The 72,089-nt window shown below is 38.0% G+C and overlaps 4 protein-coding genes across 4 annotated transcripts; 2 read left to right on the forward strand and 2 right to left on the reverse strand.

Annotated features, from left to right (window-relative positions):
* Positions 1 to 8,193: 8,193 nt before the first annotated feature.
* Positions 8,194 to 8,759, forward strand: LOC105605703 (keratin-associated protein 21-1-like). Its single transcript, XM_012107811.3, has one exon. It carries the CDS (start codon positions 8,194 to 8,196, stop codon positions 8,443 to 8,445), a length of 252 nt encoding a protein of 83 aa, XP_011963201.2. The 3' UTR covers positions 8,446 to 8,759.
* Positions 8,760 to 17,706: 8,947 nt separating this feature from the next.
* Positions 17,707 to 17,997, reverse strand: LOC114109297 (keratin-associated protein 21-1-like). The gene has a single exon (XM_027957547.1). It carries the CDS (start codon positions 17,995 to 17,997, stop codon positions 17,707 to 17,709), a length of 291 nt encoding a protein of 96 aa, XP_027813348.1.
* An 8,749-nt stretch (positions 17,998 to 26,746) lies between these two features.
* LOC121818042 (keratin-associated protein 6-2-like) lies at positions 26,747 to 27,040 on the reverse strand. Its single transcript, XM_042241323.2, has one exon. It carries the CDS (start codon positions 27,038 to 27,040, stop codon positions 26,747 to 26,749), a length of 294 nt encoding a protein of 97 aa, XP_042097257.1.
* A 13,426-nt stretch (positions 27,041 to 40,466) lies between these two features.
* Positions 40,467 to 41,056, forward strand: LOC114113300 (keratin-associated protein 21-1-like). Its single transcript, XM_027965696.2, has one exon. It carries the CDS (start codon positions 40,467 to 40,469, stop codon positions 40,761 to 40,763), a length of 297 nt encoding a protein of 98 aa, XP_027821497.2. The 3' UTR covers positions 40,764 to 41,056.
* The last annotated feature ends 31,033 nt before the right edge of the window (positions 41,057 to 72,089 follow it).

The raw sequence follows: 72,089 nt of genomic DNA on the forward strand, positions 1-72,089 counted from the left end.
TCCCATATCCTCTAAAACTTCTGATATTTACTGATTGCTTTGGTGATAGGTATTCTGACAGATGTGACTTGATATTGCATTATTGTTTAAATTTGCATTTTCTGATAATTGGTATTATTGAGCATCTTTTCTTGTCCTGTCAGCCATCTGTGTGTTCTATGTGCCTTTTTATGCCAATACTATGCTATTTTGATTACTGTAGTTTTACAATATAGTCAGTTTGGGTGAGTTATAGCTCCAGCACTATCGTTTTTTTCTGAAGAGTGATTTGCCAACAAGTGGTCTTTTGTTGTTCTAGTTTTAAGACTATTTTTCTATGAATTTTAGAATTATTTAAGGATTATTGTAGTTCTGTGAATTTTAGGGTTTTTTTTTTTTTTTGGTCTCGTTCTATGAAAAATATCATGGGTACTTTGATAGAAATTGCATTAAATCTGTAGATTTCTTGGAATATTCACTTCAGTTCAGTTCAGTCCCTCAGTTGTGTCTGACTCTTTGCGACCCCATGAATCGCAGCACGCCAGGTCTCCCTGTCCATCACCAACTCCTGGAGTTCACTCAGACTCACGTCCATTGAGTCAGTGATGCCATCCAGCCATCTCATCCTCTGTTGTCCCCTTCTCCTCCTGCCCCTAATCCCTCCCAGCATCAGAGTCTTTTCCAATGAGTCAAATCTTTGCATGAGGTGGCCAAAGTACTGGAGTTTCAGCTATAGCATCATTCCTTCCAAGGAAATCCCAGGGCTGATCTCCTTCAAAATGGACTGGTTGGATCTCCTTGCAGTCCAAGGGACTCTCAAGAGTCTTCTCCCACACCACAGTTCAAAAGCATCAATTCTTTGGCTCTCAGCTTTCTTCACAGTCCAACTTTCACATCCATACATGACCACAGGAAAAACCATAGCCTTGACTAGACGGACCTTTGCTGGCAAAGTAATATCTCTGCTTTTCAATATGCTATGTAGGTTGGTTATAACTTTCCTTCCAAGGAGTAAGCATCTTTTAATTTCATGGCTGCAATCACCATCTGCAGTGATTCTGGAGCCCCCCAAAATAAAGTCTGACACTGTTTCCCCTGTTTTCCCATCTATTTCCCATGAAATGATGGGACCAGATTCCATGATCTTAGTTTTCTGAATGTTGAGCTTTAAGCCAACATTTTCACTCTCCTCTTTCACTTTCAAATAGAGGCTTTTTAGTTCCTCTTCTCTTTGTGCCATAAGGGTGGTGTCATCTGCATATCTGAGGTTATTGATATTTCTCCTGACAATCTTGATTCCAGCTTGTGCTTCTTCCAGCCCAGAGTTTCTCATGATGTACTCTGCATAGAAGTTAAATAAGCAGGGTGACAATATACAGCCTTGACGCACTCCTTTTCCTATTTGGAGCCAGTCTGTTCCATGTCCAGTTCTAACTGTTGCTTCCTGACTTGCATACAGGTTTCTCAAGAGGCAGGTCAGGTGGTCTGGTATTCCCATCTCCTTCAGAATTTTCCACAGTTTATTGTGATCCACACAGTCAAAGGCTTTGGCATAGTCAAGAAAGCAGAAATAGATTTTTTTCTGGAACTCTCCTATTATAGCCATTTTAATAATAGTAACTTTTCCAATGCAAGGGATTGGGATATCTTTCCATTTTTGCGTATCATTTTCAATTTTCTTTATCAAAGTTTGTGGTTTTCAGAAGATACTTCTTTCACTTCCTTAAGTTGATTCCTAGGTATCGTTTGTAGAACCAATTAAATAAGATTGTTTTTACTCTCACTTCCTAGTATTTCATGATTAGTGTATAGAAACACAACACATTTCTCTATACTAATCTTGTAACATACAATCTACTGAACTAACTTATTAGTTCTATTAGGTTTCAGTGGAGACTTTAGACTTCTTATACAAAGTACATCATCTGCAAGTAGTGATAGTGTTACCTTTTTCTTTCCAATACATTTTATTTCTTCTTGTCTGCTGCAGCTAGAATGTCCAATTCTACTTTAAATAGAAGTGGTGAGAATGAGCATCCTTATCTTATTCCTGAATTTAGCAGGAAAGATTTCACCTTTTCACCAATGAGTATTATGTTGGCTGTGAATTTGTCATAAACAGTCTTTATTATATTCAGATATTTCTCCCTAAACCACCTAGATGATAGTTTTTAACTTGAATGGATGCCGATTTTTTAAAAACTATTTTTTCTTATTTATTGAAATGACCATGTATTTTCTGTCTTTTTTTTGTTAACATAGGTGTATCACATTGATTGATTTGCATATGTTAAACTGTCTTTGTGACCCTGGATTAAATCCAACTTGATCACGGTGAATGACACTTCTTTGTATTTTTTAATTTGGTTTGCTAACATTTTGTTGAGCTTTTTTGTTTGTGTGTGTGGGTTTTTTTTTTCTTGTTTTTGGTAATGTTTTTCTCTAGTTTGGTAGTAGGAAAATGGTGGTCTAGTATTGGAATAAATTAGGGAATGTTCCCTCATCTTCAATTAGTTGGAATAGTTTGAGAAAGATAAACATAAGTTATTTTATATATGTTTGGTATAATTCCCCTGGAATTTTTTTGAATTGCTGCTTTAATTTCACTTCTGGTGATCAGTCTGTTCAAATTATGTTTCTTCTTAACTCAGTCATGGTATGCTCTGTGTTTCTAGAAATTTGTGTTTCTTCTAGCTTATCCAATTTGTCAGTATATAACTGTTCACAGTATTCTCTTATGATTTTTCCTATGTCTGTGGTATCTCCCAGTCCTAGGGATTGCAAGGTAGAAAAAAATATTCCTTGAGGAGAAAATCTATGAGGTGGAGTGAAGTGAAGTGAAAGCTATTCAGTCGTGTTGAACTCTTTGTGACATGTTAGACTATAGCCTGCCAGGCGCCTCTGTCCATGGAATTCTCCAGGCAAGAATACTGGAGTGCATAGCCATTCCATTCTCAGGGGGGTATTTTCAACCCAGCGATCACACCCAGGTCTTTTATATCTTCTGCACCGCATGCAGATTCTTTACCATCTGAGCCACCAGAAAAGTCCATATATAGTCCTAATTACGGGAATCTTTAGAACATATTTCACATGGATATTTAAAACCTACTGTTTAATAAGCCTTTGATCTTGACTAAAATGTCTTACTGCAAGATGATACTTAATTTGAGTTATCAAAATAGACTCTAGAGAAGGCGTTCTCACCGAGGGCACGCTGTCCCTCACCCGGATCATCTCTCCTTCGGGCCCATGGAGGCGCTCCAGGAGCCGCCAGTCCTCAGCTGGGTGGGAGGGGTCTGCAGTACAGGTAAGCAGACCACCACACAGGAGCATGTGCTAGAAATAAAATATTTTCCTACTATGGACTGATCTTTTTACTCCTGTGGAGTTTCAAAAATATTGATATCAAACTTTTGCATAAACATGTTCCCAAGACATATGCTTTAAAAATGTAACATAAAGTTATTCTTTAATTTCTGAGCATGAAAATATGCATGATTCCATGCCCATTATGTTGACATGATGTTAACACTATATTTTGGGTAATAAATTACTATACAAAATGGCTCAGTCAGAGTGCAAAAAGTCAATAACAGGTAATTTATATTCTGAGGGGTTTTGCTTCCTCATCATAAAAGTGTTTTTAATTAGGGCATACGTATGTGTATACCATAGAATGACTTCTTTTATGTTACAAAGCTATTATATTAAATTCAGACTAAATCAGGATTACAGTACAAATAAACATGGGTATTTTAAAGCTATTAAACATGAATTTAAAACTACAGAATAAGAAAAATGAGGTTTCAAAAATTTAATTTTTATTAGACTATAGTTGATTTACAGTGTTGTGCTAGTTTCTGCTATACAGCAAAGTGAATCAGTCATATACACACTTATATCCACTCCTCTTTCAGATTCTGTTCTTATATAGGTCGTTACAGAATATTGGGTAGAGTTCCCTGTGCTATACAGTAGATTTTTATTAGTTATCTATTTTATATATAGTAGTGTGAATATGTCATTTTCAACCTCCCAGTTTATCCCCCTCTGTCCCCCCTTCCCCTCACCACCCCTTGGTAACCATGCTTGTTTTCTACTTTTGTGATTCTATTTCTGTTTTATAAATAGCTTCATTTGTACTATTATTTTTAGATTTCATAGAAATCTAAAGAAATATCATATATTTGTCTTTCTATGTCTGACATACTTCACTCTGTATAAGAATTTCTAGGACCACCTTGTAATTGCAAAAACAAATTATTTAAAATTAAAATTTATGTTTGGGTTCTAAAAAGTGCATATTTAAATAACATGTATTAAATGATAATCACAAAAATAAATATATATAGCCAAGAGGGGGGAAAAAAGGAAAGTGAGATAAAGGGAATAACATTTATTGAGTAAAATTCCCGACCAGAACACTAAATAGATATGAAACATAAGGAAAACAGTTATATAAAAATAGTTAAGCCTCATTTTAGAAAGAAGAAATTTGCATTTAGAAAATTTAACCATATACTCAAACGTCTTTACAGTATATGTGGCTCTCCAATGTTTGAATACATGTTTGATTTGATTCATCCATTTTTATGAAAGAATACTGAGTCCAAATTATGTATCAGGGACTGTACTTAGAGCTGGTTTCAAGGATGCACAGAATGGGAGTTGAGTTGTCTTTACTGTTTTAAGCCAGTATCCAGAGATCTGAATGGAAAGGTATTAGAAATAATGCAACAAAGATAAAAGAGCTTTTCAATAATCCAGGGATACTGTGACCAGAGAGTGTGTTGGCTGTGGCACTGAAAAGTAAGGTGTCTGTACCAGAGAATTTGTCAAGTAGAATTTATAGTTTTGCATTTCAAGGTGGACAGAAAAGGTAAGAAACTGAAGGATAAGAAAAATGGAATGGGAATATATGTTCTTAATGTTTATGGTTAGGGATGAAACATAGCAGAGTGTCAGATTAGACCAGTGACCAATATCAGAAAAATAGGTAGAATGATTTCTTAACTGAAGGAAAAATGTCTGATAGTGAAACTTCTCAACAATTGAAGTTGGCAGCCTTGTGAAAATCCCTGCTAAAGACATTCAGTAAAGTGCTCAACCACGACTTATTCCTTTGTTGTTGAAATTCAAGTGTATCCAGTGGAAAGAATGATCTTGACTTTATACTCCCTTCCAATTCAGATCTCATGGTTGTTAAAGTGAAAAATAATCTAAATTTTGGAGTTTGCCAGATTCTGAAAATGAGATTTAAATAAAACATAGAAACTAAGATAAGCAAAAAAAAAAAAGTCCCCCTACCCTAACAAATAAAGCAACATGTTTTCTTTGGACTGAAAGAAGTTTGGTCATTAAAGTCTGAATGTTTGATATGAAGTTACATTTCAATCAGTGAGGCAAGACATAGTTTCAAAAAACTTTGACAAGTGCTTTGATAAGAACCAAGAGGTGGTGATGGTGGCTTAGTTGCTAGGTCATGTCAGACTCTTTGCAACCCCATGGACTATATAGCCCGCCAGGCTCCTCTGTCCTTGGGATTTCCCAGGCAAGAACACTGGAGGGGGTTGCAATTTCCTCCTTCAGAGGATCTTCTAGAGCCAGGGATCGAACCCACATCTCTTGCATTGCAGGCAGATTCTTTCCTGAGCCACCAGGGAAGCCCCAGGAGCCAAGAGGAGGATGATCCAGTTCAGACAATAGCACGGAGGAAAGGCATCTCACAGGAGCTGATTACAGATCTGAGTTTTCAGTACAAATAGTTTTTTTTTTTTAAGCAGAGAAATTTGGTGGCAAGAAAAATATTAACATTAGAAGGAATGATACTCATTTTCCTCCTTTACATGTTGAAAAGGTAAGTGTGTTAGAGAGGATTATTTAGAAGAAAGGAGACATATATTTCAAAGTCACAATGAACATTTTTGTAGAAGGTTGAGAACTTCTGATTAATGTACATATGAATAAGGATAAAATTGAGTTTTGTGGTACTTGATGTCATGAATATACTAGGAACTGAAGATGGGCTTTTGCTGTAAGTATCAAAGTGACCCTACTTACCTTTAGCCTTTGAACTAAATGTGTAAGGAACAGTAGTGATAGAAGAAGGCAAGAATGATTGAGTGAGGGGAATGGACTAACATCTCATAACACAAAACTCTGATAAGGCTGTATGTGAAAAAATGAGTTTCTGGTCTAACTGAGGACTTCTGATTCTTCAGCCAAATCAAGTTGATTACACTGTTAAAGTCTCCTCAATGGTGATACTCTGGTAGCTAAAAAAAAAGGGAGAAAAAGAGGGCTGCCCCACTTGAACAGGCCCTTCCCCTGCCTGGTGCACGGATGAAGAAAATATAAGAAGGAACACATACAGCACACTGTCTCCACAACTATAAGTATTCACTCTTCCGGGGAAAGACTCTGTTTCGAATTATCAGATACTGATCAGATTCTTAGGATTCTCTTACCTTGGGCATGGGGTATCTCTTCACGGCTGCTCCAGCAAAGCACAGCCGCTGCTCCTTACCAGGATGAGGGGTATCTCCTCTCACCACCCTTCCTGACCTTCAGCTATTTCTGCTTTATTGACTATGCCAAAACCTTAGACTGTGTGGATCACAATAATCTGTGGAAAATTCTGAAAGAGATGGGAATACCAGACCACCTAACCTGCCTCTTGAGAAATCTGTATGCAGGCCAAGAAGCAACAGTTAGAACTGGACGTGGAACAACAAACTGTTTCCAAATAGGAAAAGGAGTATGTCAAGGCTGTATATTGTTACCCTGCTTATTTAACTTATATGCAGTGTACATCAAGAGAAACGCTGGACTAGAAGAAAACAAGCTGGAATCAAGATTGTCAGGAGAAATATCAATAACCTCAGATATGCAGATGACACCACCCTTATGGCAGAAAGTGAAGAGGAGCTAAAAGCCTCTTGATGAAAGTAAGAGGAGGGTGAAAAACTTGGCTTAAAGCTCAACATTCACAAAACAAAGATCATGGCATCTGGTTCCATCACTCCATGGGAAATAGATGGAGAAACAGTGGAAACAGTGTCAGACTTTATTTTTTGGGGATCCAAAATCACTGCAGATGGTGATTGTAGCCATGAAATTAAAAGACGCTTACTCCTTGGAAGGAAAGCTATGACCAACCTAGATAGCATATTGAAAAGCAGAGATATTTCTTTGCCGACTAAGGTCCGTCTAGTCAAGGCTATGGTTTTTCCTGTGGTCATGTATGGATGTGAGAGTTGGACTGTGAAGAAGGCTGAGTGCCAAAGAATTGACGCTTTTGAAGTGCGGTGTGGAGAAGACTCTTGAGAGTCCCTTGGACTGCAAGGAGATCCAACCAGTCCATTCTGAAGGAGATCAACCCTGGGTGTTCTTTGGAAGGAATGATGCTAAAGCTGAAACTCCAATACTTTGGCCACCTCATGCGAAGAGTTGACTCACTGCAAAAGACTCTGATGCTGGGAGGGATTGGGGGCAGGAGGAGAAGGGGACAACAAAGGATGAGATGGCTGGATGGCATCACTGACTCGATGGAGGTGAGTCTGAGTGAACTTTGGGAGTTGGTGATGGACAGGGAGGCCAGGCATGCTGCGATTGATGGGGTCGCAAAGAGTCGGACACGACTGAGCGACTGAACTGAACTGAACTGAACTGATCCGATTCTTAGGATTTGAGGAGAGTCAGACAAGGCAGGGGTAAGGAATGCAGAAAGGGTAGGAGAAAACGGACAGGAAGTTGCAATGATTCAGGAAAGGAGACTGGAATATTCCTTCCCCTGTGGTCAGAAGCAGGTATTTTGGAAAAATGAGAGAGAAAGGGAGGCAAACTTTCTGACATTCCCCAACAAGCTTGTTTTATAAGGTATCTGTTAAATGATAGGAGGTTTTGAAAATGATCAGCTTTGGGTCACACGATTCTACTAAGACAGTTTGTCAGCAGAACAAATTAAAGTGAAGCTCTTAAAATGAAACAGGAGTCTCCAAAATAATGAGCTACTTTAAGCAAACATTATTGATTGTCAGTGGGAACGTGACTGGCTCATCATGTTGCTTCCATGTTTGTTGTCTATGTCAGGGAATGAATGGTATGCTCTGCCAATTACTGACAGTATATAAAGGTCCAAGGGAAGGAGAAGACACACACACTTCAGAAACATCCTCTTGCAGTCCACCTGAATCCTCTTGCCTTGACAACATGTGTTGTAACTACTACGGCAACTCCTGTGGCTATGGCTGTGGATATGGAAGTAGATACGGCTGTGGATATGGCTCAGGATACGGCTGTGGATACGGGTCAGGATACGGCTGTGGATATGGGACAGGATACAGCTGTGGATTTAGGCCCTTTTATGGCTGCAGTTATGGAACCAGATATGGCTGTGGATATGGCTCTGGCTATAGCAGCTACTGGCCAGTTTGCTACAGGAGATGTTATTTTTGCTGCTAGAACATCACCATCTTAGCCTAGTCTGCTTCTGAAATGAGGAATCTAAAGATAATACTGCTTTGAGGATCTGTAACCCGTGATTTCTACTTGCAAGAAATTGTATGCTTGACAGAGGCTTTGACCTCCAACTACTCATTTTTAGATTGATGTCTTTGAGGTCTGAAGTTCAATGGTGATATCATCTGACTCTTCCGAATGTTAGCCTTTACTCCTTAATCTCTGAGTCTCTGTTATGACTGTGTTATTGATCCTAACATTCTATAGCCTGGATAACTCCTCATTCTCAATAAAAATGACTCATTGCTTCTAAAAAATCTTTGTGTACTGTTTATGAATTAGTCTTTTGTGAGGTACTATGGCCTCTTTCAAGACCTGGCTAAGAGGTTGCTTGACCCTTGAGTTCTTTGATATAATACAGGCATTTCTTCTTGTATTTGCACCACAAATAATACCTTATCCAACTATTTCTTGTATCTCACATGCTCAGGCACTCACATACACAAGCACAAATCTCACAGTATTCCAGAACCATGGTGAACCATGAAAATCTCACTGTGTCAAGAATGGAGTTGGAGGAGCAAGTGGAGGAGGAATGACACACATTCAGGTGGTCATGACAAAGTTCAGGTACAGGAGAGACAATCTGATTTCCTGAAGGAGAAATGGAATAGAAGAGATACTTCCCAGAAGTAATGAGAAATTGGAAGCAGAGTTGGGTGTTAGGCACTTGAGAATGAAGAACTAAGGAATGTATATTCTTTGCAGCCAAAGATGGAGAAGCTCTATACAGTCAGCAAAAACAAGACCAGGAGCTGACTGTGGCTCAGATCATGAACTCCTTACTGCCAAATTCAAACTTCAATTGAAGAAAGTTGGGAAAACCACTAAACCATTCAGTTCAGTTCAGTTTGGTTCAGTTCAGTCACTCAGTCGTGTCCGACTCTTTGCGACCCCATGAATCGCAGCACGCCAGGCCTTCCTGTCCAACACCAACTGCCGCAGTTCACTCAGACTCACGTCAATCGAGTCAGTGATGCCATCCAGCCATCTCATCTCTGTCGTCCCCTTCTCCTCCTGCCCCCAATCCCTCTCAGCATCAGAGTCTTTTCCAATGAGTCAACTCTTCACATGAGGTGACCAAAGTATTGGAGTTTCAGCTTCAACATCAGTCCTTCCAAGGAAATCCCAGGGTTGGTCTCCTTCAGAATGGACTGGTTGGATCTCCTTGCAGTCCAAGGGACTCTCAAGAGTCTTCTCCAACACCACAGCTCAAAAGCATCAATTCTTCAGCGCTCAGCTTTCTTCACAGTCCAACTCTCACATCCATACATGACCACTAGAAAAATCATAGCCTTAACTAGATGGACTTTAGTCGGCAAAGTAATGTCTCTGCTTTTCAATATGCTATCTAGATTGCTCATAACTTTTCTTCCAAGGAGTAAGCGTCTTTTAATTTTCTGGCTACAATCACCATCTGCAGTGTTTTTGGATCCCCAAAAAATAAAGTCTGACACTGTTTCCACTGTTTCTCCATCTATTTCCCATGGAGAGATGGGACCGGATGCCATGATCTTCGTTTTCTGAATGTTGATCCTTATGCCAAGTTTTTCACTCTCCTCTTTCACTTTCATCAAGAGGCTCTTCAGTTCCTCTTCAGTTTCTGCCTTAAGGGTGGTGTCATCTGCATATCTGAGGTTATTGATATTTCTCCCGGCAATCTTGATTCCAGCTTGTGTTTCTTCCAGTCCAGCATTTCTCATGATGTACTCTGCATATAAGTTAAATAAGCAGGGTAACAATATACAGCCTTGACGTACTCCTTTTCCTATTTGGAACCAGTCTGTTGTTCCATGCCCAGTTCTAACTGTTGCTCCCTGACCTGCATACCGATTTTTCAAGAGGCAGTCAGGTGATCTGGTATTCCCATCTCTTTCAGAATTTTCCACAGTTTATTGTGATCCACACAGTCAAAGGCTTTGGCATAGTCAATAAAGCAGAAATAGATGTTTTTCTGGAACTCTCTTGCTTTTTCCATAATCCAGTGGATGTTGGCAATTTGATCTCTGGTTCCTTTGTCTTTTCTAAAACCAGCTTGAACATCAGGAAGTTCACAGTTCACATACCATTCAGGCATGACCTAAATAAAATCCCTTACAAATATACAGTTAAAGTGAGAAATATATTTAAAGGACTAGATCTGATGGACAGAGTGCCTGATGAACTATGAACAGACTTAGTGACATTGTACAGGAGAAAGGAGTCAAGACCATCTCCAAGAAATAGAAATGAAAAAAAGGAAAATGGCTGTCTGAAGAGGCCTTACAAATAGCTGTGAAAAAAAAGAGAAGTGAAAAGCAAAGGAGAAAAGTAAAGATATACCCATTTGAATGCAGAGTTCCCAAAAATAGCAAGGAGAGATAAGAAAGCCTTCTTCAGTGATCAATGCAAAGAAATAGAGGAAAAGAATAGAATGGGAAAGACTAGAGATTTATTAAAGAAAATAAGATATACCAAGGGAATATTTCATGCATTTTGGGCTCAATAAAGGACAGAAATGGTATGGACCTAACAGAAGCAGAAGATATTCAGAAGAGATGGTAAGAATACACAGAATAACTGTACAAAAAATATCTTCACGACCCAGATAATCACGATGGTGTGATCACTCACCTAGAGCCAGACATACTGGAATGTGAAGTCAAGTGGGCCTTAGAAAGCATCACTACGAACAGAGCTAGTGGAGGTGATGGAATTCCAGTTGAGCTCTTTCAAATCCTGAAAGATGATGCTGTGAAAGTGCTGCACTCAATATGCCAGCAAATTTGGAAAACTCCGCAGTGGCCACAGAACTGCAAAAGGTCAGTTTTCATTGCAATCCCAAAGAAACACAATGCCAAAGAATGCTCAAACTACCACACAACTTCATTCATCTCATATGCTAGTAAAGTAATGCTCAAAATTCTCCAAGCCAGGTTTCAGCAATATGCAAACCGTGAACTTCCAGATGTTCAAACTGGATTTAGAAAAGGCAGAGGAACCAGAGATCAAATTGCCAACATCCGCTGGATCATGGAAAAAGCAAGAGAGTTCCAGAAAAACATCTATTTCTGCTTTCTTGACTATGCTAAAGCCTTTGACTGTGTGGATCACAATAAACTGTGGAAAATTCTAAAAGACTTAAAAAATTGCAAATAGAACTACCTTATGACCCAGCAATCCCACTTCTGGGCATACACACTGAGGAAACCAGAATTGAAAGAGACACATGTACCCCAATGTTCATCGCAGCACTGTTTATAATAGCCAGGACATGGAAACAACCTAGATGTCCATCAGCAGATGAATGGATAAGAAAGCTCTGGTACATATACACAATGGAGTATTACTCAGCCGTTAAAAAGAATTCATTTGAATCAGTTCTGATGAGATGGATGAAACTGGAGCCAATTATACAGAGTGAAGTAAGCCAGAAAGAAAAACACCAATACAGTATACTAACACATATATATGGGATTTAGGAAGATGGCAATGACGACCCTGTATGCAAGACAGGGAAAGAGACACAGATGTGTATAACGGACTTTTGGACTCAGAGGGAGAGGGAGAGGGTGGGATGATTTGGGAGAATGACAGTCTAACATGTATACTATCATGTAAGTATTGAATCGCCAGACTATGTCTGACGCAGGATGCAGCATGCTTGGGGCTGGTGCATGGGGATGACCCAGAGAGATGTTATGGGGAGGGAGGTGGGAGGGGGGTTCATGTTTGGGAACGCATGTAAGAATTAAAGATTTTAAAATTTAAAAAATAAAAAAACTAAAAATAAATAAATAAATAAATAAATAAATAAAATAAAATAAAAGAGATAGGAATACCAGACCACCTGACCTGCCTCTTGAGAAACCTGTATGCAGGTCAGGAAGCAGCAGTTAGAACTGGACATGGAACAGACTGGTTCCAAATAGGAAAAGGAGTGCATCAAGGCTGTGTATTGTCACCCTGCTTGTTTAACTTATATGCAGAGTACATCATGAGAAACGCTGGACTGGAAGAAACACAAGCTGGAATCAAGATTGCTGGGAGAAATATCAAGAACATCAGATACGCAGATGACACCACCCTTATGGCAGAAAGTGAAGAAGCACTAAAGAGCCTCTTGATGAAAGTGAAAGAGGAGAGTGAAAAAGTTGGCTTAAAGCTCAACATTCAGAAAACTATGACCATGGCATCTGGTCCCATCACTTTCATAGATGGGGAAACAGTGGAAACAGTGTCAGGCTTTATTTTTTTGGGCTCCAAAATCACTGCAGATGGTGATTGCAGCCATGAAATTAAAAGACGCTTGCTTCTTGGAAGAAAGTTATGACCAACCTAGACAGCATATTAAAAAGGAGACACATTACTTTGCCAACAATAGTCTGTCTAGTCAAGGCTATGGTTTTTCCAGTAGTCATGTATGAATGATAGAAATGGACTTTAAAGAAAGCTGACTGCAAAAGAATTGATGCTTTTGAACTGTGGTGTTGGAGAAAACTCTTAAGAGTCCCTTGGACTGCTAGGAGATCCAACCAGTCCATCCTAAAGGAGATCAGTCCTGCATGTTCATTGGAAGGACTGATGTTGAAGCTGAAACTCCAGTACTTTGGCCACCTGATGTGAAGAGATGACTCATTTGAAAATACCCTGATGCTGGGAAAATTGAGGGCAGGAGGAGAAGAGGATGGCAGAGGATGAGATGGTTGGATGGTATCACAGCTCAATGGATATGAATTTGGCTAAGCTCTGGGAATTGGTGATGGACAGGGAGGCCTAGCATGGAAGAGGCCTGGTTCATGCGGTTGTATAGAGTTGGAAACAGCTGAATAGCTGAACAGAACTGAACTGAACTGAATCAGTTAATTGCTATTGCATGCTGTAAAATGTATTTTTAACACATTATCTCAATTCATTTTCACATCCTCTTAAAATAAATAGAGTGGGTACTTGACAAATAAGACTGGGAGAAACAAGCTGAGGCTCAGAGTGATTAAGTCACTATCTTGAAATCACACAGCAATTGAGTGTCAGAGCCAAGTTCTCATAGTCTTCTGCTAGTGAGCTCACTGCCATATGCTTCTCCTGGCCAGGCCCTCTCCTGCTTATGGAAGCAGTATGTGCTGTGCTCTAAATAATCTGAAGAGAAAAAGAAAAGTCTGAGAGTTCCTCTCTAAGTCTGCTTAATGATTACACAACTCCACTGGTGGTAACAAATGCACAGAAAGACTTGTACCACTCACCTATCTGACGGGCCAGATCCTACTCAAGCCTCATGTCGAGTTCCCATCTTCTCAGAACTCTTTCCTGACTCTCACAACTCTAATAACCTTCCATTTTTTTTATAACTTTCATAACACATGGCTACAAAAACAATTACTTCATTTCTTCTTTAAATCCTACCTGTTACTCCTACATAAAATTATGAATTCACTGGGAACTAGGCTCATTGGCTGGATAGAGGAGAGATTCATACATAAATACATATATCAGCTCAGTTCAGTTCCGTTCAGTCACTCAGCCGTGTCTGACTCTTTACAACCCCAAGGACTGCAGCACATCAGACCTTCCTGTCCATCACCAATTTTCTGAATTTGCACAAATTCATGTCCATTGAGTCAGTGATGCCATCCAACCATCTCATCCTTTGTCATCCCCTTCTCCTGCCTTCAATCTTTCACAGAATCAGAATCTTTTCAAATGAGTCAGCTCTTTGCATCAGGTGGCCAAAGTATTGGAGTTTCAGCTTCAACCTCAGTCCTTCCAATGAACACCCATGACTGATCTCCTTTAGGATGGACTGGTTGGATCTCCTTGCAGTCCAAGGGACTCTCAAGAGTCTTCTCCAACACCACAGTTCAAAAGCATCAATTTTTCTGCACTCAGCTTTCTTTAAAGTCCAACTCTCGCATCCATCCACGACTACTGGAAAAACCATAGCCTTGACTAGACAGACCTTTGTTGACAAAGTCATGTCTCTGCTTTTTCATATGCTGTCTAGTTTGGCCACAGCTTTTCTTCCAGTGAGCAAGCATCTTTTAATTTCATGGCTGCAGTCACCACCTGCAGTAATTTTTTAGCCCAGGAAAATGAAGTCACTCACAGTTTTCACTTGCCATGAACTGATGGAACCAGATTGCATAATCTTTGTTTTCTAAATGTTGAGTTTTAAGCTGGCCATTTAATTCTCTTTCACTTTCATCAAGAGGCTCTTCAGTTCCTCTTCACTTTCTGCCATAAGGGTGGTGTCATCTGCATGTCTGAGGTTATTGATATTTCTCCCACTAATCTTGATTCCAGCTTGTGCTTCATCCAGCCTGGCATTTTGCATAATGTACTGTGCTTAGAAGATAAATAAGCAGGGTGACAGTATACAGCCTTGACTTAGTGCTTTCCCAATTTGGAACCAGTTCATTGTTCCATATTCAGTTCTAATTGCTGCTTCTTAACCTGCATACAGGTTTCTCAGGAGGCAGGCAAGGTGGACTGGTATTCCCATCTCTTGAAAGGTTTTCCTCAGTTTACTGTGATTTGCACAGTCAAAGGCTTTGGCGTAGTCAATAAAGCAGAAATAGATGTTTTTCTGGAACTCTCTTGCTTGCTCTATTTTATTTTATGTTTTTCAGTTGGATTTTCATTTATTTGCAACATAGGAACTAACAAAAGTAAAAAGTTTTAACATGTTTATTACTTGTAATATCATTAAAACCCACCAAATTCCTAGGAATATATTTTATAAAATATATATAAAACTCTACACTAAAAACTACAGAAAAATATTAAGAAAACTGAAAAAGATCTAAGTAACAATTAGGCAGATTAGACCCATTAGCATATTGCAAGTCTATCAGTTCTCCCCATTTTGATCTAAAAATTCAAAATCTCATTAGATTTTATACAATTGACTGACTAGCACTGTCAATTGTTCCATTTTAAAGTTTGGTGGGAGGAGGGTGTTATTTTTGTTTATCTCACTTGCTTAAGTGTACCACTATCTTTCATAATTAAGCAGATTCCAATACTTGCTATTTTTTACAATAAAAACCATGAAATCTTCGATTGTATACTCAAATTTCAACAACAGGGAGATGAGTGATAATCCAATACTTTGCTGAATGTCTTCAGAAGGAACTTTCATCAAGCTTCTGATTCCATTTTCTGAGAATTTTCAGTATTAGGCATTAATCCTTCAGCTGAGAAATCATTCAACCTTTTTTTTCTTCTATTGATCACTGGTATAATCTTCTGACTCTGCTATGTTTAATCATGAATGATAGGCATAAAGAAAATATATCATTCCAATCATCATTATGCTTCAGTTTTCTTACCTTTCCTATACTCTTTGCAATTTGAAATTTTAAGTTTGCTTCACAAATTCTCTACAGTAAACACTTTGCTTTTCAATGCCACTGCCAAAGCAGAATTTCTGGCCACAATTCCCCTGGTTTACTGAAAAGACTTCCATCTTTATTGCATTATTTCTAAACCTTTTCACTCAAGCCTCTCCATACCTAATGATGCCTGCAGAACCGCCTCTATTCTGTGCATCATGGAATAACCAGCTCTGGTTGTAATACCTTGCACATAAGTTGGGTTCAATTAATATTTCTTTAATAAAAAATTGATAGATTAAGTCAAATTTCTGTTCAAATATTTGTGTGTCATTTACAAACTAATAGATATTTGGATTGATTATCACCATTTTGTCATTTCACTGAGCTGAATGTCTCAAGTGTTCTTTCACTAGTGAAAGTATGAAAGGGTTAGTTGTCCAGATGTGTCCAGCTCTTTGCAAACCCCATGGACTGTAGCCCGCCAGGCTCCTCTATCCATGGAATACTTCAGGCAGGAATATTGGGTTGGATAGTCATTGCCTTCTGCAGGGGATCTTCCCAACCCAAGGACTGACCCCAGGTCTGCGCTGCAGGCAGATTCTTTACTGTCTGAGCCACCAAGGAAGCCCTCTTTAACTAAGGGAGTCACACCGTTTCAAATTTTGAAGGTATGTTAAGAGTTAGTTTGTGAAGACTCTTTACTGGATAAGTAAGCTGTCTCATACATGCTTACTAAATCGTATTCTTCCAAAACTTCGTGGACTTCTTTTCCCCTTTACATTTGCTATTGCCCTTTTGAATCTTTCTTTGCAATTGGCATGAGATATCACAAGGTGAAAATATCTCCCTGAAATATCTCTTTAATGCTTCAATCCTTACTCTCTTTCCCACTAAATGATTTTGTTCCCACATCCTAACTGTCAGTTTGAAATTATCTTAGTTATCATTTTTTATTCTTCACCTACTAGAATATAAACACTGTGAGAGTTGAAAATTTTTCTATAATTTTTCTACTTTGTCTTCAGTGTCTAAGATGAGACCCTTTCAAAACTACTCAAAACTATTGATCAACTAAGTGATTGAAAACAATTTCAACATCAATATATACAACCAAATACATTTGCATTTCCATCAAAATCTGATGATATGATAGAATGTTTTGACTTTTACATGCATTTTTTAGTCTCATGTGTTTGACACCTATCTCTGCTTCTTATTTCTCATATATGCTGGAAAATTTCCATTCCTTTCCATTATTCCTTTAAGTACTCAGGCCACCTCTTGTTTATTTTGGAATTTTCATTTACTTCCTGAATAAAGTATCATTCCTCCTCTTTCACCTCCCAGACACAGAGAGATTTGCAAAGTCCAGTCCTGAAATACTGAGATTTGTGCTTATATATGTGAGTGCCTAAGTATGTGAAAAACAAGAAATAGGTTGTAAAGACATTATTTCTGATGCAGGTATAAAAAGAAACGCTTATATCAAGAAGGACTTCAAAGTTCAGGTTCACATTTGTTCGGTTTTCAACAGAAGCCATAACACCTCAAAACAAAAATTATGCACAAGCAAATACACAAATATTTGTTAGAAACAGTGAAGCATTTTTATTGGTAACAATGGACTTCCCCAACAGTAGGGTATTAGGATCATTACTACAGAGAGTCAGAGATTAAGGGAGTAAAAGTTAACATTTGGAAAAAAGACAGATGATACCCCCATGGAGCTTCTGGACTCAAAGATGCCAATCTAAAAATGGGTAGTTGAAGGTCAAAGCTCTGTCTTGCATGTGATCTCTTGCATATAGAAATCACGACTTTTCAATCTTTGAATCAGCATTATCTTAGATGTGTGGTTTCAGACATAAATGGTGTTTTAGGTGGTGACATTCTAGCAGCAAGAAGAATAACATCTCCTGTAGCAGACTGGCCTGTAACTGTCGTAGCCAGTTCCATATCCACAGCCACATCTGGTTCCATAACCACAGCCATAATGGGAGCTGTATCCACAGCCATGATAGGGGCTAAATCCACAGCCATATCCTGAACCATATCCACAGCCAGTCCCATATCCACAGCCACATCTGGTTCCATAAGCACAGCCATAATAAGGGCTCAATCCGCAGCCATAGCTGTTTCCACAGCCATAGCCATAGGAGCTGCCGTAGTAGTTACAACGCATGTTGTCAAGGGGAGCAGATTCAGGTGGACTGCAAGGCGATGGTTCTGAAGTGTGTGTGTCTTCTCCTTCCCATGGACCTTTATATGCTGTCAGTAATTGGCAGAGCATACCATCCATTCCCTGACATAGACAACAAATATGGAAGCAACCATGATGTGCCGGTCACTTTTGACAATCGATAATTTGCCTAAAGTAGCTAGTTATTTTGGAGATATTTAAAGAGCATCATTTTAATTTGCTCTGCCAGAGAATTTTTTCAGTAGAATCATGTGCCTCTAAACAGATACCCATTTTCAGAATTTCCTATCATTTAATATACATCTTATATTAAAAATGTGAGAAGCAACGTAAAAAAACTTTGCCCCTTTTCTCTCTCTTCTTTCTTAAATCATTTGCCTCTGGCCATAAGAAAAGAATATTCCTACCTCCTTTCTTGAATCATTGCAAATTCATGTATAGAAGCTAAAGATGCTGATGATTCTGCATTCACAAAGAAGCCCCCAACAAGAAAACATCTTGTCCAAACTGTCAATAGTGTTAAGAATAGAAATCTTGTTTACAGCTACATATTTATGTTTTTCTATCTGTAGATGCCTAAATCCAAACATACCCTTTCTCCTCACTCGAAAGGAACACCGGACCTTTCCATCATCAAAGATGTGGTCAAAATTTTTTTGTTTGTGAACTTTTATTTTTTGCATATCTTGTATAGATCTAACTTTCATTCACCATTTTCAGAATCTGGCAGGCTCCAAATTTGGAAGTTTTCTTTTTTATTCAGCTATAGTTGATTTACAATATTGTGTTAGTTTTGGGTGTAGAGCATAATCATTCAATGTTTTTGAAGATTATATTCCATTAAATATTATTACAACATAATAAAGAATTCACCATGCCATATAGTATATCTTTATTGCTCATCTGCTTATAAGCAATATTTTGCATCTGCTAATCCAATGGCACTAATTGGTCCCTCCTCTTCTCTCTCTCCTTTCATAACCAAAGGATTATTTTCTATATCTTTGGGTCTCTTCTGTCTTGCATGTGCTTTCATTTTACAATTTTTAGTGTTTTCATATAAGTGAAGTAATACAGTATTTGTCTTCCTCTGTCTGACTTATTCCTCTGCCTGAACTTCTTTCATTAAGCATTTGCCATTTCCTTCTCCAGGAGATCTTCCCAACCCAGGGATCGAACCCAGGTCTCCTGCATTGTGGGCAGATGCTTTACCATCTGAGCCACCAGGGAAGACTCATACTATTTTCTGCTAACCTACTTCAGTAGTGTCTGACTCTGTGCGATCCCACAGGCAGCAGCACACCAGGCTCCCCTGTCCCTGGGATTCTCCCGACAAGAACAGTGGAGTGGGTTGCCATTTCCTTCTCCAAGGCATGAAAGTGAAAAGTGAAAGTGAAAATGAAAAGTGAAAAGTGAAAGTGAAGTGGTCGCTCAGTCGTGTACGACTCTCAGCAACCCCATGGACTGCAGCCTACCAGGCCCCTCCGCCCATGGGATTCTCCAGGCAAGAGTAGTGGAGTGGGGTGCCACTGTTTAGATCCATCCATTTTGCTGCAAATGGTAGTATCTCATTTTTATGTCTGAGTAATGGTGATTGCAGCCATGAAATTAAAAGATGCTTACTCCTTGGAAGGAAAGTTATGACCAACCTAGATAGTATATTGAAAAGCAGAGATATTACTTTGCCAACAAAGGTCCACTTATAGTCAAGACTATGGTTTTTCCAGTGGTCATGTATGGATGTGAGAGTTGGACTGTGATGAAGGCTGAGAGCCGAAGAATTGATGCTTTTGAACTGTGGTGCTGGAGAAGACTCTTGAGAGTTCCTTGGACTGCAAGGAGATCCAACCAGTCCATCCTAAAGGAGATCAGTCCTGGGTGTTCATTGGAAGGACTGATGTTGAAGCTGAAACTCCAATACTCTGGCCACCTCATGCGAAGAGCCGATTCATTGGAAAAGACCCTGATGCTGGGAGGGATTGGGGGCAGGAGGAGAAGGGGATGACAGGGGATGAGACGGCTGGATGGCATCACTGACTCGATGGACGTGAGTCTGAGTGAACTCCAGGAGATGGTGATGGACAGGGAGGCCTGGCATGCTGAGATTCATGGGGTTGCAAAGAGTCGGACATGATTGAGCAACTGAACTGAACTGAACTGAATGTTCCATTGTGTGTATATGTACACCATATCTTCTTAATTGATTCATATTTTGAGGGACCTTTGAGTTGCTTCCCTATGTGAGATATTATAACAGTACTGCTATGAACATTGGAGCATATGTATCTTTTCAAATTAGTGTTTTCACTTTTTCTGAATATGTACCCAGGAGTAGAATTGGATCATATGGTTGTTCTATTTTTAGGTTTCTATGGAACCTCCATACTGATTTCCATAGTGGTTGCACCAATAATTTACATTCCCCAAGAGTGTTTAAGTGGTTTCTTTCCCCATATCCTCTAAAACTTTTGATATTTATAGATTGTTTTGGTGATGGCTACTCTGACTGATGTAAGTTGATATTGTATTATTGTTTTGATCTGTGTTTTTCTGATTATTGGTAATATTGAACATCTTTTCTTGTCCTGTTAGCCATCTGTATGTCTTCTTTGGAAAATAGCTATTCAGGTCTTTTGTCCATTTTTTGATTGGGTCTTTCAACTTTTCTATTTTGAGCTGTTTACATAATTTGAGTATTAACACCTTGTCAGTCACATCATTTGCATATTTTCTCCCATTCTGCAGAGAATGGGTACCTTTTTACCTTATCGACTGCTTCTTTTGCTATGCAAAAATTTTCTAAGTGTAAGTATGTCCCATGTGTTTACTTTTGCTTTCATTGCTTTTGGCTTAGGAGACAGATCCAAAAAAAAAAAAGTGATACAATTTATGTCAAAGAAGTTTCTGCCCATGTTTTCTTCTAAGAGTTTTTAATTTTTAGGTCTTACATTTATGTCTTTAACCCATTTTGAGTTTACTTCTTTGTACGGTGTGAGGGAATGTTCTAATCTCATTGATTTATATGTGGCTGTTCAGTTTTCCCAGCATCACTTGTCCAAGAGATTGTCTTTTTACCACTGTATATACTAGCTTCTTCTGTCATAAATTAACTGATCTCTGGTGTGGAGGTTTGTTTCTGGACTCTGTCTTCTGCTCCATTGATCTGTGTTTTTTAATGCCAATATAGTGTTATTTTGATTACTGTAGTTTTACAATATAGTCACTTTGGGAAAGTTATATCTCCAGTGTTATCATTTTTTTTTCAAGAGTGCTTTGCCAATTAGTGGTCTTTTGTTGTTCTAGTTTTAATATTATTTTTCTATGAATTTTAGAACTATTTTAAGATTGTTCTAGTTCTGTGAATGGTTTTGGTCTAGCTCTGTGAAAAATATCATGGGTACTTTGATAGAAATTGCATTAAATCTGTAGATTTCTTTGGGTATTATGGCCATTTTAATAATATTAACTTTTCCAGTACAAGGGAATGGGATAGCTATCCTTTTTTGCATATAATTTTCAATTTTCTTTATCAAAGTTTTATGGTTTTCAGAATATAAATCTTTTGCTTCCTTAAGTTGATTCCTAGGTATCATTTGTAGAACCAATTAAATAGGATCTTTTTTTTACTTTCTCTTCCTAATATTTCATAATTAGTGTATAAAAACATAACAGGTTTCTCTATACCAATCTTGTAACATAAAATCTACTGAATTAACTTATTAGTTCTAATAGATTTTCAGTGGAGACTTTAGAGTTCTCTATGCAAAGTATGTCATCTGCAAGTAGTGATAGTGTTACCTCTTTCTTTCCAATACATTTTATTTCTTCTTGTCTGCTGCAGCTAGAATGTCCAATTCTACTTTAAATAGAAGTGGTGAGAGTGAGCATCCTTGTCCTATTCCTGAATTTAGCAGGAAAGATTTCACCTTTTCACCAATGAGTATTATGTTGGCTGTGAATTTGTTAGAAGCAGTCTTTATTATATTCAGATATTTTCCCCCAAACCACTTTGATGAGAGTTTTTAGCATGAATGGATGCTGACTTTATTTTTCTTACTTATTGAAATGACCATGTATTTTTTGTCTTTCTTTTTGTTAACATAGGTGTATCACATTGATTGCTTTGCATATGTTAAGCTGTCTTTGTGACCCTGGATTAAATCCAACTTGATACAGTGAATGACACTTCTCTGTATTTTTAAATTTGTTTTGCAAACATTTTGTTGAGTTTTTTTTTTTTTTTCTTTTTTGTTGTGTCTTTAGTTTTGGTAACAAGGTAATGGTGGTCTAGTATTGGAATAAATTAGGGACTGTTCCCTCATCTTCAATTAGTTAGAATAACTTAAGAGGGATAAATATAAGTTATTTTCTATATGTTTGGTAGAATTCCCGTTTGCTGGAAATTTTTTGAATTGCTGCTTTAATTTCACTTCTAGTGATCAGTCTGTTCAAATTATGTTTCTTCTTAACTCAGTCATGGTATGCTCTGTGTTTCTAGAAATTTGTGTTTCTTCCAGGTTATCCAATTTGTTAGTTTATAACTATTCACAGCATTCTCTTATGATTTTTTGTATATCCGTGGTATTGTATTTTTTTCTTCTATCATTTATTATCAAACTTCTAGTGACTTTTTATGTTGAACACTATGAAATACAAATTGAATGGAGTATAAAATCTGGAAGGTGATTCTTTATGCTGGACACTCACATTTTAACAACAAAAAATGAGTCATAATCCAGTATTTTATAGACTGGAATAACTTTAACAGGAATTTTCACCAAGCTGCTGATTTCATTTTCTGAGAACATTAATTATTAGACAGTTTTATTTTAGTTAAGAAATCATTCTACCTATTTTTTTTCTGATATTGATCACTGCTCTAATCTAATGACTCTACTATGTTTAATCCCTAAGAATAGGCATAAAAGAAATATATTTCCATTCCAATTTTTATTATTCTATCCTTTCTTTCCTTTTCTGTCTTCCTTGACATTCAAAACTATCAATTCTACTTTATAAATTCTCTAGCATAAATACTTTACTTTGCAGTACTGTTGCCAGCACAAACTTTACCATCACAATCCCCCAGGATTATTGAAAAATCTCCTATTTATTGTGTTACTTCTAACACATTTCCATTCAAACCTCTGGATACTGATCCATAACAACAACAAAAATATCTGTTCTTTGTATCACTGAATATCCTGCTCTGAGAAGAGTACTTGGCACATAATATGCACTCAATCAATATTTCTCCAATAAAAAGGGATAGATTAAGTCAAACATTGCTGTGTCAGTATAAGGTATTTGGATAGATTGTCATCATTTTCTAATTTTTCCAAAGCTGAGTGTCTCAAATGTTCTTTACTGGAGTCACAACATTTCAGGATTTTAAGATATGTTAAAAGTTAAAATGTAAATACTCTTCCTGGATATATAAATTATCTCATATGTGTCTAATAAATCATATTCTTCTAAAATTTAGAACATTTCTCTTCCTTTTTTACACTTGCTACTGTCCTTTTAACTCCTCTTTTGCAATTGATATCAGCTCATTTTTCACAAGTTCAAAATGCCTCCTCAACTGTCTCTGTAATAATTCAATCCTTACTCTTTTTCTATTAAGCAGTTTTATTCCCCTGCCTCAATTGTCAGTCTGAAATCACCTTAATATTTTTCCTGATTTTTTTTTTGCTTCAAATGCTAGATTGTAGAACCTGTGAGAGCAGGAAAGTTGTCTATAATGTTCCCACTTTGTCTTCACTAAGATAAGACCCTCTCAAAGCTACACAAAACTATTTGCCAATTAAATGACTGAAAACAATCTCCTAAAGGTCAATGTATGCAAAATATTAAATACTGTCATTATCAGTTCAGTCCAGTCACTCAGTTGTGTCCAACTCTTTGTGACTCCATGGACTGCAGCATACCAGGTTTCCCTGTCCATCACCAACTCCCAGAGTTTGCTCAAACTCATGTCCACTGAGTCAGTGATGCCATCCAATCTTCTCAGCCTCTGTTGTCTCCTCCTCTTCCTGCCTTCAATCTTTCCCAGCATCAGGCTCTTTTCAAATGAGTCAGTATTTTGCATTAGGTGGCCAGCTTCAGTATCAGTCCTTCCAATGAATATTTAGGATTGATCTCCTTTAGGACGGACTGGTCTGATATCCTTGCAGTCCAAGGGACTCTCAAGAGTCTTCTCCAACACCACACTTCAAAAGCATCAATTCTTTGGTGCTCAGCTTTCTTCACAGTCCAACTCTCACATCCATACATGACTACTGGAAAAACCATAGCTTTGACTAGACAGACCTTTGTTGGCAAAGTAATGATGTTTGGGTTGGTCATAGCTTTTCTTCCAAGGAGCAAGTGTCTTTTAATTTCATGCCTGCAGTCACCATCTGCAGTAATTTTGGTGCCCCCAAAATAAAGTCTCTAGCTGTTTCCATTGTTTCTCCATCTATTTGCCATGAAGTGATGGGACCAGATGACATGATCTTCATTCTCTGAATGTTGAGTTTTAAGCCAAATTTTTTACTCTCCTCTTTCACTTTCACTGCTTCTGCTGCTGCTAAGTCACTTTAGTTGTGTCCGACCCTGTGCGACCCCATAGGCGGCAGCCCACCAGGCTCCCCCGCCCCTGGGATTCTCAAGGCAAGAACATTGGAGTGGGTTGCCATTTCCTTCTCCAGTGCATGAAAGTGAAAAGTGTAAGTGATGCCAGTCATGTCCGACTCTTAGTGACACCATAGACTGCAGCCCACCAGGCTCCTCCATCCATGGGATTTCCAGGCAAGAGTACTGGAGTGGGGTGCCATTGCCTTCTCTGTCACTTTCACTAGGAAGCTCTTTAGTTCTTCACTTTCTCCCATAAAGGTGGTGTCATCTGCATATCTGAGGTTATTGATATTTCTCCCAGCAATCTTGATTCCAGTTTGTGCTTCATCCAACCCAGCATTTCGCATGGAGAACAATATTAAGATTCCTTTTAAAACAGGGAATAAAACTACCAAATGACCCAACAATTCCAGTACTGGACTTATACCCTGAGAAAATCACAATTCAAAAATGCACATGTACTCCAGTGTTCATTGCAGCACTATTTATAATAGACGGGACATGGAAGCAACCTAAATGTCCATTCACAGATGAATGGATAAAGAATTTATGGTGCATCTGTACAATGGAATATTCCTCAGCCATAAAAGAAATGGACTTAAGTAATTTGTAGTGAAGTGGATGAACCTGTTTGTTACACAGAGTAAAGTAAGTCCAAAAAAGAAAACCAGACATTATATATTAATGCATATATGTAGAATCTAGAGTATGGTACTGATGAGTCTATTTTTCAGGGAAGGAGTGGTGACACAGACATAGACAATGGACTTGTGGACAGTGGGGGAAGGAGAGGATGGACTAACTGAGAAAGTAGCATTTACTTATATGCATTATCATATGTAAAATAGATAGCTAATGGGAGGCTGCTATTAACATAGGGAGCCCAGCTGGAACTCTGTCATTACCTAGACAGATGGGATAGGGGTGGGTGAGAGGGGGGCTGAAGAGGGAGGGGATATGCATATCAGTTCAGTTCAGTCACTCAGTTATGTTCAACTCTTTGCAACCCCATGAATTGCAGCATGCCAGGCCTCCCTGTCCATCACCAACTCCTGGAGTTCACTCAAACTCACATCCATTGAGTCGATGCCATGCAGCCATCCCATCCTCTGTCATCCCCTTTTCCTCCTTCCCCCAATCCCTCCCAGCATCAGAGTCTTTTCCAATGAGTAAACTCTTCACATGAAGTGGCCAAAGTACTGGAGTTTCAGCATTAGCATCATTCCTTCCAAAGATGACTAATTTGCATTGTTGTATGGTGGAAATCAACACAGAATTACAAAGTAATTATCCTTCAATTAAAAATAAATTTTAAAAATCCATTTTCAATTCCATCAAAAGAAAATATCATAGAATATTTTTATTCTAACTTAGCCATTCCTTAGTTCTTTATTCTCAAGTGCCTAACACCCAACTCTGCTTCCAATTTCTCATTACTTCTGGGAAGTATCTCTTCTATTCCATTACTCCTTCAGGAAATCAGATTGTCTTTCCTGTACCTGAACTTTGTCATGACCACCTGACTGTGTGTCATTCCTCCTCCACTTGCTCCTCCAGCTCCATTCTTGACACAGTGAGATTTTCACGGTTCAGCACGGTTCTGGAATACTGTGAGATTTGTGCTTGGGTATGTGAGTGCCTGCGCATGTGAGATACAAGAAATAGTTGGATAAGGTATTATTTGTGGTGCAAATACAAGAAGAAATGCTTGTATTATATCAAAGAACTCAAGGTTCAAGCACCCTGTTAGCCCAGTCTCCAAAGAGTCCATAGCACCTCAAAAAAGACTAATTCACAGAGATTTGTTAGAAGGAATGAGTGATTTTTATTGAGAATAAGGGGTTTTCCATGCTATAGAATGTTAGGATCATTAACACAGTCATAAGAGATTCAGAGATTAAGGGAGTAAAGGCTAACATTTGGAAGAGTCAGATGTTATCACCATAGAACCTCAGACTTCAGGACGTCATTCTAAACGGGGGTAGTTGGAGATCAAAGCCTCTGTCAGGCATGTAATTTCTTGCAAGTAGAAATCCTGGGTTACTGATCCTCAAAGCAGTATTATCTTTAGATTCTTCATTTCAGAAGCAGACTAGGCTAAGATGGTGATGTTCTAGCAGCAAGAATAACATCTCCTGTAGCAAACTGGCCAGTAGCTGCTATAGCTTGAGCCATATCCACAGCCATATCTGGTTCCATAACCACAGCCATAATAGGGCCTAAATCCACAGCCATATCCTGTCCCATATCCACATCCGTATCCTGAACCATATCCACAGCCGTATCCTGAGCCATATCCACAGCCGTATCTACTTCCATATCCACAGCTATAATAGGGGCTGAACCTACAGCTATAGCCGTTTCCACAGCCATAGCCACAGGAGTTGCCGTAGTAGTTACAACACATGTTGTCAAGGCAAGAGGATTCAGGTGGACTGCAAGAGGATGTTTCTGAAGTGTGTGTGTCTTCTCCTTCCCTTGGACCTTATATACTGTCAGTAATTGGCAGAGCATACCATTCATTCCCGGACATAGGCAGCAAATATGGAAGCAACATGATGAGCCAGTCACGTCACCACTGACAATCAATAATGTTTGCTTAAAATAGCTCATTATTTTGGAGACTCCTGTTTCATTTTAAGAGCTTCACTTTAATTTGTTCTGCTGACAAACTGTCTTAGTAGAATCGAGTGACCCAAAGCTGATCATTTTCAAAACCTCCTATCATTTAACAAATACCTTATAAAGCAAGCTTGTTGGGGAATGTCAGACACGTTTGCCTCCCTTTCTCTCTCATTTTTCCAAAATACCTGCTTCTGACCACAGGAAAAGGAATATTCCAGTCTCCTTTCCTGAATCATTGCAACTTCCTGTCCGTTTTCTCCTACCCTTTCTGCATTCCTTACCCCTGCCTTGTCCGACTCTCCTCAAATCCTAAGAATCGGGTCAGTACCTGATAATTCGAAACAGAGTCTTTCCCCGGAAGAGTGAATACTTATAGTTGTGGAGACAGTGTGCTGTATGTGTCCCTTCTTATATTTTCTTCTTCCGTGCACCAGGCAGGGGAAGGGCCTGTTCAAGTGGGGCAGCCCTCTTTCCTCCCTTTTTTGTAGCTACCAGAGTATCACCATTGAGGAGCCTTTAACCGTGTAACCAACTTGATTTGGCTGAAGAATCAGAAGTCCTCAGTTAGACCAGAAACTCATTTTTTCACATACAGCCTTATGAGAGTTTTGTGTTATGAGATGTTAGTCCATTCCCCTCACTCAATTATTCTTGCCTTCTTCTATCACTACTGTTCCTTACACGTTTAGTTCAAAGGCTAAAGGTAAGTAGGGTCACCTTGATACTTACAGCAAAAGCCCATCTTCAGTTCCTAGTATATTCATGACATCAAGTACCACAAAACTCAATTTTATCCTTATTCATATGTACATTAATCAGAAGTTCTCAACCTTCTACAAAAATGTTCATTGTGACTTTGAAATATATGTCTGCTTTCTTCTAAATAATCCTCTCTAACACACTTACCTTTTCAACATGTAAAAGAGGAAAATGAGTGTCATTCCTTCTGCTGTTAATATTTTTCTTGCCACCAAATTTCTCCACTTAAAAAAAAATTCTATTTTTACTGAAAACTCAGATCTGTAATCAGCTCCTGTGAGATGCCTTTCCTCCGTCTGAACTGGATCATCCTCCTCTTGGCCCTTGGGGCTTCCCTGGTGGCTCAGGAAAGAATCTGCCTGCAAGGCAAGAGATGTGGGTCAATCCCTGGCTCTAGAAGATCCCCTGGAGGAGGAGATGGCAACCTCTTCCAATGTTCTGGCCTGGGAAATCCCAAGGACAGAGGGGCCTGGCGGGCTATATAGTCCATGGGGTTGCAAAGAGTCTGACATGACCTAGCAACTAAACCACTATCACCACCTCTTGGTTCTTATCAAAGCACTTGTCAAAGTTTTTTGAAACTATGTCTTGCCTCACTGATTGAAATGTAACTTCATACCAAACATTCAAACTTTCATGACCAAATTTTCAGTCCAAAGAAAACATGTTGCTTTATTTGTTGGGGTAGGGGGACTTTTTTTTTTTTTTGCTTATCTTAGTTTCTATGTTTTATTCAAATCAACTCTTTCAGAATCTGGTAGACTCCAAAATTTAGATTATTTTTCACTGTAACAACCATGAGAACTGAATTGGAAGGGAGTATAAAGTCAAGATCATTCTTTCCACTGGATATACTTGAATTTCAACAACAAAGGAATAAGTGGTGGTCGAGTACTTTACTGAATGCCTTTAACAGGGATTTTCACAAGGCTGCCAACTTCAATTGTTGAGAAGTTTCACTATCAGAGATTTTTCCTTCAGTTAAATCATTCTACCAATTTTTCTGATATTGGTCACTGGTCTAATCTGAACACTGCTATGTTTCATCCCTAACCATAAACATTAAGAACATATATTCCCATTCCATTTTTCTTATCCTTCAGTTTCTTACCTTTTCTGTCCACCTTGAAATACAAAACTATAAATTCTACTTGACAAATTCTCTCGTACAGACACGTTACTTTTCACTGCCACAGCCAACACACTCTTTGGTCACAGTATCCCTGGATTATTGAAAAGCTCTTTTATCATTGTTGCATTATTTCTAATACCTTTCCATTCAGATCTCTGGATACTGGCTTAAAACAGTAAAGACAACTCCCATTCTGTGCATCCTTGAAACCAGCTCTAAGTACAGTCCCTGATACATAATTTGGACTCAGTATCCTTCCATAAAAATGGATGGATCAAATCAAACATGTATTCAAACATTGGAGAGCCACATATACTGTAAAGATGTTTGATTATATGATTAAATTTTCTAAATGCAAATTTCTTCTTTCTAAAATGAGGCTTAACTATTTTTATATAACTGTTTTCCTTATGTTTCATATCTATTTAGTGTTCTGGTCGGGAATTTTACTCAATAAATGTTATTCCCTTTATCTCACTTTCCTTCCCACCCCCCTTGTCTATATATATTTACTTTTGTGATTATCATTTAATACATATTATTTAAATATGCACTTTTTAGAATCCAAACATAAACTTTAATTTTAAATAATTTTTTTTTCAGTGACAAGGTGGTCCTAAAAATTCTTATACAGAGTGAAGTATGTCAGACAGAGAAAGACAAATATATGATATTTCTTTAGATTTCTATGAAATCTAAAAATACAAATGAAGCTATTTATAAAACAGAAATAGAATCACAAAAGTGGAAAACAAGCATAGTTACCAAGGGGTTGGGAGGGGAAGGGGGGACAGAGGGGGATAAACTGGGAGGTTGAAAATGACATATTCACACTACTATATATAAAATAGATAACTAATAAAAATCTACTGTATAGCACAGGGAACTCTACCCAATATTCTGTTATGACCTATATAAGAACAGAATCTGAAAAAGGAGTGGATATAGGTATGTATATGACTGATTCACTTTGCTGTATAGCAGAAACTAGCACAACACTGTAAATCAACTATAGTCCAATAAAAATTAAATTTTTGAAATCTCATTTTTCTTATTCCATAGTTTTAAATTTATGTTTAATAACAGCTATAAAATACCCATATTTATTTGTACTGTAATCCTGATTTAGTTTGAATTTAATATAATAGCTTTGTAACATAAAAGAAGTCATTCTATGGTATACCCATATGTATGCCCTAATTAAAAACACTTTTATGATGAGGAAGCAAAACCCCTCAGAATATAAATTACCTGTTATTGACTTTTTGCACTCTGACTAAGCCATTTTGTACAGTAATTTATTACCCAAAATACAGTGTTAACATCATGTCAACATAATGGGCATGGAATCATGCATATTTTCATGCTCAGATTAAAGAATAACTTTATGTTATATTTTTAAAGCATATGTCTTGGGAACATGTTTATGCAAAAGTTTGATATCAATATTTTTGAAGCTCCACAGGAGTAAAAAGATCAGTTCATAGTAGGAAAATATTTTATTTCTAGCACATGCTCCTGTGTGGTGGTCTGCTTACCTGTACTGCAGACCCCTCCCACTCAGCTGAGGACTGGCGGCTCCTGGAGCGCCTCCATGGGCCCGAAGGAGAGATGATCCGGGTGAGGGACAGCGCGCCCTCGGTGAGAACGCCTTCTCTAGAGTCTATTTTGATAACTCGAATTAAGTATCATCTTGCAGTAAGACATTTTAGTCAAGATCAAAGGCTTATTAAACAGTAGGTTTTAAATATCCATGTGAAATATGTTCTAAAGATTCCCGTAATTAGGACTATATATGGACTTTTCTGGTGGCTCAGATGGTAAAGAATCTGCATGCGGTGCAGAAGATATAAAAGACCTGGGTGTGATCTGGGTTGGAAATACCCGCTGGAGAATGGATGGCTATGCACTCCAGTATTCTTGCCTGGAGAATTCCATGGACAGAGGAGCCTGGCAGGCAATAGTCTAAGAGGTCGTAAAGAGTTCAACACGACTGAGTAGCTTTCACTTCACTTCACTTCATAGATTTTCTCCTTAGGGTATATTTTTTTCTACCTTCCAATCCCTAGGACTGGGAGATACCACAGACATAGGAAAAATCATAAGAGAATACTGTGAATAGTTATATACTAACAAATTGGATAACCTGGAAGAAACACAAATTTCTAGAAACACAGAGCATACGAACACTGAGTTAAGAAGAAAAATAATTTGAACAGACTGATCGCCAAAAGTGAAATTAAAGCAGCAATTCAAAAAATTTCCAGGGGAATTACACCAAATGTATAAAAATAACTTATATTTATCTTTCTCAAACTATTCCAACTAACTGAAGATGAGGGAACATTCCCTAATTTATTCCAATAGTAGACCACCATTTCCTTGCTACCAAACCAGAGAAAAACACTACCAAAGAACAAATAAATAAATAAAAAGCTCAACAAAATGTTAGCAAACCAAATTAAAAAATACAAAGTAGTGTCATTCACCATGATCAAGTTGGGTTTAATCCAGGGTCACAAAGACAGTTTAACATATGCAAATCAATCAATGTGATACACCTATGTTAACAAAAAGAAAGACAAAAAATACATGCTCATTTCAATAAATAAGAAAAAATAATTTTAAAAAAATCAGCATCCATTCAAGTTAAAAACTCTCATCTAAGTGGTTTAGGGAGAAATAGCTGAATATAATAAAGACTGTTTATGACAAATTCATGCCAACATAATACTCATTGGTGAAAAGGTGAAATCTTTCCTGCTAAATTCAGGAATAAGACAAAGGATGCTCCTTCTCACCACTTCTATTTAAAGTAGAATTGGACATTCTAGCTGCAGCAGACAAGAAGAAATAAAATGTATTGGAAAGAAAAAGGTAACACTATCACTACTTGCAGATGATGTACTTTGTATAGAAAACTCTAAAGTCTCCACTGAAAACCTATTAGAACTAATAAGTTAATTCAGTAGATTGTATGTTACAATTTTAGTATAGAGAAATGTGTTGTGTTTCTATACACTAATTATGAAATACTAGGAAGTGAGAGTAAAAAGAAAAACTTATCTAATTGGTTCTACAAATGATACCTAGGAATCAACTTAAGGAAGTGAAAGAAGTATCTTCTGAAAACCACAAACTTTGATAAAGAAAATTGAAAATGATATGCAAAAATGGAAAGATATCCCATTCCCTTGATTTGGAAAAGTTAATATTATTAAAATGGCCATAATAGAAGAGTTCCAGAAAAACATCTATTTCTTATTGACTATGCCAAAGCCTTTGACTGTGTGGATCACAATAAACTGTGGAAAATTCTGATGGAGATGGGAATACCAGACCACCTGACCTGCCTCTTGAGAAACCTATATGCAAATCAGGAAGCAACAGTTAGAACTGGACATGGAACAACAGACTGGTTCCAACAGGAAAAGGAGTGCGTCAAGGCTGTATATTGTCACCCTGCTTATTTAACTTCTATGCAGAATACATCATGAGAAACTCTGGGCTGGAAGAAGCACAGCTGGAATCAATATTGCTGGGAGAAATAACAATAACCTCAGATATGCAGATGACACCACCCTTATGGCAGAAAGTGAAGAGGAACTAAAAGCCTCTTGATGAAAGTGAAAGAGGAGAGTGAAAAAGTTGGCTTAAAGCTCAACATTCAGAAAATGAAGATCATGGCATCTGGTCCCATCATTTTATGGGAATTAGACAGGCAAACAGCGGAAACAGTGTCAAATTTTATTTTTGGGGGCTCCAAAATCACTGCAGATAGTGATTGCAGTGAAGAAATGAAAAGATGTTTACTCCTTGGAAGGAGAGTTATGACCAACCTAAATAGCATATAGAAAAGCAGAGACATTACTTTGCCAACAAAGGTCCATCTAGTCAAGGCTATAGTTTTTCCTGTGGTCATGTATGGCTGTGAAAGTTGGACTGTAAAGAAAACTGAGAGCCGAAGAATTGATGCTTTTGAACTGTGGTGTTGGAGAAGACTCTTGAGAATCCCTTGGACTGCAAGGAGATCCAACCAATCCATTCTGAAGGAGATCAGCCCTGGGATTTCTTTGGAACGAATGATGCTAAAGCTGAAACTCCAGTACTTTGGCCACCTCATGTGAAGAGTTGACTCATTGGAAAAGACTCTGATGCTGGGAGGGATTGGGGGCAGGAGGAGAAGGGGACGACAGAGGATGAGATGGCTGGATGGCATCACGGACTCAATGGACATGAGTCTGAGTGAACTTCGGGAGTTGGTGATGGACAGAGAGGCCTGGTGTGCTGCAATTCATGGGGTCACAAAAAGTCAGACACGACTGAGGGACTGAACTGAACTGAACTGAATACCCAAAGAAATCTACAGATTTAATGTAATTTTATCAAAGTATCCATGATATTTTTGACAGAAGTAGACCAAAAAAATCCTAAAATTCACAGAACTACAATAATCCTTAAATAATTCTAAAATTCATAGAAAAATAGTCTTAAAACTAGAACAACAAAAGACCACTTGTTGGCAAATCACTCTTCAGAAAAAAACGATAGTGCTGGAGCTATAACTCACCCAAACTGACTATATTGTAAAACTACAGTAATCAAAATAGCATAGTATTGGCATAAAAAGGCACATAGAACACACAGATGGCTGACAGGACAAGAAAAGATGCTCAATAATACCAAGTATCAGAAAATGCAAATTTAAACAATAATGCAATATCAAGTCACATCTGTCAGAATACCTATCACCAAAGCAATCAGTAGATATCAGAAGTTTTAGAGGATATGGGAAAAGGAACCAGTTGAACACTCTTGGGGAATGTAAATGATTGGTTCAACCACTATGGAAATCAGTATGGAGGTTCCATAAAAACCTAAAAATAGGGCAGCCACATGATCCAGCAATTCTACTCCTGGGTACCTATCCAGAAAAAGTGAAAACACTAACTTCAAAAGATACATACACTCCAGGGTTCATAGCAATACTGTTTATAATATCTCACATATGGAAGCAACTCAAATGTCTCATTTAAGAAGATATGGTGTACATATACACATCATGGACTATTACTGAGACATAAAAATAAAATACTGCAGTTTGCAGCAAAATGGATGGATCTAGAGAATATGCTTAGTGAAAGATGTTTGGGCAGAGGAATAATGCAGATAGAGGAAAACAAATACTGTATTACTTCAGTTATATGAAAACTCTAAAATTATAAAATGAATGCATATGTAAGACAGAAAGAGACCCAAAGATATAGAAAACAATCTTTTGGTTATGAAAGGAGATAGCAAAGGGGAGGGACCAATTAGTACTACTGGAGTAGCAGATGCAAACAACTGTTTATAAAATAGATGAGCAATAAAGATATACTATATGGCATGGTGAATTATGTATTATGTTGCAATAATTTTTAATGGACTAGATCTTCAAAAATACTGAATCATTATGCTCTACACCCGAAACTAACACAATATTGCAAATCAGATACAGTTGAATAAAAAAAAAAAAAACTTAAAAATTTGGCACCTGCCCAATTCTGAAATAGGTGATGTGAAAGTAAAATCTGTACAAGTAAGATATGCAGAAAAGGTCAATAACAAAACAATTTTGACTACATGTTTGATTATTGAATATGTTTGTTTGTTTAGACGGAGAAGACAGGATATGTCTGGATTTAGGCATCTACAGATAGAGAAACATTTATAAATATGTAGCTATAAAACAAGATTTCTATTCTTAACACTATGGACAGTTTGGACAAGAATTTTTCTTGTTGGGGGCTTCTTTGTGAATGCAGAATCATCAGCATCTTTGGCTTCTATAAATGAATTTGCAATGATTCAAGAAAGGAGGTAGAAATATTCTTGTCTTATGGCCAGAGGCAAATGATTTAAGAAGGAAGAGATAGAAAAGGGGAAAAATTTTTCTACGTTGCTTCTCACATTTTTAATATAAGATACAAATTATATGATAAGAAATGTTAAAAATGAGTATCTGTTTAGAGGCACATGATTCTACTGAAAAAATTATCTGGCAGAGCAAAGTAGAATGATGGTCTTTAAATATCTCCAAACTAACAAGCTACTTTAGGCAAATTATCGATTGTCAAAAGTGACCGGCACATCATGGTTGCTTCCATATTTGTTGTCTATGTCAGGGAATGGATGGTATGCTCTGCCAATTACTGACAGCATATAAAGGTCCATGGGAAGAAGACACACACTTCAGAACCATCGCCTTGCAGTCCACCTGAATCTGCTCCCCTTGACAACATGCGTTGTAACTACTACGGCAACTCCTATGGCTACGGCTGCGGATTGAGCCCTTTTTATAGCTGTGGTTATGGAACCAGATGTGGCTGTGGATATGGGACTGGCTGTGGATATGGTTCAGGATATGGCCGTGGATTTAGCCCCTATAATGGCTGTGGATACAGCTCCCATTATGGCTGTGGTTATGGAACCAGATATGGCTGTGGATATGGCTCCTGCTGTGGCTGTGGATATGGCTCTGGCTATGACAGTTACAGGCCAGTCTGCTACAGGAGATGTTATTTTTCTTGCTGCTAGAACTTCACCACCTAAAACACCATTTATGTCTGAAACCACACATCTAAGATAATGCTGATTCAAGGATTGAAAAGTCATGATTTCTATATGCAAGAAATTACATGCAAGACAGAGCTTTCACCTTCAACTACCCATTCTTAAGATTGGCATCTTTGAGGTCAGAAGCTCCATGGGGGTATCTGTCTTTTTTCCCATATTAACCTTTACTCCCTTAATCTCTGACTCTCTGTAGTAATGATCCTAATACCCTACTGTTGGGGAAGTCCATTGTTATCAATAAAAATGGTTCATTGTTTCTAAAAAATCTCTGTGTATTTGCTTGAGCAAAATTTTTGTTTTGAGGTGTTATGGCCTCTATTGAAAACTGAGCAAATGTGAAGCTGAACTTTGAAGTCCTTCTTGATATAAGCGTTTCTTTTTATACCTGCATCAGAAATAATGTCTTTCCCACTTATTTCTTGTTTTTCACATACTTCAGATCAGTTCAGTTCAGTTCAGTCAGTCAGTCGTGTCCGACTCTTTGCGACTCCATGAATCGCAGCACGCCAGGCCTCCTTGTCCATCGCCAACTTCTGGAGTTCACTCAGACTCGCGTCCATCAAGTCGGTGATGCCATCAAGTCATCTCATCTTCTGTTGTCCCGTTTTCCTCCTGCCCCCAATCCCTCCCAGCATCACAGTCTTTTCCAATGAGTCAACTCTTCACATGAGGTAGCCAAAGTTCTGGAGTTTCAGCTTTAGCATCATTTCTTCCAAAGAACACCTAGGACTGATCTCCTTCAGAATGGACTGGTTGGATCTCCTTGCAGTCCAAGGGACTCTCAAGAGTCTTCTCCAACACCACAGTTCAAAAGTATCAATTCTTTGGCGCTCAGCTTAGGCACTCACATATATAAGCAGAAATCTCAGTATTTCAGGACTGTGCTTTGCAAATCTCTCTGTGTCTGGGGTGGAGCTGGAGGTGAAAGAGGAGGAGGAATGATACTTTATTCAGGAAGTTAATGCAAATTCCAAAATAAACAAGAGGTGGCCTGAGTACTTAAAGGAATAATGGAAAGGAAGGGAAATTTCCAGCATATATGAGAAATAAGAAGCAGAGATAGGTGTCAAACACATGAGACTAAAGAATGCATGCAAAAGTCAAAACATTCTATCATATCATCTGCTTTTGATGGAAATGCAAATGTATTTCTTTGTGTATATATTGATGTTGAAATTGTTTTCAATCACTTAGATGATTAATAGTTTTGAGTAGTTTTGAAAAGGTCTCATCTTAGACACTGAAAATAAAGTAGAAAAATTATAGAAAAATTTTCTACTCTCACAGTGTTTACATTTTAGTAGGTGAGGAATAAAAGAATGAAAAATAAGATAATTTCAAACTGACAGTTGGGATGTGGGAATAAAACCGTTTAGTGGGAAAGAGAGTAAGGATTGAAGCATTAAAGAGATATTTAAGGGAGATATTTTCACCTTGTGAAATCTCATGCCAATTGCAAAGAAAGATTCAAAAGGACAGTAGCAATTGTAAAGGGGAAAAGAAGTCCACGAAGTTTTGGAAGAATATGATTTAGTAAGCATGTATGAGATAGCTTACTTATCCAGCAAAGAGTCTTCACAAACTAACCCTTAACATACCTTCAAAATCTGAAACGGTGTGACTCCCTTAGTTAAAGAGGGCTTCCTTGGTGGCTCAGACAGTAAAGAATCTGCCTGCAGTGCAGACCTGGGGTCAGTCCTTGGGTTGGGAAGATCCCTTGCAGAAGGCAATGACTATCCAACCCAATATTCCTGCCTAAAGTATTCCATGGATAGAGGAGCCTGGCGGGCTACAGTCCATGGGGTTGCAAAGAGCTGGACACATCTGGACAACTAACACTTTCATACTTTCACTAGTGAAAGAACAGGTGAGACATCCAACTTAGTGAAATGACAAAATGGTGATAATCAATCAAAGTATCTATAAGTTTGTAAATGACACACAAATATTTGAACAGAAATTTGACTTAATCTATCAATTTTTTATTAGAGAAATATTAATTTAGCCCAACTTATGTGCAAGGTATTATAACCAGAGCTGGTTATTCCATGATGCACAGAATAGAGGTGGTTCTGCAGGCATCATTAGGTATGGAGAGGCTTGAGTGAAAAGGTTTAGAATAATGCAATAAAGATGGAAGTCTTTTCAGTAAACCAGGGGAATTGTGGCCAGAAATTCTGCTTTGGCAGTGGCATTGAAAAGCAAAGTGTCTACTGTAGAGAATTTGCGAGGCAAACTTAAAATTTCAAATTGCAAGGAGGAAAGGAAAGGTAAGAAAACTGAAGCATAATGATGATTGGAATGAGGATACATTTTCTTTATGCCTATCATTCATGATTAAACATAGCAGAGTCAGAAGATTATACCAGTGATCAATAGAAGAAAAAAAATGTTTGAATGATTTCTCAGCTGAAGAATTAATGCCTAATACTGAAAATTCTCAGAAATGAAATCAGAGGCTTGATGAAAGTTCCTTCTGAAGGCATTCAATGAAGTACTGGATCACTACTCATTTCACTGTTTTTGATATTTGAGTGTACAATAGAAGCTTTCATGGTTCTTATTGTAAAAAATAACAAGTATTGGAATCTGCTTGATTATGAAAGATAGTAGTACACATAAGCAAGTGAGATAAGCAAAAATAACACACACCCCAACTTTCTGGAGAAGGAAATGGCAACCCACTCCTGTACTCTTGCCTGGAAAATCCCATGGACTGAGAGCCTGGTAGGCTACAGTCCATGGGGTCGCAAAGAGTCAGACAAGACTGAGCGACTTTCCCTTCCCTTCCCTTCCCCAACTTTAATATAGAAAAAGCAAGAGAGTTCCAGAAAAACATCTACTTCTGCTTTATTGACTATGCCAAAGCCTTTGACTGTGTGGATCACAACAAACTGTGGAAAATTCTGAAAGAGATGGGAATACCAGACCTCCTTAGCCATCTCCTGAGAAATCTGTATCCAGGTCAAGAAGCAATAGTTAGAACTGGACATGGAAAAATGAACTGGTTCCAAATTGGGAAAGCAGTAAGTCAAGGGTGTATACTGTTACCCTGCTTATGTATCTTCTAAGCAGAGTACACCATGCAAAATGCCAGGCTGGATGAAGCACAAGCTGGAATCAAGATTGCTGGGAGAGAAATATCAATAACCTCAGATATACAAATGACACCACCCTTATGACAGAAAGTGAAGAGGAACTGAAGAGTCTCTTGATGAAAGTGAAAGTGGAGAATGAAAAAATTGGCTTAAAACTCAACATTCAAAAAACTAAGATCATGGCATCTGGTCCCATCAGTTCATGGTAAATAGATGGGGAAACAATGGAAACAGTGAGAGACTATTTTCTTGGGCTCCAAAATCACTGCAGATGGTGATTGCAGCCATGAAATTAAAAGACGCTTGTTCCTTGGAAGAAAATGTAAGACCAACCTAGATAGCATATTAAAAAGCAAAGACATTACTTTGCCAACAAACCTCTGTCTACTCAAAGCTATGGTTTTTCTAGCAGTCATGTATAGATGAGAGATTTGGAGTATAAAGAAAACTGAATGCCAAAGAATTGATGCTTTTGAACTGCGTTGTTGGAGAAGACTATTGAGAGTCCCTTGGACTACAAGGAGATCAGACCAGTCCATCCAAAAGGATATCAGTCCTGAATATTCACTGGAAGGACGGATCCTGAAGCTAAAGCTCCAATACTTTGGCTACCTGATGCGAAGAACTGACTCATTGGAAAAGACCCTGATGCTGCGAAAGATTGAATGCAGGAGGAGAATGGGACAACAGAGGATGAGATTGTTGGATGGCCTCACCAACTCAATGGACACGAGTTTGAGCAAGCTCTGGGAGTTGATGATGGACCCGTACCCTGGCTTGCTGTAGTCCATGAGGTGGCAAAGAATAGGACATTACTGAGTGACTGAACTGAACTGAACTGAAACTTTAAGAAGCTACACATTTTTTGGCTACATGCTTGGACATAGAAAGTTCAGATGTTTAGTTTAGAGTGAGAAGGAAGAATATGTTTGGATTTAGACATCCATAGAGAGAGAAACTTATTTGCAAACACACAGCTATACTGTAATGTTTCTATTCTCAGTACTACTGACATTCTGGATTATTTTTCTTTTAGTTACTACATATTGTTCTGTGCCCTGGAGAATTAGGAGCATCCTTGAGTTCTACAACAAGATACCAATTGGTATCAGGAAGTAGGTATCTGTGTGAAGAACTCTGGCAAGACGTTACAGTGATTCAAGAAAATGAAGAGACATTTGTTCTCAAGTGATCAGAGGTAGATGTGAAAATAAAAAAGAAAAAGTTAAGGGGAATTTTTTTTTAACATTTCCTCCCAAACCTTTTAAAATAAGATATATATTAAATGAAAGGAGGTTTTGAAAATGGGTATCTGTTATTGGGCACATGATTCTAGTGAGAAATTCTTTGGCAGAGGAAAATTAAAATGATGCTCTTTAAGTGAAATGAGTCTCCAAAATAAGAAGCTATTTTAAGCAAAGCATTATAGGTCAACAGTGACTGGCTCATAATGTTGCTTCCATATTCGCTGCCTATGTCAGGGAATGAATGGTATGCTCTGCCAATTACTGACAGTATATAAAGGTCCAAGGGAAGAAGAAGACACATACACTTCAGAAACATCCTCTTGCAGTCCACCTGAATCCTCTTCCCTTGACAACATGTGTTGTAACTACTATGGCAACTCCTGTGGCTATGGCTGTGGAAACAGCTATAGCTGTGGGTTCCGCCCCTATTATAGCTGTGGTTATGGAACCAGATATGGCTGTGGATATGGTTCAGGATATGGCTGTGGATATGGTTCAGGATACGGCTGTGGATATGGGACAGGATATGGCTGTGGATTTGGCCCCTATTATGGCTGTGGCTACGGAACCAGGTATGGCTGTGGATATGGCTCTGGCTATGGCAGCTACTGGCCAGTTTGCTACAGGAGATGTTATTCTTCTTGCTGCTAGAACATCACCATCTAAGCCCTTTTTGCTTCTGAGATGAAGTCTCTAAAGATAATGCCAATTCAAGGATTTAGAACCCACGATTTCCACTTGCAAGAAATCACATGCCTGACAGAGAATTTGACCTGCAAATATCCACTTTAGATTGGCATCTTTGAGCCCTGAAGCTTCTTGGTAATATCTCTGCCTCTTGTGCAAATGTTCATCTTTATTCTCTGATTCTCTGTTATGACTGTATTGATGATCCTAACAAAATCACTTGTTCTCAATAAAAATGATTCATTGTTTCTATCAAATCTCTGTGTACTTGCTTGTGAATTACTCTTTTTCCAGGCATTGTAGACTCAGTTGAAAACTGGGCAAACATGATGCATGAAGTTTGAGTTCTTCTTTGATGTAATGCAAACATTTCTGTCCATATCTGTGTCAGAAATAGTGTCTTCCCCACCTGTTTCTTGTATCTCATGCACTCAGGCACTCACAGATCCAAGCACAAGTCTCCCAGTATTTCAGAACTGTGCTTTGTAAATCCCACCGTGTCTAGGATGGAACTAAAGGGGAAAGAGGAGGAAGAATGCCACTTTATTGAGGAAGTTGATGTAAAGTCTAAGATAGACAAAAGATGACCTGAGTGCTTAAAAGAATGGAAGAGACACTTTCCAGGTTCATGAGAATTAGAATTAGATATAGGAATTAAGAACATGAGAATAAAGAACTAAGCAACAGAAAAGTAATACTAGAAATCTACTCATTTTGTCTGTTTTGATGTAATTGCCTATGTATTTGCATATACCGAGGTTGAGGAAATTGATTTCAATCACTTAACTGACAGTTTTGAGTATTTTTGAAAGGGTCTCAAATTAGACAGTGAAGGCAATGAAGGTGAATTAAAGACAAGCCTCTTGCTTTCACAGTGTTTATATTCCAGCCCGTGCATATAGAAAAACAAACAGAATAAATAATTCAGATCATTTGGAACTGACAATTTTGAGTGAAGGGAATAAAATAGGTAAATGCAAAAGAGAGTAAAAGTTGAAGTATTAGAAAGCTAGTTCAGGGAGGTATTTTCAACTTGTGGCAAATGAGCTGATGTCAATTGCAAAGAAAGGGCAGTAGCAAGTGTAAATGGGAGAAAATTTATGAAGTTTTGTAACAATGTGATTTGTTAGGCATGTATGAGATAATTTGCACATCTAGAAAAGAGTTTTCACAAAATAACTCAACGTACCTTCAAAATCTGAAATGGTACGACTCCCTTAATCAAAGAACATTTGAGACACTCAGCTTTAGGAAAATGAGAAAATGGAAATAATATATTCAAATATCTTACAGTTTATAATTGCTACACAAATGTTTAACTTCACCTATGTTTTTATTGGAGAAATGTAGACTAAGTGCAGATTATATGCTAGGCACAGTTCTCAGAATTGGTTATTCAGTGATGTACAGAAAATATATTGTTTTTGTTGTTTTGGACCACTGTCCAGACATTTGAATGAAAGGTATTAGAATTAGTACAGTAAAGATAGAAGATATTTCAGTAATTTAGGTATATTGTGGACAGAAAGTGTGTGATGTCAGTAGTATTGAAAAGTGAACTGAATGGCAGAGAAATCTGTGATGATGACAGAAAAGGAAAGAAATTGAAGAATGATAAAAATTGGAATAAGGTATATTTTCTTTATCCCTATTATTAGGGATTAAACATTGCAGGGGGATCAGATTAATGGCTGATCCAGTGACTAATACCAGAAAAAATAATAGGTAGAAAGATTTTTCCACTGGAAAAAAATTGTCCAATTAAGAATGTTCTCAGAAAATGAAATCAGGAGCTTGCTGAAAATTCCTGTTGAAGGCATTCCATAAACTACTGGGTCATAACTCATTTTTTTGTTCTTGTTGAAATGTGAGTGTTCAGTAGAAGGACTCACCCTTCAGAGTTTACACTCCATTCCAACTTGGATTGCATAGTTGTGACTGTAATTTGTTGTTGTTCAATTTCTCAGTCGTGTCCAACTGTTTGTGATGCCATGAATTGCAGCTTGCTAGGCTTCCCTGTGCTTCACTATCTCTCTGAGTTTGCTTAAACTCATGTCCATTGAGTCAATGATGCCATCCAACCATCTCATTCTCTGTCAACCCTTTCTCTTTTTTCCCTCAATCTTTCCCAGCATCAGGGTCTTTTACAATGAGTTGCTATAATCCATTACTTCAATTTTGGTAAGAAATGAAAGAGGAACAGTAACAAGTGATACCACAGACACACAAAAGATCATAATAGATAGTTAACAATTATATGCTAACAAATTAGACAGTCTAGAAAAAACAGATGAATTTCTAGAAACTTGTCTAGACATACACAATCCCAAGATTGAATCAAGAAAGAATTTGAACAGGCTGATTACTAGAAATGAAACTGAATCTGTGCTTTGAAAACCTTCTAGCAAGCAAGAGGTCGAAGAACTGATGCTTTTGAACTGTGGTGTTGGAGAAGACTCTTGAGAGTCCCTTGGACTGCAAAGAAATCCAAACAGTCCATTCTGAAGGAGATCAGCCCTGGGATTTCCTTGGAGGGAAAGATAGTGAAGCTGAAACTCCAGTACTTTGGCCACCTCATATGAAGAGTTGACTCATTGGAAAAGACTCTGATGCTGGGAGGAATTGGGGGCAGGAGGAGAAGGGGATGACAGAGGATGAGATGGCTGGATGGCATCACTGACTCGATGGATGTGAGTCTGGGGGGCTTCACAGGGAAATTCTAGCAAATAGAAAAAGAAGAAACAAACCTAACATTCTCACACTGCTCCAAAGAACTGAGGATGAGGGCGCACTTCCACGTTCCTTCTACATGGCCACCACTATGCTAGCATCAGATCCAGAGAAAGAGACTACAGAAAATAGAAGATGGTAGTCCAAGATCTTTGATGAAAATTGATACAAAATTCCGAACAAAACATCAACAAACAAATTTCAACAATATGAAAAGGATCAAATAGCTTGACTGAGTTGGATTTACTTGAGACTCACAAGGTTGGATCAATGTGTGTGATACACCACGTTAACAACAACAACAACAAAGACAAAAACCATAGCGTCATTTGATAGATGCAGAAAAAGCATTTGAAAAAGTCAACATCCATTCATGATGGAAACTCTGGTCAAAGTGGGTGTAGAAGAAAAATATCTCAGCTTAGTAAAAACTATTCATTTATGGCAAACCCACAACCAACATAATAGTCCATATTGAAAAGATTAAAGCCTTCCTACTAAGTTCAGTAACATGACAATCATGCTCACTCTTACCACTTCTACTTACAATAGAACTGGAAATCCTAGCTACAGCAGTCAGACAAGAAAAAGAAATAGAAGCATCCAGACTGGAAAGAAAGAGATGACACTCACTATTTGTCCATGATACGGTACTTTATACTTCAGTTCAGTAGCTCAGTCATGTCCGACTCTTTGTGACTCCATGGAAGGCAGTGCGCCAGGCTTCCCTGTTCATCACCAACTCCCAGAGCTTTCTCAAACTCATGTCCATCGCCTTGGTGATGCCATCCAACCATCTCATCCTTTGTTGTCACCTTCTCTTCCTGCCTTCACTCTTTTCCAGCATCAGGGTCTTTTCCAATGAGTCAGTTCTTCACATCAGGTGGCCAAAGTACTGGAGTTTCAGCTTTAGCATCAGTCCTTTCAATGAATATTCAGGACTGATTTCATTTAGCACTGACTGGTTTGATTTCCAAGCAGTCCAAGGGACTCTCAATAGTCTTCTCCAACACCACAGTTCAAAAACATCAGTTGTTCGGTGCTCAGCTTTCTTTATGGTCCAACTCTCACATCCATACATGACTATTGGAAAAACCATAGCTTTGACTAGATGGACCTTTGTTGGCAAAAAAAAAAAAATCTCTGCTTTTTAATACACTGTCTAGGTTGGTCATAGCTTTTGTTCCAAGGAGCAAGTATCTTTTAATTTCATGGCTGCAGTCAACATCTGCAGTGATTTTGTACCTTATGTAGTGAAATCAAATCTCCACCTTCAAACCATAAATAACTAATAAATTCAGTAAGCTGAATGATACAAGATTAATATACAGAAATCTGCTATGTTTTTATAACTCATAATAGAACATTCAGAAGAGAAAGTAGAATGAATCTCATAAAAACTGCATCAAAAAATACCTAGGAATAAACCTAGACACAGAAGTGAAAGACCTGTGCTCTGAAAATTATTAAATTTTCATTAACAAAATTGCAATTGATATAAAAAAATGAAAATATATCATATGTCTTTGGATTGGAAGAATATTAAATATGGCCACACTACCGAAAGAAGCCCACAGATTTAATGTAATCTCCATCAGAATAACTATGACATTTTTCACAGTAGTAGAACAAATTTTTTTTAATTCACAGAATTAGAATAAATAATCCTATTTCATAGAAAAATAATCTTAAACTAGAACAGCCAAAGGTCCTTAATTTCCAAAGAACTCTTCAGAATAAAGGACAAAACTGGACAACCGTCCCAAAGTTCAGACAATACTACAGTGTGGTGTTTGCCCCAGAATAGGGCTGCCCAAATGTCACCGTGGTATGGGTTGCCAATACAGGAGACTCAAGAGACTTGGCTTTGATCCCTGGGTCTGGAAGATCCCTTGGAGTAGGAAATGGCAAGCCACTCCAGTATTCTTGTGTGGAACATTCCATGCAGAGAGGAGCCTGGTGGGCTACAGTCCATGGGGTCTCAAAGAGTTGGACATGACTGAGCACACATATGCACACACAGACCCAGGTCAGTGGAACAGAATACAGAGGCCAGAAATAATGCCATAAATTAACCTATGACAGAGGAGGCAAGAACATACAATGGTGAAAAGACAGTCTCTTCAAGTGCTACGTGGAAAACTGGAGAGCTATATGTAAAACTATGAGATTAGAAAATTGCCTCATACCATATACAAAAATAAACTCAAAATGGGCTAAAGACCTAAATGTAAGACATGAGAATATAAAACTCTTATAAGAAAACATAAAGGATCACTCTTTGACATAAATTGTAAAAGCTATTTTTGGATCTGTCTCCTAAGGCAAAAGAATTAAAAGTTAAACAAACAGAACATAGTTACACTTAAAAGGTTTTGCCCAGCAAAAGGAAGTAGCTGAAAAATGAAAAGACCACCATGAAATGGAAGAATATATTTGCAAATGATGTGACCAAGAAGGTGTTAATATCCAAATTAGATAAATAGCTCACACAGCTCAAAAAACAAAACAAACAAACCAAAAAACCAACCCAGACAAGAAATTTGTTATTTGGGCACATGACTCTACTGAGACAATTCTTTGGCAGTGAAAATTCAAATGATGCTCTTTAATAAAACTGGAATCACCAAAATAGCAAGCTCATTTAAAAGAAACCACTAGTGACTGTCAACAGTGGCTGGTGCGTAATGTTGCTTGCATATTTGTTTTCTATGTCAGGGAATGAATGGTATGCTCTGCCAATTAGTGACAGGATATAAAGGTCCATGGGGAGGAGAAGACACACACATTTCGAAAACATCCTCTTGCAGTCCACCTGAATCCACTTGCCTTGACAACATGTGCTGCAACTACTACGGCAACTCCTGCGTCTATGGCTATGGAAACAGCTATAGCTGTGGGTTCAGCCCCTATTACGGCTGTGGATATGGGACTGGCTATGGATATGGCTCAGGATATGGCTGTGGATTCAGCCCCTATTATGGCTGTGGCTATGGCTCCCATTATGGCTGTGGTTATGGGACAAGATATGGCTGCGGATATGGCTCCAGATACTGCAGTTACCGGCCAGTCTGCTACAGATATTCTTCTTGCTGCTAGAATATCACCATCCAAGCCTTCTGAAATAACACATCTAAAGATAATGCTTCTGAAATAACACATCTAAAGATAATGCTAATTCAAAGATTTTTAAGCTACATTTCTATGTCTAAGAAATTACATGCCTGACAGAGGCTTTGACCTCCAGCCGCCCATATTTAGATTAACATCCTTAAAGCCTGAGGTTCCATGATAGCACCTGATCATTTCCCAATAGTTAGCCTTTATCATCTTAATCTCTGATTCTCTGTTATGACTGTGTCGATGATTGTAGCATCATACGGTGGGGGAAATCACTTATTCTCAATAAAAATGGTTCATTTCTTCTAACAAATTTCTGTGTACTTGTTTGTGAATTAGTTCTTCTGACCTCTCTTGAAGATTGGGCTAATAGGTTGCCTTCACCTTGAGTTGTTCTTTAATATAATACAAACATTTCTTCTTATACCTGTGTTAGAAATAATATCTTCTCTACTTATTTCTCATATTCCACATGCTCAGTCATTCACATACCCATGCACATATCTTACACTACTTCAGAACCATGCTTGGAAAATAACATTTTGCCCATGTTGGATCTTCAGGGGAAAAGAAGGATGAATGACACTTTATTTATGTTGTTAACATAAAGTCTAAGGCAGAGAAGAGGTGACCTGAGTGGTTAAAGGAGTAATAGAATGAAAGACGTACTTTCCAGAGTTAGTGAAAAATTACAAGCAGATCTAGGTGTTAAAGTACACAGGGAAAGAAGAACTCACAAAAGATAAATGAGAATAAATGTTTTATCATACCATCTACTTTTGATGAAATTAGAAATATATTTGTTTTCATATATTTATTGAGATTGAAGAAATTGATTTCAGTCACTTAATTGACAAATACTTTTGAGTAGTATTGAGAAGCTCTCATACTAAACAGTGAAGACACAGTGGGAAAATTATAGACAAGTTTTCTATCCTCACAGTCTTTACTTTCTAGTCCATGAAAATAAAAATAAACAACAAAAAATAATGAAGACAAATTCAAGCTGATAGTGAATGGAGGAAATAAAATGAATTAATGAGACAGACAGTGCATTAAAAATAAGAGACATCACTTTGCCAACAGAGATCCATATAGTCAAAGCTATGATTTTTCCAGTAGTCATGTACGAATGTGAGAATTGAACCATAAAGAAGGCTTAGCACTGAAAAACTGGTGCTTTTGAACTGTGGTTCTGGAGAAGACTCTTGAGAGTCCCTTGGGCAGCAAGGAGATCTAACTAGTCAATCCTGAAGGAAATCAGCCCTGAATATTCACTGGAAGGACTGATGCTGAAAAAGAAACACTAGTTCTTTGGCCACCTGATACAAAGAGGTGACTCACTGGAAAAGACCCTGATGCTGGGAAAGGTTGAGGGCAGGAGGAGAAGAGGGTGATAGAGGATGAGCTGGTTGGATGGCATCACCGACTCAATGGACATAAGTTTGAGCACACTCTGGGAGACAGTGAAGGACAGGGAAGCCTGACGTGCTACAGTTCATGGAGTCGCAAAGAGTGGGACATGACTTATTGACTGAACAAAAACAATGAAAAAGAAAGAGAGTAAGGATTGAAATATCTCTAGGAGGTGTTTGAAGTTGTGAGAAATGAGCTGACACCAATTGAAAAGAAAGATTAGAAAGATCAATAGCAAGTGTCAGCAGGAAGAGTCAATTAAGTTTTGATAAGGTAGGGCTACATTTTTCAGGTGGAAAAGAGTAAAGTCTAGTGGCTCAGTAAGATTCTCTAATGCCTTAACTGGAGCATATATAAAAATGGGATTAAAAAGTGCAGTCAAATCACTGAATCAGAGAACCTATTACTCTGTTGGATTCTGACTTAAGTGTTTTTTATGACCTTCCTGAATGCTAACATTTAGATCCTGTAACAAAAAAGCCTCTTCATACTCAGTTCAGTTCAGTTCAGTTCAAACACTCATCGTGTCTGACCCTTTGCAACCCCAATGGACTTTCCCATTCTATTGTTTTCCTCTATTTTTTTCCTCTATCTTTGTATTGATCACTGAGGAAAGCTTTATCTCTCCTTGCTATTCTTTGGAACTCTACATTCAAATGGGTATATTGTTCCTTTTCTCTTTTGCCTTTGGTTTCTCTTCTTTTCTTAGCTATTTGTAAGGCCTCTTCAGACAACCATTTTGCCTTTTTGCTTTCTTTTTCTTGGGGATGGTCTTGATCACTGCCTCCTGTACAATGTGATGAACTTCTGACCATTGTTTTTCTGGAACTCTATCAGATCTAATCCCTTGAATCTATTTCTCAGTTCCATCGTGTAATCATAAGAGAATTGATTTATGAATGGTCTAGTGGTTTTCCCTACTTTCTTCAATGTAAGTCTGAATTTGGCAATAAGGAGTTCATGATCTGAGCCACAGTCAGCTCCTGGTCTTGTTTTTGCTGACTATATAGAGCTTCTCCATCTTTGGCTGCAAAGAATATAATCAATCTGATTTTGGTTTTGACCCATCTGATGATGTCTGTGTGTAGGGCCAACTATTGTGTTGTTGCAAGAGGATGTTTGCTATGACCAGTGTGTTCCTTTGGCAAAACTGTTAGTCTTTTCCCTGCTTCATTTTGTATTACAAGGCCAAACTTGCCTGTTATTCCAGGTATCTTTTTACTTCCTACTTTTGCATTCCAGTCCCCTATGATGAAAATGACATCTTTTGGGGGTATTAATTCTAGAAGGTCTTGCAGGTCTTCGTAGAATTGTTCAATTTCAGCTTCTTCCACATTAGTGGTTGGGATATAGACTTGGATTACAGTGATACTGAATGGTTGACCTTGGAAATGAACAGAGATCATTCTGTCATTTTTGAGATTTTATACAAGTACTGCATTTCAGACCCTTCTGTTGACTTAAGAGGGATACTCTATTTCTTCTAAGGGATTCTTGGCCCTAGTAGCAGGTATAATGGTCATTTGAATTAAATTAGCCCATTCCAGTTCATTTTTGTTCACTAATTCCTAAAATGTTGATGTTCCCTCTTACAGTCTCCTGTCTCAGTTCACTTCAGTTCAGTCACTCAGTCGTGTCTGACTCTTTGTGACCCCATGGACTGCAGCATGCCAGGCTTTCCTGCCCATCACCAACTCCTGGAGCTTACTCAAACTCATGTCCATCAAGTCAGTGATGCCACCCAACCATCTCATCCTCTGTTGCCCCCTTCTCTTCCTGTCTTCAACCTTTCCCAGCATCAGGGTCTTTTCCAGTGAGTCAGTTCTTCACATCAAAGGTGGCCAAAGTATTGGAGCTCCAGCTTCAGCATCAATCCTTCCAGTGAACACTCAGGACTGATTTAAATCACTTCCAATTTACCTTAATTCATGAACATAACATTCCAGGTTCCTATACAATATTGTTCCTTACAGCATCCGTCTTTACTTCCATCACCAATCACATCCACATCTGGGCGTTCTTTTCTCTTAGCTCTGTCTCTTCATTCTTTCTGGAGTTATTTCTCCACTCTTCTCCAGTAGCATATTGGGCACCTACTGACCTGGAGAGGTCTTCTTTCAATGTCATGTCTTTTTGCTCTTCTATACTGTTTATGGGGTTCCCAAGGCAAGAATACTGAAGTGGTTTGCCATTCTCTTCTCCAGTGGATCATGTTTTTTCTGAACTCTCCACTATGACCAAAACATCCTGAATGGTCCTACATGGCATGTCTCATAGTTTCATTGAGTCTGTTCCTAACCGTTGCTTCTTGACCTGCATACAGATTTCTCAGGAGGCAGGTAAGGTGGTCTGGTATTCCCATTTCTTTTCCACAGATTTTTGTGCTCCACACAGTCGAAGGCATTGGCATAGTCAATAAATCTTCAGATTCAGTAACAATCAAGTTTCAATGGGCAGAGATGAAGATGTTGCTCATCTGCATGTCATGCTTCATTACACAAAATGTGGTGTTGAGGTCCTTGAACCTAGGAGACTGCACACAATGGCCCACACCAGGTAAACTGGACCTGTTGTCAAATTCAGCTCCGGAGTGAGGTTATACTCAGAATACAATTTGTCCAAGTGATGAAAAAGCTGGTTCTTTCAAGTGCAGTACAGTTTTCACAGCTACAACATTTATTAAATCTGATCTGAGGATAGGACTATGCTCTGGGTTACACTAAGTTTAGTCTTACAAGCAGAGGAAGAGAATTTCAACACTTAAAGCTCTTTGAAAAATCTAACTTTCCCCCTTATATTCCTTATCATCAAAGATATGTCTAAAATAAAGAAGAATGTAATTTAGTAGGTGTATATAAAAAAATTTGTGTGTCCAGAAAAGGGTCTATCTTTATTAGGCATGTATGAAATAATTTATATATCCAGAGAAAGGTTTTCACAAACTAACACTTAATATAGCTTTGGCATCTGAAATATTAGGACTGAAATATAAGAGAATTTGTTGCTATTAGCTTGAGTGAAATGAGAAAATAGCAATAATGTTGGAAGAGACAGGGATAATAAAATTAGAGAAAATTTGTGTGCGTGTAGGGGAGTATGAGTTTAATGAATGTTGGGAAAATGAAGATTTGGCTTCACATATGTTATCATATCAGGCTTCCCAGGTGGCGCTAGTAGTAAAGAATCCACCTGCCAATGCGAAAGACACAAGAGATGTAGGTTCAATTCCTGGCTTGGGAAGAAACTGCTGGAGTAGGAAATGGCAACCCTCTCCAGTATTCTTGCCTGGAAAAATTCCATGGGCTGGTGGGCTACAGTCTGGGGTTGCAGAGTCAGACACAACTGAGCACACACTCACATATGCATACACATCTAATTATATTATAACAGAAAGGAAAGACCATTGCCATGAGTGAGTTCCTTCTGTAGTCAGGAAATGATTTAAACTTTAATACCGCTTTAAGAGGAAACACAAAATCCTTTTATTTGGTGAGCTACTGCATAATGTAGAGGTTCTAAATTGTAAAACCCATTATTTGTTCTTTCAGTCAGTTAACAAACCTTAAGGTTCATGTTGCAGATATGTACTATCATCTGGTATTGGGTGCAGAGATACAAAACACATTGTTCCTTCTAAGAATTCAAAATGTTCATTGGATTCAAAATAGTAAATCATAGATGCACATTAAAGCAGGTATATTTACAGGTGTTATGGGGCAACTGAAGAAGAACTCAAGGGGGAAGCCTAAATCAGCCAGAATGTCAGAAGAGAAAGTTAGCTAAGAGTCATAAATTGATTCCAAAGAAGAAGGGTATATGAGCAGAGCTATAAAAGACGAGTTGAAATTGGTCAGTTATGTAAGAAGTAAAATAGAATTCAAGGCAGAGAAATTTAGAAAAAGAAATGAATAAATTGCCAACTTATTTCTAGAGAAGTAATCATTACTGGAAAAGTTATAATCAACAGCTATAGAGGAGTCTTTAAATTTTCTCATGCTGCTCAGCCCAGTATCATAGCCACTAGAGATATATCTGTATTGAGCACTTGAAAATGTTGCTAAGTGCAAGATGAAAGGGGATATTAAATGTAAAGTACAAGCCAGGTTTCAAGGATGTAGTGTAAAAATATTATAAAAATTACATTAAAATATTGCTTAGGTATTAAATAATATTTGCATGTATTAGCTTAAATAAGGAGAAGGCAATGGCACCCCACTCCAGTACTCTTGCCTGGAAACTCCCATGGACGGAGGAGCCTGGTAGGCTGTAGTCCATGGGGTCACTGAGAGTTGGACACGACTGAGTGACTTCACTTTGACTTTTCACTTTCATGCATTGGAGAAGGAATTGACAACCCACTCCAGTGTTCTTGCCTGGAGAATCCCAGGGATGGTGGAGCCTGGTGGGCTGCCGTCTATGGGGTCGCACAGAGTCGGACATGACTGAAGTGACTTAGCAGCAGCAGCTTAAATGAAATATGCTATAAAATTAATTTACTTGTTTTTGTTAATCTTTTTTAAATGTGACTCCAGGAAAATTAAAAATTCTATACACATTTCACAGAATATATTTTACTCTACCATACCATTTTAGGAGGTCTCAGCAAGCTGACCCAGAGAAGACTGTAGATCTGAAGAGAAACCACCAGTAAAGGTGAGACAATCTGGCCACATTATCAAGGTGTAGGCAGTGGATCATTCTGAACCAGTAAGACCATGCTAGTCAGTGCAAAAGACTTCAGGGGTATTCCCAGTAAAGAAAAGTTCTCATCTGAGATAACTACTTCAGGAACGATAAATGCTTACTTCACACCATACACAATAGAAACTCCATATTTATTAAAATTCTAAACACGAAATTTAAATTTTAAAGTACTAGAAGTTGGTATAAACTTTAAGCAATTTTGTAACCTACAAAATTGTTCTGTGTTGACTACAACATTTTTCTGTGTTCAGAAATTTTAAGCTTATGGTTCTTTGAAAGGATAAATAAAATTGATGAACCATTAGCCAGACTCATCAGGAAACAAAGAGAGAAAAATCAAATCAATAAAATTAGAAATGAAAATGGAGAGATCACAACAGACAACACAGAAATACAAAGGATCATAAGAGACTACTATCAGCAATTATATGCCAATAAAATGGACAACGTGGAAGAAATGGACAAATTCTTCGAAAAGTACAACTTTCCAAAACTGAGCCAGGAAGAAATAGAAAATCTTAACCAACCCATCACAAGTATGGAAATTGAAACTGTAATCAGGAATCTTCCAGCAAACAAAAGCCCAGGTCCAGACGGCTTCACAGCTGAATTCTACCAAAAATTTCGAGAAGAGCTAAACCTATCCTACTCATACTCTTCCAGAAATTGCAGAGGAAGGTAAACTTCCAAACTCATTCTATGAGGCCACGATCACCCTAATGCCAAAACCAGACAAAAATGCTACAATTAAAAAAAACTACAGGCCAATATCACTGATGAACATAGATGCAAAAATCCTCAACAAAATTCTAGCAATCAGAATCCAACAACACATTAAAAAGATCATACACCATGACCAAGTGGGCTTTATCCCAGGGATGCAAGGATTCTTCAATATCCCCAAATCAATCAATGTAACTCACCACATTAACAAATTGAAAAATAAAAGCCATATGATTATCTCAATAGATGCAGAGAAGGCCTTTGACAAAATTCAATATCCATTTACGATAAAAACTCTCCAGAAAGCAGGAATATAAGGAACATACCTCAATATAATAAAAGCTACATATGACAAACCCCCAGCAAACATTATCCTCAATGGTGAAAAATTGAAAGCATTTCCCTAAAGTCAGGAACAAGACAAGGGTGCCCACTTTCACCGCTACTATTCAACATAGTTCTGGAAGTTTTGGCCACAGCAATCAGAGCAGAAAAAGAAATAAAATGAATCCAAATTGGAAAAGAAGAAGTAAAACTCTCACTGTTTGCAGATGACATGATCCTCTACATAGAAAACCCTAAAGACTCCATCAGAAAATTACTAGGGCTCATCAATGAATATAGTTAAGTTGCAGGATATAAAATCAACACCCAGAAATCCCTTGCCTTCCTATACACTAATAATGATAAAATAGAAAAAGAAATTAAGGAAACAATTCCATTCACCATTGCAACGAAAAGAATAAAATACTTAGGAATATATCTACCTAAAGAAACTAAAGATCTATATATAGAAAACTATAAAACACTGATGAAAGAAATCAAAGAGGACACTAACAGATGGAGAAATAGACCATGTTCATGGATTGGAAGGATCAATATAGTGAAAATGAGTATACTACCCAAAGCAATCTACAGATTCAATGCAATCCCTATCAAGCTACCAGCGGTATTTTTCACAGAACTAGAACAAATAATTTCACAATTTGTATGGAAATACAAAAAACCTCGAATAGCCAAAAGCAATCTTGAGAAAGAAGAATGAAATTGGAGGAATCAACTTGCCTGACTTCAGGCTCTACTACAAAGCCACAGTCATCAAGATAGTATGGTACTGGCACAAAGACAGAAATATAGATCAATGGAACAAAATAGAAAGCCCAGAGATAAATTCACACACATATGGACACCTTATCTTTGACAAAGGAGGCAAGAATATACAATGGATTAAAGACAATCTCTTTAACAAGTGGTGCTGGGAAAACTGGTCAACCACTTGTAAAAGAATGAAACTAGATCACTTTCTAACACTACATACAAAAATAAACTCAAAATGGATTAAAGATCTAAATGTAAGATCAGAAACTATAAAACTCCTAGAGGAGAACATAGGCAAAACACTCTCCGACATAAATCACAGCAGGATCCTCTATGATCCATCTCTCAGAATACTGGAAATAAAAGCAAAAATAAACAAATGGGATCTAATTAAAATTAAAAGCTTCTGCGCAACAAAGGAAACTATAAGCAAGGTGAAAAGACAGCCTTCTGAATGGGAGAAAATAATAGCAAATGAAGCAACTGACAAACAACTAATCTCAAAAATATACAAGCAAATCCTGCAACTCAATTCCAGAAAAATAAACGACCCAATCAAAAATGGGCCAAAGAACTAAATAGACATTTCTCCAAAGAAGACATACGGATGGCTAACAAACACATGGAAAGATGCTCAACATCACTCATTATTAGAGAAATGCAAATCAAGACCACAATGAGGTACCACTTCACACCAGTCAGAATGGCTGCGATCCAAAAGTCTACAAGCAATAAATGCTGGAGAGGGTGTGGAGAAAAGGGAACCCTCCTACACTGTTGGTGGGAATGCAAACTAGTACAGCCACTATGGAGAACAGTGTGGAGATTCCTTAAAAATTTTCAAATAAAACTGCCTTATGACCCAGCAATCCCACTGCTGGGCATACACACCGAGGAAACCAGAATTGAAAGAGACACATGTACCCCAATGTTCATCACAGCACTGTTTATAATAGCCAGGACATGGAAACAACCTAGATGTCCATCAGCAGATGAATGGATAAGAAAGCTGTGGTCCATATACACAATGGAGTATTACTCAGCCATTAAAAGAATACATTTGAATCAGTTCTAATGAGATGGATGAAACTCGAGCCGATTATACAGAGTGAAGTAAGCCAGAAAGTAAAACACCAATACGTATACTAACACATATATATGGAATTTAGAAAGATGGTAATAATGACCCTGTATGAGAGACAGCAAAAGAGACACAGATGTGTAGAGTGGACTTTTGGACTCAGAGGGAGAGGGAGAGGGTGGGATGATTTGGGAGAATGGCATTGAAACATGCATAATATCATGTAAGAAAAGAATTGCCAGTCTATGTTTGATGCAGGATACAGGATGCTTGGGGCTGGTGCACGGGGATGATCCATAGAGATGATATGGGGTAGGAGGTGGGAGGGGGTTCATGTTTGGGAACTCATGTACACCCATGGTGGATTCATGTCAATGTATGGCAAAACCAATACAGTATTGTAAAGTAAAATAAAGTAAGAATAAAAAAGAAAAGAAATCTTAAGCTTATTTTGAGTTGATATCTATGTTCTTTGACATAGGAAACATTATCTTTAACTGTACTCCCTTGCAATAATACATCATTTCTTCAAGGACATACAAATGATCATACTTAAAATAGGAAGGTTGTATAGACAGCAATTCAGTCCATGTTCCAGAGTTATAATATTTATGCTCAAGCATAAGCTCTATCAGTTGCTAACTATGTAATTGATCACAGGCACATTCCCTTACTTCTCTGAGCCTCAGTATACTCAAAGGTAGAATGGCAAATAGTGCTATATCAGGATTGTTGAGAGTAGTAGATTAAATAAAATATGCATAGCTATACGACTGCAAGGAGATCCAACCAGTCCATTCTGAAGGAGATCAACCCTGGGATTTCTTTGGAAAGAGTGATGCTAAAGCTGAAACTCCAGTACTTTGGCCACCTCATGCGAAGAGTTGACTCATTGGAAAAGACTTTGATGCTGGGAGGGATTGGGGGCAGGAGAAGAAGGGGACGACCGAGGATGAGATGGCTGGATGGCATCAGTGACTCGACGGACGTGAGTCTGAGTGAACTTCGGGAGTTGGTGATGGACAGGGAGGCCTGGCGTGCTGTGATTCATGGGGTCGCAAAGAGTCAGACATGACTGAGTGACTGAAGTGAACTGAACTGATACCATTGCAAGAACTCAGTACATTTTTGTTATTATATTTATTATTAGGTTGCTTAATATTAAATTGATAATATTTAATCACCTCTGTTGTTCATTTGTCCAGTCGTGTCCAACTTTTTGTGACCCCATGGAAAGCAGCATGCCAGGCCTCTCAGTCCCTCACCATCTCCCGAAGTTTGCCCAAGTTCATGTCCCTTGCATTGGTGATGCCATCCAGCCATTCCATCTTCTGATGCCTTCTTCTCCTGCTGTCTATCTTTTACAGCATCAGGATCTTTTCCAATGAGTCAGCTCCCCCAAATACTGGAGCTTCAGCTGACAAAATGCTGGAGTTTCAGCTTCATCATCAGTCTTTCCAACGAGTATTCAGGGTTGATTTCCCCTAAGGTTGACAGGTTTGAATTCCTTGCTATCCAGAGTCTTGCTGTCTCAGGAGTCTTTTACCACACCACAGTTCAAAGGCATTAATTCTTTGATGCTCCCCTTTCTTTATGGTCAGCTCTCATAATCATACATGACTGCTGGGAAGACCATACCCTTGACTATACAGATCTTTGTCGGCAGGTTAATGTCTCTGCTTTTCAACACATTGTCTAGGTCTGTCATAGCTTTCCTGCCAAGAAGCAAATGTTTTCTGATTTCATGGTTGCAGTCACACTCTGCAGTGATTTTAGAGGTCACGAAGAGGAAAACTGTCACTACTGCCACCTTTCCACCCTCTATTTTCCATGAGGTAATGGGGCTGGCTGCCATGACCTTAGTTTCTTTAAAGTAAGCTGGCTCTTTCACTGTAACCTACAAAAATGGCAATTTTATATGACTCAAACTTAGATATTATTCTTATTGTCAATATCTTGAAAATCCCAGAACTTTAATCAATAATTTCAATTTTCTGTCAAATAATTAGGCAGACTTCTGTTAGATGTTTTGTATATATGTCATATATACATATTCCATAGTCATATACTCTAACATACACCATGGTACCCAGTAAAGTGAAATAATGTTTGTCAGTTTATTAGTACTAAATTAGTAATAAATTATAAACCTTAATTGTGGAAATGAAAATGCTGACACCGGGTAAATGAGGAATGGGCAACTTTTGTGGTTATATGTCTGAGAGGAGAGATCAGTTAAAGTATGTTTATATTTTGGCTTTAGAAATTCAATGTCCTTGTAGGATATAAGAAGACTACAAGAACTGAAGTCAAGATTCAACCACCCATGGTTAAATAACTTCAGTATTTCTAAAATCCTTTGAAACTTGAATGAGATTGCAGGCTTGAGAAGAGTAAACCAGAAGATGGATGGATAGATTGTTATTCTTAAAGAAATAGAACTTCTTCTTAGGAGTTAGATGAATGAGTAGTCTCATTCACTTACTGAGCTCCTCATAAAGGACATTTCACTATGTCCTAAGAACAGAGAGATAAAATATTTCACCCCTGCTTTCTAAAGTATGGAAAAGACAAAAAGAATACCCTACAAGTTACAAAGATCAGAATACTGTTATATTTATACACTAGAGTGGGAAATCAGAGGAAGAAATCAGAGGTGAGGTCAGGACTAAAAGAAAGTAGAGAGAAAATTCAGGAATCTTTCTGAAAAGGAAACAGACCTCTTTTAAAAATGGACAGAATTTCTAAAAAGATAACAGACCTCTTTTAAAAATGAATAGAAGTTGGTTAATTATAGTTGAAAAGAAAATCATTCTTGACAAGGGAAAGAGAAAAGATTCATTTTGGAAAATGTCCATAAGTCAGAATCTTATTGCAATAGCTATCAACTATCCTGGAGGAAATGTTTTCACTAGTGGGCTTAAGTAGAAAGGTGGGTGCTGAGAATTCTAAGATGACCCCCAAAGACACACTCTTGTATGATCCCCTCCTCTTTCATGCAGGGAGAAAGATCTGTAACTTGCCTCTAACCTTGGCAAAGATAATGGGGTATCACTCTTGCAATTATATTTAGAGTTGGTAGATAAAACATGTCATGGATAAATTTGAATTTCAGATTTAAAAAATTGTTAAAACTGTTTGCAATTCTGTTTATTTACTAATTTTTTAAGTTATTTAGATATCTGATTAAAAAAAATTTTTGTCTGTCTCCCCTATTAAAGCCCACCACAGAAATCAAAAAAGATCTAGTTATATGCAAAGATATGGATGAATATTTTTCTAAGGTACTATCTTTGGAGTAATTTACAACAGTCTTCCCTATTGTTCTTTAAACTATCTGGTAAATGGTGTGGTTGACTTGATTACCTGCATGTCATATCTCCATATCAGCAGAGACTAGGCTATACCAAGGATAGATCCATTTGGAGTAGAAGTGAAAGGGAGAGAGGTATTATCAACCATATTTGATAGGAGGGACATGTAAACAAAACATTGAAATACATTTTAATTAGGACTTGAAGTGACATTGGGAATAATGAAAGATTTTGAAGCATGTGGATATTTTATAAGAGTAATTTCACAATGAAATGAGATAGATCACCATAAAAAAGCAATAAACTTCTTGTTACAGCAAATACTCAAGCCTCCAGTGATTAGAAATGATGACTATATCATAACAAAGAAGAACAAATACTCAATCTTGGTAATGAATTATCTGTGGACTTTGAGTAAATTTCCAAACCTCTTTGTACCTGGTTTTCTTATTAAAAGTTACCTATCACTTTCACACTTTTATTATGATCAGATAGATTAAAATGTCTGAATGAAATTTGTGATTTATTACAAAACATCCAATGGTGTTATTGTAAAGGATAGTTTTTGCATTTGTTGTTCTGGTTTGAATTAAATGACCACATATAGAGTTGATAAAAATTTACTGAGAAATGGCTCTTGGGATAAAAATGAATTATCAGAGTACTATACTCACAAGTGTGTGGGCTCACAGGAACTCTATAAGCTAGAAGCTTGGGGAGTTTCTCTAAAGAGCAACATTGTGTGCCAAAGAAATTTCTTACAAGCAATTAGTAAGCTAGTCAATGTAATTAGTCAAGCTCATCTTAATAGCTGCATTCCCAAACATAAACTCCCCTACCTTCCACAGAGCCTTGTTATATAAAATATATCTTCGGAATCACGTATTCAGATAATATAGATTTGTAATTGACTCAAGTCAATGCCTGGATGATTAAAAAGCAAACATGATTCCCCAATAAAACTGGAAACTCTATAATAATGGATTTATTTAAGACAGGTGCCATAGCTTTGTAAAGACAGTCCTCTCATTATCAATGGACAGGAATGACTTGCAAACACTAGGTATTAAATAAATATTTGTTGCTTGAATCATAAAATTGACGGTGTGCTCTGGTCCTTCCTTCAGTCAGCATATAAACGATCTAGGATAGGAGGTAACATTTAAATGTTAGAAACATTCGTCTGCACCTCAACTAAAACCTCACCCTCTGCCATCATGTGTTACAACTATTATGGGAACTCCTATGGGGGTTATGGCTGTAGATATTTCGGTGGCTTTGACTGTGGCTCTGGCTGTGGTTATAGCTATGGTTATAGTTACAGTTATGACTGTGGTTCTGTCTGTGGTTGCTATATCTACTGACTTTTTTTTTTTTTAACAGAAGATGCTATTCCTCTTGCAGACAGAATAACAACCTGGAATATTCTATGCCTCTGAAATATTTAAAGATTAATGCTTCCACCCACCCGCCCAAGCTAAAGGATGCTCTCTATTTTATAATCTCTATATTCAAGTAAGTGTTGAACACCCCCTGTGTTTACTTTAAAAATTTGTTATTGAGGAATGTTATTAATACTTCCATTATGTTATCTGAAGACAGATTTGATTCTGATTATGTCCAAAATGTAAATTCTTGGTTATCTATTCTATAGTTTTGTGTTGTCCATGAGCATAAACACTCTATAGTTGGAAGAAACAAATTTCACTTATTTCTGCAAGTAATTGTGACTTTCGTGCCAGAATCAAGGAGACCGCTGTGTTAGCTTAGCCTTGTCTGACTTGTTGCCTTCAATCCAGCTGTGGATGCTCAGTTGTTAAGTCTTGTCTGACTCTTTGTGATCCCATGGACTGTAGCCCGCCAGATTCCATGGCATTTCATAGGCAAGAATACTAGAATGAGTTGCTATTTCTTTTCCCAGGGTATCTTCCTGCCCCAGGAAATTAAACCCACATCTCCTGAGTTGGCAGGTGGGATCTTTACCACTGAGGCATCAGAGGAGCCCCAGCTTAGCCTTAGAATTATTCATTTCTTCATCCACTATTTATTTAGAGTTTATTCTTTCACTAATATCCCATGGGTTTGTTTACTGCTCAGTTGTAGTAAATCTCAATATTAGGTAGTGTAGACTTCCAACTTCTTTCTTTTTCAAAATCATTTTTAGCTATTCTAATTTATTTTTCACCTGGATGTTAAAATCAGCTTGTCAGTATCTACAAGCATATTCTGCTGAGGTTTTAGTTGCTCTTGAATTGAATCTACAGATCAATTTTGGGAGAATAGACATCATAATAATATTGAATTTTTCAATCCATAAAACATAGCATATGCTGTGCTATGCTAAGTCACTCAGTCATACCCAACTCTTTGCAACCCTATGGACTGTAGCCTGCCAAGCTACAAGTTCATAGGATTCTCCAGGCAAGAGTACTAGAGTGGGTTGCCACACTTTCCTCCAGGAGATCTTTCTGACCCAGAGAACTAACCTGCTGTCTCTGATGTCTCCTGCATTGGCAGGTGGGTTCTTGACCACTAGTGTCACCTGGGAAGCCCAAATATAGCATATCGCTGCATATAACTAGATCTTTTTTGATTTCTGTTGTAGGCTCTAATAGGGGAGACAGACAAAATTTTTTTTTTAAATTAGATATCTAAATAACTAAATCAAAATGAACACACAGACAGAACTACAAAGAGTTTTAACAATTATTGGCATCTGGTCCCATCACTTCATGGGAAATAGATGGGGAAACAGAGGAAACAGTGTCAGACTTTATTTTTTTGGGCTCCAAAATCACTGCAGATGGTGACTGCAGCCAGGAAATTAAAAGATGCTTACTCCTTGGAAGGAAAGTTATGACCAACCTAGATAGCATATTCTAAAGCAGAGACATTACTTTCCCAACAAAGGTCCATCTAGTCAAGGGTATGGTTTTTGCCGTGGTCATGTATGGATGTGAGTGTTGGATTGTGAAGAAAGCTGAGAGCCGAAGAATTGATGCTTTTAAAGTGTGGTGTTGGAGAAGACTCTTGAGAGTCCCTTGGACTGCAAGGAGATCCAGCCAGTCCATTCTGAAGGAGATCAGCCCTGGGATTTCTTTGGAAGGAATGATGCTAAAGCTGAAACTCCAGTACTTTGGCCACCTCATGCGAAGAGTTGACTCATTGGAAAATACTCTGATGCTGAGAGGGATTGGGGTCAGGAGGAGAAGGGGACAGCAGAGAATGAGTTGGCTGGATGGCATCACTGACTCGATGGACGTGAGTCTGAGTGAACTCCGGGAGTTGGTGATGGACAGGGAGGCCTGGCATGCTGCAATTCATGGGGTTGCAAAGAGTTGGACATGACTGAGCAACTGAACTGAACTGAATAAACTTGACACGTAAGAAGCCATATGATCTGCCAAAACCCATGCAAGAAGAAATAGGTAATATTAATAGAACTATATTTATTAAAGAATTTGAATCAATAATTAATAACTTTCCAAGTCAAAAAGCACCAGACCCAGATGAGTTCACTGGCAAATTCTATAAAACATTTATACTAATTTTCTACAACCACTTCCTGAAGATTGAAGTGGAAGAAAGACTGTCTAATTTGTTCTATGAGGCCAGTGTTACCCTAATGCCAAAATCAGACAATGATATCACAAGGAAGGAAAGCTACAGACCTGTATCTTAAACAAACATGAATGCAAAACTTTTCACCAAAATATTAAAAAATTGAATTCTACAATGTATAAAAGTAACTACACACCATGACCAAGAGTGATTTGTTGATTTCAGTAATGCATGTCTTGGTTCAACATTAAAAAATGAATTAATGCCATCTATCACATCAACAGCCTAAATCACATGAACTTTTCAATAGATAAAGAAAAATCATCTGACAAAATCCATCACCCATTCATGATAAAAATTTCAGTAACCCAGAATAAAGCATATCAACTTGATTAAAAAAAAATCCACAAAGGACTACAGCTAACATCTTAGTTAATGGGAGAGCATAGAAGCGTTTTCACTAAGATCAGGAAGAAGGCAAGAATGGCCTCTCTCACTACTCTTTTTCAACATCATACTGGAACTATGATGACCCAATAAAGCAATAAAATAAAATATATATTGGTAGGGAAGGAAGATATGAAACTGCCTTTTCCATGGATAACATGATTGCCTACATAGGAAATTTGAAAAAGATCAACCATCTCCTGTTAAAAAGAAGAAATTAAAGCAAGGTTGTAGCATATAAAGCTAATACAAAGAAGCCAATTAATTTTTTACATATCAAAAGTGAACACATACAATTTGAAATTAAAAACATAATACCACTTACAATAGCAGCCAACAAAATAGAATATTTGAATAAAAATGTAAAAAAAAAATTGTATAAGATCTCTATGAGGAACCCACCAAACTCTGATAAAAGAAATCAAGGAAGAACTTGAGTCAAGAGATATTATTCCATGTTCACAGACAGATAATAAGACTCATTATTGTCAAGGTGTCAGTCCTTCCAATGAATATTCAGGGTTATCCTTTAGGATTGACTGGTTTGATCTCCTTGCTGTCCTAGGAATTCTCAAGAGTTTGATCCCTGGGTTAAGAAGATTCCCTGGAGGAGGGCAGGGCAACCCACTCCGGTATTCTTGCCTGAAGAATCCTGGATAGAGGAACCTGGCAGGCTACAGTCCATGGGGTCACAAAGAGTTGGACATGATTGAGGAACTAAGCACAGCACTCCCTTCTTTATGGTTCAATTCTCACATCTATACATAATATTGGGAAAACCATAGCTTTGACTACATGGATCTTGGTTGGCAAAGTAATGTCTCTGCTTTTTAATATACTGTCTAGGTTTGTCTTAGCTTTCCAAGGAGCGAACATCTTTCAATTTCATGGTTGCAGTCGCTGTCTGCAGGGATTTTGGAGCCCAAGCAAATAAAATCTATCTGCTTCTACTTTTCCCCTTCTATTTGCCATGAAGTGATGGGATTAAATGCCATTGGATCTTTGTTTTCTAATGTTGAGTTTCATGTCAGCTTTTTCACTCTCCTCAAGAGACTCTTTATTTCCTCTTCGCTTTCTTCCATGAGTGGCATAATCTGCATATCTGAGGTTGTTAATATTTCTCCCAGCAATCTTGATTTCAGCTTGAGATTCATCCAGTCAGGTATTTTGCATGATGGACTCTACATAGAATTTAAATAAGTAGGGTGACAATATACAGCCTTTGTCTATTCCTTTCCCAATTTTGAACCAGTCAGTTACTCCATGTCTGGTTCTCAATGTTGCTACTCGACCCACAAACAATTTCTCAGGAGACAGGTAAGGTGATCTAGTATTTCCATATCTTTAAGAATTTTCCTCAGTTTGTTGTGATCTACATAGTCAAAGGCTTTAGCATAGTCAATGAATGCATGATACAGGATGCTTGGGGCTGGTGCACTGGGATGACCCAGAGGGATGGGATGGGGAGGGAGATGGGAGGGGGGTTCAGGATGGGGAACACATGTACACCCATGGTGGATTCATGTCAATGGATGGCAAAACCAATACAATATTGTAAAGTAATTAGCCTCCAACTAAAATAAATTTATATTAAAAAAAAGAAGTAAATGTTTTCTGAAACTTCCTTACTTTCTTCATGATCCATGGTGAAGATCACTTAGAAAAGAGTCATTTCAATAAATGATGCAGAAACATCTGGACATTCACTTAAAAAAAAAAAAAAGAATCTAGAAACAAACCTTGCATTCTTCATAAAAGTTAACTCAAAATGGGCCTTAATGTAAAATGCAAAAATATAAAATTTTAGAAGATAATATAGGCAAAAATCTACATAATGTTGGATTCAGTGTTGGCTTTTTAAGTATAAAACTAAAGGCACTGTCTATGAAAGAAGAAATTGATGAGTTGGACTTCATTAATATTAAAAAGTTCTGCTGTATGAGAGGCAATGCCAAGTAAATGAAACAACAAACCAAAAACTGAGAGGAAATATTTGCAAAAGTTATTTATGATAAAGGACAGTTATTAAAAATATATGTAGAACTTTTAACACTCAAAAATAAGAAAACAAGCAACCTGAGTAAAAAGTGTGCCAAAGACCTTTACAGACACCACATTAAAGAAGATAAAAAGGTGGCAGATAAGAATATGAAAACAGTACAGAGGAACCCCCCTAGTGGAGGATGTTGCCAATGGAATAAATTATGCACGTGTGGGGGCAGAATCTATAAAAAAATCTCTGTACCTTCTGCTCAGTTTTGCCACAAATGTAAAACCACTCTAAAAAGTAAAGTCTATGTATGGCAAAAGCCATCACAATACTGTAAAAAATTAGCGTCCAATTAAAATAAATAAATTAATTAAAATAAATTTTAAAAAAGTAAAGTCTAATTGAAAAAAAATCGCATAATGTCCTTTCAGATAGGAAGATCAGGTTAAGTGTCTGAGGAAGTGACAACTAAGTCTTTATTTGGTAAATTGGTAGGTCTCAGAATTGGGGAGAAAAATCCAGGCAGAGAAGACGAGTATAAAGGCTTTAAGATGATAGCTATTCAACATGCTTCACTGTTGTTTCGTTACTAGTCTTGGCTGACTCTTTTGTGACCTAATGGACTGCAGCCCACCAGGGTCCTCTGTCCATGGAATTCTCCAGGCAAGAGTATTGGAAGGTGTTACCTTTTCCTTAAGGATCCCCCCAGGGATCTTCCTGACCCAGGGATTGAACCCACATCTCGACTGTAAACAGGTCCATGTAACAGGAAAGCGGAACAAATTGAGGCTAGAGAGGTAGCTAGAAGCCAGATTATACAGGCTAATATGATAAGGACATGAGATTTGTTTGGATTTTACTTCAAGAAACTTATTGGTCTAGTCAGCCATTTTTGTTCTGCATTTGCAATTTCATTCCTTTTCTGCTTCTTTGTCACATTTCGTATCAACACTAAAACACAAATTCAAATCATTTCTCTGTGTGTATATTGGCCACTGGAGGAAAGGAAGAAAGCTACCTTGTTTGGAGGATATTGGAATAGGTGAGGGGGCGTGTCTATTATCTGCACTTGGAAATTTGCAAAGATAGCTCAGAGAGTGAGGGGAATGATGGAGGAAGCTCGGCTAAGAGAGTGAGTACTTAGTAGTGTATATCTCATAGCTTCCTTAATGGCTCAGTTGATAAAGAATCTGCCTGCAATGCAGGAGACCCAGGTTTGATCCCTGAGTTGGGAAGATCCCCTGGAGAAGGGAATGGCTACCCATTCCAGTATTCCTGCCTAGACAGAGGAAACTGGCAGGCTAGGGTCCATGGGGTCGCAAAGAGTCAGACACGACTGAGCTGCTAACACTATCAAACCCCCTAGCATTTTGTGTTGACAGTATCATTGTCTACATTTTAAAATAATTCTTATGAAAAAGATGGATTAATATTGGTCTTCTGGTTCCAAGAGCCACAATTTAATGAATATATTCGGAATTAAAGGAGACTGATTTCTTAATGGCATCACCAACTCAAAGGATATGAGTCTGAGCAAACTCCAGAAGATAGTGAAGGACAGGGAAGCCTGGCATGCTGCAGTCCATGGGGTTGCAAACAGTCAGACACAAATTAGCAACTGAGCAATGAGAATTTATTAATATGTGATAGTTTTCTAAACCTAATAGACAAAAATGGATTTTGGTGTCAGAAAGGTTTATCCAAGTCTGAGGGTGTCTGATTATTATACTACATTTTACTTAATCTGAATATTATGAGTAAATTAAAACACACAAAAGCCAGATAGATCTATCTGACCATTAGCACTTCTTCCTACTTTAATTAAAAAAAAAAAAAAAGTTGATCCTATAGCTTAAACACTGTATGCCAGGTATAGAATCAGAATCACTGGAAAAATGGCAATGTTCTTAAAAATAATAAGAGAGAGGTGAGAGAAACAACTTTTTATAGGTTTGGAAAATGGCCACAGATGATTGGAAATGCTGTTTTGAATATCTTATCCTACAGAAGAGAAAAGGCATTGTGGTTGCCGTGAGGTAACAGCAAACATCCATCCATACATCCATACAGGATGGATGTAAGAGTTGGACTCTGAAGAAAGCTGAGCGCCAAAGGATTGATGCTTTTGAACTGTGGTGTTGGAGAAGACTCTTGAGAGTCCCTTGGACTGCAAGGAGATCCATCCAGTCCATTCTGAAGGAGATCAGCCCTGGGTGTTCTTTGGAAGGAATGATGCTAAAGCTGAAACTCCAATACTTTGGCCACCTCATGCGAAGAGTTGACTCATTGGAAAAGACCCTGATGCTGGGAGGGATTGGGGGCAGGAGGAGAAGGGGACGACAGAGGATGAGATGGCTGGATGGCATCACGGACTCGATGGACGTGAGTCTGAGTGAACTCTGGGAGTTGGTGATGGACAGGGAAGCCTGGCGTGCTGTGATTCATGGGGTCGCAAAGAGTCGGACATGACTGAGCGACTGAACTGAACTGAACTGAATAGCAAACATATGAGCAGAGCTAGAGTGTAGTGCTGGCAGAAGCTTGAACCTAAAGGCAAGATAAAAATATTTCTTATTAACCAAAGACTGCATTAGATATTTCATGGGGGATAAACTAGAGAGGACAGGAAAAGAACTATTATGTGTGCAAAGATCTTAAGTTACCCTAGCTACTCCTATCGGGGTCTTCCCAGAGATTTGGGTTGTATAGAAGTGTTAACAAAAAAAGATTTCATAATAAAATGAGATTTTTAAAACAAGAAGTTGAGAGTTTCCATCACTGAAAATATTCAAGGAGAAGTCATTTGCATAGCTCTGGAGAATACTATAGTATTCTCACTGTATGTGAGACCAAGAAAACTTGGAAATGTGATTTGATTTGGAATCAAACCCTTCTGAGCCCCAGCGTTTGTTAAATGACTTTATAATTTATAATCTACTAGTTTCACCAAATGGTTTTAAGGATCAAGTACAGACCTCTGAAATTTTTTCAGTTTTTTCTTTACTGGTAGAGAAAATTGACTAGATGGGGGGGGGGGAGTTGGGCCAAATCACATTTGTGCTTAGGTTGAATTGACATCTAGTGAAAAGAGGGGAAAAGTATACCTGCTATCAGTGTGATTCTCATCGAACTTTTGGAGTATGATCTCTCAAATAAGGAGGAACCACTTTATAACCACACCTGAGTCATCTCTATATTCATGTCAATTTCAATATGGTCACTTCCAAATAAAAACTGACTATTTTTGCATAGAAATCCTATTCCCTGATAGCTCAGCTGGTAAAGAATCCAGCTTCCATGCAGGAGACCCCGGTTCAATTTCTGGATCTGGAAGATCCTCTGGAGAAGGGATAGGGTACCCATTCCAGTATTCTTGGGCTTCCCTGGTGGCTCAGATGGTAAAGAATCCACCTGCAGGAGACTTGTGTTCTACCTCTGGGTTGGGAAGATCCCCTGGAGTAGGGCATGGCAACCCACTGCAGTATTCTTCCCTGGAGAATCCCCATAGGCAGAGGAGCCTGGGCTACAGTCCATAGCGCCACAGAGTCAGACACAACTAAGCAACTAAACACACACACCTGCGACAATTTTGAAATGAGATATTTAGCTATTTTTATTAAATAAATAAGCTTGTTCTCAAGTTAGGCACTTATAATTTTAATAGATGTTCATGATAACTGAGCTTCAAAATATGCTGTAAAGTCTAACCCTGTGTTGTATTGCTTTATACTGTATTTTTACAGAAATAGGATTTAAGATGCTTCAGGCAAGGTGCAATGTGTTCAACTGCATAGTAATTAATTTTTTGAGGGAGTTGAGTAACTTTTGAAAGGTTATTATGAAAAAAAAAAACCAGAAACATTAATGTGAATATTAAAATTTTTCTATAATAACTATATCAGTATATTTTCAAATATAGATATTTGAAAATATGTATTGCTGTTGTTAGGGCTTCCCTGGTGGCTCAGATGGTAAACCATCTGCCTGCAATGCAGGAGACCTGGGTTCAATCCCTGGCTTGGGATGACACCCTGGAGAAGGAAATGGCAACCCACTCCAGTACTCTTGTCTGGAAAATTCCATGCATGGAGGAGCCTGGTAGGCCACAGTCCATGGGGTCTCAAAGAGTCAGACACGACTGAGCAACTTCACTTGGTCTTCACTAATTGCTGTAGTTATTTGGGAATGCTTATACTTGAATTAAAGACAGGGGAAAGAAATAGAATGCATTTTGTCTCCACTATATATCAGGATCTGTGCTACAACCTTTGTATTTGCCGTATAATTCCCATAGACCTCTTGACCAATTTTTAAGCACATGTAGCTATTTTTATTCCCATTTAGCAGTTGCCAAAACTGAGTTTCATAAATTTGAGAACATTTTCCATGACCATAAGATTGGTAAATGGCTCATCTGTGAAGTTTGATACTGTAACAATGTCTTTGCATTTTTTATTCTGAACCACTAGGGAAGTTCCAGGGATACTGGAGTGGGTAGCCGTCCCCTTCTTCAGGAGATCTTCCCAACCCAGAGATCAAACCTGGGTCTCTCACATTGCAGGTAGATTCTTTACCATCAGAGCCACCAGGGAAGCCCAAGTGTTATCTCTTTGTGACCCCATGGACTGTAGCCCAGGTTGCCATTTCCTCCTGGAGGGGATCTTCCCAACCCAGGGATTGAACCCATGTCTCCTGTGCCTCCTCCATTGGCAGACAGATTCTTTACCACTGTGCCTCCTGGGAAGCCAGTATAAGCTTGGGTGCTTAAAGGCTTGAGAAAATTCCTAGGGTAGGAATAAAAAATGTCAAACTAAAGAAATTTTTAAAAAATCACAATGAGCTCATTTTAGGAAAATTATTGCACAATTAGAGGGGAGAGCCCATCCATTCCTGGAAGTATCTAAAGGTCCTGGTAGAGAAGATGATGTTCAGACTTTAGAAATCCTCCTACAGCTTAACTGAAGGCTTTACTCTGACACCATGTGTCACAGCACTATGGAAATCACGGTGGACACTATGGACATGACTGAGCGACTGAACTGAACTGAACTGAACTATGGCTCTCACTGGGGATATGGCTGTGGGTACGGCTCTAGCTGTGGCTACGATTCCCACTATGGCTGAGGATCTGGTTATAGTCACGGATTTGGCTCAGGCTGCTGCAGTTACCAATCACTTTGCTACAGAATTTGCTCTTCCTCCTGCTGCTAATCGTCATTGCAGTTCATATTGTGCCTTTGAAATGATCGCTCCAAGTACAACTTCGGTTGAAATTCACCTTTTCTCACCCCCACCGTTAACTTCACACCAAAGTAAGAAATTACTACTGTCTGTCAGGAACCTGATTTAACTTCTAAGAAAATAAAAAGTAATTGAAGTCACTCAGCCGTGTCTGACTCTTTGTGACCCTGTGGACTATAGCCCGCCAGGCTCCTCCATCCGTGGGATTTTTCCAGGCAAGAATACTGGAGTGGGTTACCATTTCTTTCTCCAGGGGATCTTCCCAACCCAGGGATCAAATCTGGGTCTCCTGCATTGCAGGCAGACTCCTTACCATCTGACCACCAGGGAAGTCCCTAATTTCTAAGAAGCTCTTTGCAATTGATGAAGAGAGAATAGTTCCATCACATTACTGAAGATAGAAGATCTCATTCTGATCATTTTTCAAATGTTACTTCTTACATCTTTTTTTCTTTCTGTGCTGTGGCCGTTTGCACAAATGCAGGGGGAACATACAATTGAAGTACAAGAAAATGGAGCAAAAGTGTCAGTCTCTTAATAAAAAGTCTTTATTAAGAAGTCTGGTTTCTTTATGTCAGAGATCATTGATTTCAGAATTTGCAGCCTCTTGGAAAGCTGGATGAGCACACTTAGAATAAGACTATGTTCCTTTTTTGGTTGAATCCAAATATTGGCTCTTTGACATATTTCTTATTCCATGGTATGTCCATTTATTACTTTATTTCTAAATATACACACAAATATCACACCCAAAATTTCCTATCTTATGTGGGAAAAGGATTAGAAAAGAGAAGTCAATGAAAAGAGGAGTCTATCAATGAGACATGTGTACTAGTCCAGGACAGACGTGGTTGGTTGTATCCTGGGTTCAAGTTTCAGTAATGAATTTTTTGAGATATGTGGAACAAGAAATCTTGGAGCAAGCTGGCTAGAGCTATTACAATTGCTCAAGGAAATCAGCTGCACAGGGAATGCTACTCAATATGATGTAACAACTTAAATGGGAAAGAATTAGAAAAAGAATGGATACAGGTATATGTATAACTGAATTGCTTTGCTGTACACCTGAAACTAACACAACATTGTTAATCAATTATACTCCAGTATAAAATAAAAAATTTAAAAAGATGCCATTGGCCTTTCTCCTAGATTGTGACTTTCAACACATCCCATTTGTTCTGACATCGTCTTCTAAGAGAAATTTTTCTTCTCTGGGTCTGTTTAAATGTGTTTCCTCTCAACACAAGTTTGCAAGTTACCTGTAAATATTTTGATGTTAAGTACTTGCTTCTCAACAAAAATATTTCAGTTTTTAGAGTTTATTTTTCACTTTTGGAAAACAAAGGAAAAATTCATACATTCAGAAAAAAACACTTGTATTTGTTGCTTTTGCTTTTGTGATCTTGAGCATATTCTAGGACAGAAAGAATAAGGCTTCTAATAAAGTTTCCTTTGCCCTAGGAAGTCTTTTAAAATAAGTTTTAGAACTAATTCATTGGCTATAATATTTGGGCTATCTTTTGTAAACCAAGCATTGGTTATTTGGTTTTTAGGTCAAATTAAACATCAATTCTCAAGCTTTTAAAACCAAGTTTCTGTTTAATTTTGGACACTTTATAATGGTGACACACACATCTGGCTCACAGTAGCTTTTACAAAGGACTAAGGAGTGGATCTTTCTATTTGTTGTGCTTTTTATTTGTCAAGGTTTTGTGATAAGAAATAATAGCTTAAAGATTTGGTGTGGTGATGGAATGACACTGCTGTGGCAATATCATTTGAAATGGTTGACTTCAGAGGCCTTGCAAATTGCCTTGACCAAATATTTAAAAATCTGGTTGACTAGGGCTCAAATCTGAGTATCC

Source organism: Ovis aries, chromosome 1 (genome assembly GCF_016772045.2).
Source record: "Ovis aries strain OAR_USU_Benz2616 breed Rambouillet chromosome 1, ARS-UI_Ramb_v3.0, whole genome shotgun sequence".
Lineage (NCBI taxonomy): Eukaryota > Metazoa > Chordata > Mammalia > Artiodactyla > Bovidae > Ovis > Ovis aries.

Bases quoted from the DNA above. Each gene is read 5' to 3' on its own strand.
- LOC114109297 (XM_027957547.1), bottom strand. From the start codon at position 17,997: ATGCGTTGTAACTACTACGGCAGCTCCTATGGCTATGGCTGTGGAAAC.
- LOC121818042 (XM_042241323.2), bottom strand. From the start codon at position 27,040: ATGTGTTGTAACTACTACGGCAACTCCTGTGGCTATGGCTGTGGAAAC.
- LOC105605703 (XM_012107811.3), top strand. From the start codon at position 8,194: ATGTGTTGTAACTACTACGGCAACTCCTGTGGCTATGGCTGTGGATAT.
- LOC114113300 (XM_027965696.2), top strand. From the start codon at position 40,467: ATGTGTTGTAACTACTATGGCAACTCCTGTGGCTATGGCTGTGGAAAC.